Source organism: Antechinus flavipes, chromosome 3 (genome assembly GCF_016432865.1).
Source record: "Antechinus flavipes isolate AdamAnt ecotype Samford, QLD, Australia chromosome 3, AdamAnt_v2, whole genome shotgun sequence".
In the NCBI taxonomy this organism is placed as follows: domain Eukaryota; kingdom Metazoa; phylum Chordata; class Mammalia; order Dasyuromorphia; family Dasyuridae; genus Antechinus; species Antechinus flavipes.
In genome coordinates this window covers 364,122,361-364,194,449 of record NC_067400.1, presented here as the reverse complement: position 1 = coordinate 364,194,449, position 72,089 = coordinate 364,122,361, and the positions used below count along the sequence as shown (strand labels likewise).

At 33.8% G+C, this 72,089-nt stretch overlaps 1 protein-coding gene across 1 annotated transcript; it reads right to left on the bottom strand.

Annotated features, from left to right (window-relative positions):
• Window positions 1-17,215: 17,215 nt before the first annotated feature.
• On the bottom strand, window positions 17,216-71,313 carry HNMT (histamine N-methyltransferase). Its single transcript, XM_051985808.1, has 6 exons — window positions 70,969-71,313; window positions 62,628-62,680; window positions 42,591-42,698; window positions 41,171-41,301; window positions 38,474-38,567; window positions 17,216-18,340 (listed from the first exon to the last, which is right to left on the bottom strand). The coding sequence occupies exons 1-6, from the start codon at window positions 71,103-71,105 to the stop codon at window positions 17,985-17,987; spliced, it is 879 nt and encodes a 292-aa protein (XP_051841768.1). The 5' UTR covers window positions 71,106-71,313; the 3' UTR covers window positions 17,216-17,984.
• Between the last annotated feature and the right edge of the window lie 776 nt (window positions 71,314-72,089).

Here is a 72,089-nt window from a genome sequence, read left to right as displayed (position 1 = left end):
TTACTCAACATACTGTGGTTGAAAAAATATGGAATTTGAGGTTTTTTTGAGACACTGTTATGCTACTTCACAATTCAAAAAAGCCACTTTTCTTTTTCAAATCTGTTTTTTTTTTGTTTTCCCAGTCTGTGTGGGGTATAATAATATTTGCATTTTATCCCAAGGGATTGCTATATAGGAAGACCTTTGTAAATTGTTAGGTACTCTGTGAACTACGAGGAGGAAAAGGAGAAAGAAACTGGAATTAGCAAGGTGTTAGAAAAATCAAGCATCTTATAATGAATGGTTCTACTTCAGTCAACTTTTATTTGTGTGAAGATATTCAAAGACAGACAAAGAGAGACAGAGAGACCTATGGAGACAAAGTGAAATAGGGAGAGGGAAATAGAGAGGAGAGAAAAAAAAAGGTAAAAACGTTTTTTCAGGAATAGAGCCTAATGCTAAGTTGTGCTGTGGACAATTATCTGGAGCCAAGATGAACTGACAGAATAGAGTCTGAAAGTTCACTGCCATTTGTTCTATGCAAGTCATGTTCACTGTTGTAATATGACATGAAGCTTGATAGAAAAATCTATGATAGATTAGCACATCAGGACAAAGAGCTATGGGAAGAAAGCCAATTGAAAGAGCAGATATCCATCATTGGGTAGCAAGGAACCTAAAGAAGTTAGCTCAGGACATTATGGAATTTGGAGTTAATGTGGCTTATCTTATAGCTGGGTGTGGATAAACACTACACATATATGACTGTCTTTCAGACTGACAGGAGTGTGGGGGGGGAGGGAGAAAGAGAGACAGAGAGAGAGACAAAGACAGAGAGAGAGGCATAGAGAGACAGAGACACACAGAGAGAGACAAAGACAGAGAGAGACAGAGATGAAAGACATACAGAGAGATACACAGAAACAGAGAGATACACAGAGACACACAGAGAGAGGATCTTAAATTATGAATGTGATTTAAAAAAAATATACATTGTGTAATTTTGGTGAATCCCTAGAAATCCCATTTTTGTGAAGGGTTATTCTATAAAGATGTTATGCATTTCTTTTATAATTCCCAATGTCATCTACAATTTTTTCTGATGTTTTTAGCTCATCCTTTGATAAATAGGCTGAAATGCATTCAAAATCTCTGAGCCTACGAGGTACGTGTGGAAATATGGTTCACACACAGAAAACCACTGGGGTTAGTAGTCTCCTTTTTGTTAATTAGAGCTTGCTCTTCACAGACAAAAGAAAAGATATGAAAATAGAAAAGAAGGCAATATGCATAATTTTGTCAATTTTTTTCTCCAATCTTTGTGGTTTTTATTGATGAATAGAATTTTGACTAGAGAAATCAACAAACTGGACTTTTTAATTGATTAATAAGTTTAATAGCATTGATTGACAGATAATTTGGTGATATTGTCTCTATGTAACTTTGTTGGCATTTTTCCCAAGCAAGATTTAGGTTAAATTCAATGAAGTTGATATGTTTTCTTTGTCAGGTTTGTCCATAAGGGCAAAAAAAAAAATTCCAAGTCCTTAATTACAGAAATTTAAATTAAAACAGCTCTGGTGTTCCTCTTCACACTCATCAGATGGCAAAGACAAGAAAAATAGGAAAATGTTAGATGTTGAAGAAATTTTAAAGAGGTTTAGAAGTCCTCTGAGAAGTGAGGAAACTGGGAGATAAGCTTGGGGAGAAACTTTTTAAAAGGGTATAAAAATAAGATTAGTAGGGTGGGGAAGATAAGGGAGGAAATTTCAGAGGAGTTAGTAAAATAAGCAATTTGAGGATAAGGAAAAGAGACAAGCTAACTGGGATAGAGTAAAGAGATTGAGAAGGAAAATACTGAGTTAAAATAAGATAGAGAGAAATTCACACACAGTAATTAGAACTTTGTCAAATCTGTAAGAATAGAATTGATAAATGGTCAAAGTATATGAACAGGCTTTTTTTCCAGTGAAGAATTCTAAATAATTTATAGTCATATAAAAATGCTCTAAATCATTATTGATTAGAGAAATGCATATTAAAACAACTTTGTGATATAATTTTACAACTACCAGATTGGCTAAAATGATACAAGAGAAAAGTGACAAATGTTGGAAAGGATATGCAAAAATTGCCATCACAATTCATGTGTTTAATATTTCTATTTTTCTCTATTTGTATATGAGGTTTTTATGACCAAATATATGTTCAATTTTTATAATAGTGTCAGGTACAGTAAGAATATCTATCTTCCTTTCTATTTCTATTGTATATTCTTTAGAGTGTTTTCATATATAATATTTTTAACATTTTAGTCAAGTCTTTAACTTCTTTCTTATTTATTTTTTTCTTATACTTTCCTGCGATTGAAGGGGAAGGAGTACACTGAAGTCTCTAACTATTCTAGTTTCATTATTTCTTCGAGTAATTTGATTGACTTTTCTTTTAAATAGACATTAAACAATTGTATTGTCTATTCATATTATTTCAGTCATTATGATGCCTTTGTGTATAATGTAGTTTCTCTGTTTATCTCACTTAAAAATTTCTATTTTTGTTGTTACTTTGTCTTGGATTATGTTTGGTCTCTCTACTTTTAAAAATTCACCTGAAGTATATAAAATTGAGCTCCATATCTTCATTTCAAATTTCTTGAAATGTTTATTATGAAATGTTATCTTACAATAAGAAAACAGGCAATTGACTTGCCTAGGGTCATACAGCTAGTAAGTATCTGAAGCTAGATTTGAATTCAGGAAGATGAGTCTTCCTTTCTCCAGATTTGATGCTCCAATCCTGTCCAATTCTTATAGATGTCTATATCTGTGCATATATAAATTGATGTATGTGGTGGTATGTGTGTGTATGTATGGGCATGTATACACACATACACATATATCTCCATGCTTAAGTGTAACATGGTGGGAAGGGAATAATAAAGTATAAAGTGCACATCAGAGAACAAAAGAAAATCTAAAAGGAAACAAGGGTAGCTCTGAACACAATGTATAGTATTTATTATATAGACTTTCTTGAAATGGAAATTGATTGCTTTATATTTTGAATCTTCTCTTATGTTCTGCTGTGCACGAGGCAAATTTTTTTCTTTTCCTATTTTGTATATATATCACCAGTACATTTAAGAAAAATCCTCCTAGTCTTTTTGATTTTATTTAATTTTCTTCTTTTTTTTTCCCCTGAGGCAATTGGGATTAAGTGACTTGCCCAAGGTCACATAGCTAGGGAGTGTTAAGTGTTTGCGAGCTGATTTGAACTCAGGTCCTCCTGACTTCAGGGCTGGTGCTCTATTCACTGCACTACCTTCCTGACCCTTTAATTTTTTTTTTTTTATATGTTTGAAGACAGTAAGATTCTGATTGGATACTTGCTTCTTTTTCCCTTTTTAGACTGTAAATATTCTATCATATAGCACTTTATAATTGCTCAAATATATTTATATTTCTAGAATTGTTTGTTCTTCTATATGCAATTAAATTTCTAATCAGCTCTGGTCTTTTTTTTTTTTTTCCACAATCAGGAAAACTTGATGGTTCATTCATTTATTTTCAAAGTTCATTTTTCATAAAAGATAATACTAATTAAGAGTAAGTTATTCTTTGTTGTAAGACTTTATCTTTTGCCTTCTTTTCTCTTCTTTATCATAATTGCTGCCAAATTTTGTATGATTTCATCTGGTTCCTTGGTATTTGAATTCTTTCTTTCTGGTTGTTTTAATTTTGTTGTTGTTTTTTTTTTTTCTTTTGAGCTAGTAGCTCTTAATTTTGTTTTTGGGAATCTTGAATGATTTTATTTGGGGATTTCTTTCATGAGGTGACCAGTGGATTCTTACTATTTTTATTAAATCTGTGCAGTTTTCTGTCATAATTCCTTTCAATAGAGTATTTAAGAGATTTAAAATTTTTATTTAAATTATTTTCAGGGAATAAAATAATTCTCATTTTATCTTCCCCTTTCCAGTTTTCTAGAATAATTTTATTTTATAGTAAATATGTTATATTTTATCCTATTTTTTAAAAAAAAATCTATTTTGTTTTGATTTTTCTTGTTGTCTTATGAGTTACTGAGTCCTTTTTGTTCTATTCTAATTTTGAGAAAGTTGTATACTTTCTAAACTGTTTTCTAAGTTACTTATTCTCTGTATTTCATGGGAGACACTGGCACACAGCATGACATGCCCTCATCAGAAAAGGTGCTGTGTTCTATGAGCAAAGCAGAATTGAATTAACTCAGAAAAAAAAAAGTGAAATGCATAAAGTCAAATGGTTCATTCTAAATGTTTACAGCAACTTTTTGTGTCTGATGTGTGGCAGAGCATTCCATACTCCTATTTGATCTAATCAGTCACCGTCAGACACATTGCAATTCAACTCTAACATAATAATGTCATTTTGGTCATCTTTAAGAATATAGGACAATAACCAACCATACCTGTAAATTCTCTTCTCAAAAAAAAAAATCTCTTGCTTTATTTCTTCCAAGTACCCTTGAAATGACTTTTCTAAATCATTTTTCCCCCCTGAGACTTTTTGTTATTGTGGAGTTAATCTCTTTTTTATGTTTACATTCTGGGCGTTTTCTGTATGTTCTTTATTTACCTATATTTTTAATCCCATTTCTAGATTTGGAATATTGTGTTATTTTTTCAGAGCCAAGTTTGGATTGGATTGCCAGTTTCTGTTGATGACCTTTCCTGAGTTCTTGTTATTGCTTTCCATCTCTCCTGAGGTGATTGAGCTCAAAATACTTACAGGCTTCAGTGTCCTCAGTCAAAGCTCTGTGTCACCTATCCCTATATCCTCTCCCAACCAGGCACATCTGTGAATTCCTGGCTTTCCAGGATTTCCTGTACCTGAACATTGCTGTTGACTTTCATCCCATTAATGTGAACTCAGATGTCTTTCCTGGTAAGATATCTTTTCCATGGAATCCAACTTTAATGCTTTAATAGAATTCTGGACTGGATGAAGAGGCTTACTGATATACATACATATATATATATATATATATATATAAACTCTACACAAGTAACTTAAATTTAATTTAATATTAAAATTAATTTCAAATTAAAATTTAATAAATTAATTTAATATTTAAATGATTTAGTAAATAAATGAATAGAAATTCAGTTTCTTGTAAAATGGAGATTTATTATGAGGATCAAATGAACTAATATCTGTAAATCACTTTGTAAATATTGATATGTTATGCTATGGGTAGCTAGGTGGTACAGTGGATAGAGTATTAGGCTGGGAGTCAGGAAAACCTCAGTTCAAATATGGCCTCAACATTTAAAAGCTGTTAACTCTTTTTGCTTCAGTTTTCTCATCTATAAAATGAATTAGAGAAGGAAATGGCAAACAATTCCAGTATCTTTGCCAATAAAATCTCAAATAGATTTATGAAGAGAGAGACACAACTCACATGATTGAACAATAATGACAAATGTAAGTGTTAGCTAATATTAATCTTTAAAAGTTACATTTTCTCAGATTACATTTACTGAGATCACCAAACCTACTTTTTCCTCTTAGCCTTATGTATAATAAATTATAAGAACAACAACAACAATAGCTAATATTTATATAGTGCTTAGGATGTGCCAGGTACTATGCTAAGCACTTTAAAATTATTGTCTCATTTGATCCTCAAAACGACTCTGAGAAATTGGTGCTATAATTTTCCCTATTTTACAGATGAGGAAACTGAGGTAAATTAGTTAACATAATGTGCCTTAAACTGGATTTGAACACAGGCTTTCTTGACTCCTGGACCACCATTTCATCCACTGTACCTACCACAGTAGGATGCTATAGGCCAAATTCACTCCCTCATTTTCCTTATTTTTCAGGTTCAGAGGGAACATAGTGACCATGAATGGATGACAATCCTTGACTACTATAAGAAAATATATCTTGAAACCTACTCCTTATTAGTGGTGGTCAAGAGAATATCCTGCAATGAAAATGAAAAATATTCAAATTTCTTTGATATGATTAGCTAACATTTTGATTCATGGACTTCAATACATACTAACCCACATCCTCTCAGAGCATTAAATACTCCTTGAAAGTATGTTCAGCAGTTTGGAAAATCCAGTGAGGCCAGTGAAATCCAATTTCTTCAATAACTATGTCGACGAACTGAGCACTCTCCCTGTGATTTGAAAGAACCTTATTGACCCTAGGGAGTCTGATTCCCTATGTAAACACTTAAGCATTTCTAATCATCTTTAGCGAATACCTAAGTAGCCATGGTTACTATCAATTTATCCATGGAAATGCATGCCTGTAGTTCTGAGATTAAGTAGGGTTTTTGCAATAGAATTTCTCTAAAGCCTTTTTTTGAAATGATTCATTTGGGAATAGATATGTAAGAAACAGTGCTTTCTTCAGAGACTAGTTCTAAAATTCTGTCCCTGACAAATAATATGGAATATGATTGTACTGTAAGAAACAACAAACACGAAACATTCAAAGACATATGTGAGACCTTGTATGCAATGATGCAGAGTGAAGAAAGCTGAATGATAGGTACAATTTACAAAATGTCTGTGACTATATAAATAAAAACTTCTAAGGGCAAGGAAATAGCTCAAAAGAATGAATAACTTAGATACTATTTATCAAAGTTAAAACACACATCTTTCCTTTTTTTTTTTACACAAATATTACTTATATTAACATTTACTTTCACTCCTTTATGCTGTTATTCATGACAATTTTCTGGAATTTTTACTTTTTAAGGGGAGGGATGTTATATGAGTTAGGGTTCATATACTATCAAAACAAAATTTGCCAATACAAAATGAAACGAAATAACCCCCCCCCCAAAAAAAAAAAAAAAAATCCTGCTCCTGATAGAGAAAGGCACTTTGGTAAATGAATAGGGGAAGCTGGGAGGACTCTGGGAGTCAGAAAATGCTAAGGTCAAGTTCTGCTTCTGACACATATTATCTGTGTGACCACAGGAAAGTCATTTAATGTCCCAATGCTGTATAAAAGTTTCTAAGTTACAAGGCATTTGCAGAACTGCTTTGTTGTTGAAGTTTTCATACTAGGAATTCTTTCCATCGATGAAATCCCAGACCCAGACCTCATCTGGCCTTTATCCTTACCTCTACCTTCTTAGGTTTACATCATTGCATCTTTTATACTAAGAAATGTCACAAGTGGCTGAATCTCACCTCTCAGAAATTAAAATTTCCACATCTTTGTCAATGATGTTTTCTTACTGTTCCAGGTAAATTCTGGTCATTAAAAAATATTGATCTGCGAGAATACAGACATAATTTTTAGGCATATAGCAAGGCCAGGAAAACCACTGTTGCTTTTTAACATTTGAGTTTAGTTATCACCTTCCTGCAAATTAAACAATTTCCTTTAAAAACATTAAAAAATACAAACCTTTTTAAAGCCATTCTTTAAAATGGCCAACAAGATTCCCTAGTCAATTCTAGTTTATTTCCCTCCCTCTTTTAAGAAGGAAGACTGTGTCTTGCAGATACCCTCCATGCTTTTGTGTAGATGCCAGCAAACACTGTGTTTTTTCTGATGATAAAATGTAAATCTCACTTAGGAATTGTTTTCAAAAGAGTCCGTGGCTGAGTCCTTGGAAGCTAAGTCTCAGCTCACTGCAGATCCTGATGGTTGAGTTATAACTCCCTGAAAACCAAGGGTTTAAAATGGAAGTGCTGACAAACCTTCAAGCCATGGCAGCGCAAATGGCGCCTTGATAATTTATAGTCTACAGGCAGCTCTTGGGTTTATTATCACAATGACAAATGCACTGTCATTGTTAATAGGATATTTCCCAGCAAGGACTTCTTGTTATGCAAGCCAGGTTCGGTATGTCATGCAGCATGATAGCAATAAAGTCTACAAGAATTTGTAATGAACTTCAATTACTAATAGATTATGGTTAATGGGAAATATGTGCAGTAAAGATATGGGTTTTTATATGTGCCTTCTGGTATTCTACAAGGCAATGATTTATGCTACAATTTATGTTAACATTCTCCAGTATGAAAAAAGCCCAAATTGGTAGAAAGCCACTTCATCCATAACAAATATTTAAGATAATTTTGCACATGATGTAAATGAAAGTATAAATTAGATATTAATCTATTTCATTTCAGCATTTTTATTTTTATTGAAAATGAAGACTTTCTCCTACTGTGTAATGCCATTAAAAAGAATATATCCCATTAAGGTTGGCCCATGAAATGCAGTGGTGTCAGTGAGATAATGATAGCATCTAAGATTTTAATATTTTTGTTCAACTTATTGTAATTATGGAACTGGTTAGAATTTGTTATATGGTCAAATCTGTGTGTACAATGCAAAATGTTTTAAGTCAAAGGATTTACAGTTATTTAAAGTGTTATAGATTTGTAACCTACATCATCACACATATTGATACATATATATCTAGCAAGTCGCATTTTCAGAAACAGGTTCATTTATAAATCAGTAGGTGTAAGTTGGCCAAGTATAGAGAAACATATGATTGTGTTTAAAATAATGAAGTTAACAAAAAGAAACAAAATTAATTCAAAATATTTTCACTGAGTTTTAAAACAGCAAATTAAAAAAATAAAAAAAAATCAATATCTCTGGAACTCAATGAAAATGGGAAAAAATTATTAGATTAAAAAATTTAAACTCAACCTATTAATAAAAGCATCTGGGTTAACTCAAATTGAGCCAAAGCATTTGTTTTCTAGGGTCATTCCCTACAACACAATTAAAAATCTGCTTAATATCTTTGTGAAATATTCTTTCAGAGGAACGCAATCATTATAAATTTATAATGGACGGGAAGATTTCTGCATTTAGGCTCAACAATGGACTCTATGTATATCTCTCCTGTCAATACCAATCAAAATCTTGTCAGAGCTTTGGTCATATGGTTCTAAGTTCTTTGGACCATGAAAATTTTCAAGCTTAAAACTTAATAAATTAAGGGATATAAATAGCACTTATGGAGTCAGTACTGCACAAATGATCCTACGGAAACTTAAAGTGTTAAAATAATTAATTGCTTCCTAGAGTCTACATTATGTTTTTTGTTTGTTTTATATACTTAGACAAATCTTCTCTATTGCCTGTCCTGAACATTTTCTGCATAATCTACATCTAACCATGCATTCACTTGCATATAGATGAACAAACACAAAGATTGTTGTCCTTCATGCTCAAATTACTATCTTATAACCATTTCTATTAGTAAGTAAAATACTAGCTAAGTAGACCAACATGTTATCAATACTCCTTCCAAAAAAAAAATTCATATAAATGTTCTTTGGATTACCAGATCTTTGAAGGACCTGAAGTACTGACTTTCTGTGTCTATACGACATTAAATATTTAGTTGACTCTGGAAATGCAAAAATTTGAACATTATGCAAGTAAAGCTTTTAGATGACTTCTGAAATTGTCAGCTTGTTATCCCCATTTTTTTTGGCACTATATTCTCATCATTGCATTTACTCTCCAAAGCCTACCTCTACCTTTGATTCCTACTTAATCTGTCCTTGTTATCCCATGATATCTCATATAATCTGAAGTGTTTTTATCTGTTATTTTGGGCTTTCTGTGTAAAAAGGAGGCAGTGTTGCTAAAAGAAGTGGGAAGACACTAAAGACAATTTTCATTTTGTTTACACTGCTGCCAAGGACTAATCATAATTGCATAGTTTTATGCATGGATACAATGCATTTTTTTGAGAAATCTCTTTAGTAATAAATACCTCTTCCATTAATAAGGCCAAATTACACAGCATCAAAAAAACATACCAATTCAGTGGAAAGGAAAAAGAGTATATAGAATTTAACCAAATTATTTTTCCTTAGAAAATTTGGCTGTATCCTAGGTCTAAGTTTCATAACATGACCTTTTGAAACATCCATGAATGTCAACATTCTCTTCTCAAACATCCTTTTCCTGAGGATGGTTTTGAAAAGAAGGAAGTCACATCAATTTGTATTCCAGCCTCAAAAAGAGAAAATAATGAAATGTTTAACCATTGGTCTAAGTGACTGAACTCCAAGAAACATGCTCAGCATGTTTAGATATATTGAAAAATAAACAAAGGATACAATGTTTATATTTATAAAAAGGGCCATGAAACAACTGTCTCTTCTTCTATAAAGACCTGGAATTTATATTTAGACTATGCCCATCTAAAATGATGGAGTAAGCTCATAAAGCAGATGAAGCAAAAATGGAAAAGAGCTATATTCTGGAATGGGAATTAGTATGAAATTAATTAGTCAGAAGGCAAAAACAGAGGCTCTTAGATTTTCTCATATCTTCTGATAGAATATCTTTTGAGAACTTGCTATAGTAAAACCATCCTGATGGTACATGTGATTTATTCAACTATTTTCTACCTTTACTATATGGTTGTGCAAAGCCCGACTAGTATCATTAAGATGAAATCAGAGACTATAGATATTTTTCAAGAGGGAATTATGAACATAGGAAGACAAGACCTAAGCCCAATATCCACAACATGTCATCTCTGCTGCCAGACCCAGGTGCTGCCATATTTATTAATCTACTCCTAGTGAGATTATGGCCATCTGACATGAAGTACTAATGAATTTTTTTTTTTTGCACGTTTAGAAATTGTGACTGTCATTGCCCAGGAATCATCTTAAATCACTTCTGTTTTTACTACAGCAGCTTCTGCCTGTTGTATATCAAAATGAGAAATGGATTACATGACTCATAGCTTTAACTGCCCTGCATTAGTTGGTTGGTAGTACAGATGTGTCATTGCACAGTATATGAATCATAGGGAAGTAAGGATGTAGGTGGCGAATAATTTAAACATGAAATCTAGAAGAATGAGGTTGTTTTGGGGGATGGAAAGCAAAGAAGAAGAGAATCACAGTTTTACACAAGACTCCTGAAGCAGAGAGAACAAATACCTAGGACACTAGTTTGTAGCAAACCAACTTAGTAAATATTAGATATTTGAAGAAAGTGTCATTTCTGCAATTGGGATGACTACAATGAATATTCTCCAGTATTTTTTTCTGTTGTTTCTTCCTCTTCTGTATTCTGATGTTCTCCCCAAATGACACAAAGGGGGAAAAAATAATTTCTGGTAAAGTATCTAAGATGAGATGGTATCATGATGACAAGTGGAACCAATTTGGAAAAAAAATCCATCCACTGATAAAATCTATTTACTGTTTTATGTTCAAGTTCCATTAGTAGATAAAACAGAAAAATAAGATCACTGAAACCACTGACTTCAAGTAGGTTAGATACATAGATGTTCATGGAAGTCAAAATTTTTGCCCTGATTTAGGGAAGATATTTGCTCCTTGCAATGTGCTATGCCTGCTATATTATTAAGGCTAAGGATTTAGTCTGGTTGATTTCCAGAAATCTCTTCATTAAAAAGATTGGCATTTTTGTTCATTATTTCAATATACTTCATTCTTCTGGACTTAATATTTTCCTTTTTTTAACCAATTGTTCCAATCTCCATTTTTGAGGTTCTTCTTATGTACTTTAATATTTTCTCTTTCTAACTTTTTTTTCTGGCTGGTTTATTCTGCCTGTCCCAATCATGCTGATATTTCTTGTACTTGGACCTTTGGGCCCAGCATAATTTCTTCCTACTTATTGACTCTTCATCTTCCCTTTTTACAATCCTTATTCTGAACTTAGTTTTCCCAGGATTTTTTGTATCCCATGCAATAATAATTGAATCTAGAAGATGATGAAATATAAAAGATTAAATGAAAGGAAATTGCTACAGAATCATACAAGGACAATGATCTTTAACTTGAGAACCGTCTTCATTGTTTTAATTCATGACCTCATGACTTTAATGGTTTTCAACCCCTTAGAAGTGGGAAGAATTTTTTACTCTACTAAGAGCCATAAACATATCATACTAAGTTTAATAATTAAAATGATCTTGCCCAATAGACTATTTGATTGGCTCAGTAGATGAAATGACTACTTTAGCTTCATTCTAATCCATCAGGATATATTTACATGTTAAATATATACAAATTATATGCATTTTGGGGAAGAAAGGAGTAGCAGAAATAGAAGTAAAAAGTTTCACTTGATCTGAGTTTTGAAGAAAACTATAGAGGTGAGAAGGGAATCATTTCTAGGCATAGGAGAAAATCTCCTCTCATAATTTGGCATCATGTGCAAATAATGGGAGGAATGTCATAATCTCTCAAGATCTCACTTTCCTAATCTAGAAAATGAAACTGAATTAAATAATGTCTAAATTCATGTTAGACTCTAAAACTCTGTGATTCTTTGGCTAAGAAATCATGTAATGTTATAGTGGATCTGGTCAGGCCTTGTTACAAACTAATGGTAAGACCTTGCAAAAATCAATTAAGGTTTGTTTGTCTGAACTTCCTTACTTATAAAATGGGAATTGTAAAGAAAGGCTCACTTTTCTATCTTACAAGATTATTATGAAAATCAAATGAGATAATTTATGCTAAACAAATAAAATGTAAGAAATATTTTCATTTTTGTGTTTATATTGAATCTGGTAGATAGCAGATGCTTGAAAAAGGCTTAGTGTTTTTTTGCATTTTTTTCTTATTATGACCTTGACACATATGAACAAAGATAATATATGTCTAATTTTCACATTAAAAAAAACAGAAAATGAGGAGTAAATATGAAATACCACCACTACTTACTTGTCTGTATCCTTTTCTAAGATTCCTTTGGCTTTCTTCTGTGTAATTTTTTTCTTTTGCTTTTCACTCTCTTTTTCTCCTTCCTTCTTTCCTTCCTTACTCCCTCCTTCCCTTCTTTCTCCCTTCTCTCTCTCCCTCCCTCTCCCTTCCTTCTTCTCTCTTTCTTTCTCTTTCACTCACTCTCTCTTTCTCCCCCCTCCACTCATTCATTCTTTCTTCTGTATTAATTTGTATTGTGTTCTACAATTTTTTATTTAAAAAAAAAGTCCTTCCTTATAAGAAATAAACATAATCAAGTTTTTAAAATCATATAATTAACATGTCTGATAATATATGTCTAATCCTACATGTATCATTTTCTCTTTGTTAAAAATTTGAAAACATACTTCACTATCAATTCTCTGGATTCCTGATTGGTGATTGTTTTTACCAGATTTCCTAAGTCTTTCAAAGTTGTTCTCCCTTTACAATACTATAGATATTGTATAAATTGTTTTTCTTTTTTGTTTTTGCTTTTGTTCACTTCACTCTGCATTAATCCATTCAAATCTCAGAGTTCCCTTCATGCACTCTGAACTTTAATAGTCTGCTATATTAATCCACCACTTCCCAAATAATGGGTATCTATCTATCATTTTCTAATCCTTTTTTTTAACTGAAGTACAGCTATAAATATTTTTATACATATAAGTTCTTTTCCTTTATCTTTAACTTTGGCAAAAATATCTCATATGGTGTTTATTGACTTTTGGAGAAGTTTTAAACCTATTTTTAGATTGGTTTGACTAATTCATAACTTCACCAGTAGTACATTATTGGGCCTGTCCTCCCATAGTCCTTCCAAAATTTTCTATTTTTTCTTTTTTTTTTTCTAACATGAAGGACATCAGGTGAAATATCATTTATTTATATTCTCATATTTTTTGTCATTTGGAACATTTTTCACATGGTTTTTAAAAATTTGAAAGTTTTTCTTGAGAATTGCCTGTTCATATCCTTTGATTTGTTGAAAATGGCTCTTCTTCATTTTTGATTTTTTTTCTGTTAATTATTTAAATCATATATTTTTCTCCTAATTCTAATTGTATGGATATTTGTGAATAGAATTTTTAAATTGTCTACAAAGTTATTTAATTGTTTATGGATCTTGAATATTTAATGTTTCCCTGATTAACTTTTTTGTTTTTCAGCAAGTACCATATAATTTTGATGGTTATTACTTTGTAATATAGGTTGAGATTTGATGCTGCTAAAACCATTTTTCTACTTAATTTTTTTTCATTTGAGATTTTTGACCTTTTTTCTTCTAGACGTATTATTTTATGATGTTATTTTTGTCCCATAAAGTAATTTCTTTACTGGAATTGGTTTAATTGGTGTGATTCTAAATAAATTAATTTAGGTAATACCATTTTTAGAATACTGGCCTAGCACATCATGAGCAATTTTTCTCTCCAATTATTCATTTTTATTTTTTAAAGTGTTTTACAGTTGCATACTATTTAACTATATAGATTCTGTTTATGTCTTTTAAGTTTAATTCCCAGATTTGTGCAATCTTTCATTTAAAAATGAATTTTGAATCATTTAATTTTTAATTTACGGAATAAAACAATCATTTCTATAACATAATAAAAATGAATGCTCATAAAACTGCAAACCTATTATGTACAAGTTGATATTTCTTTTAAAAATATAATAAATTTACCAAGTAAATTTCTTTTTTTCTTTTTTTTTTCTCTCCCTCATCCTGAAATGGTAACTCTTATTTTTAAATAAATTTTCTTTTTCTACCTTTTCCGATTGAGTTGTGTTGGTGAATTTCTTAAAGCTATTATATTGATTTGCATTTACCAAATCAGAAGGCCCTGGAGTTCTTCAAAGTAATGCAAATATAGATTATTTTTATATTATCATTATATATGTTATGGGTACTGAATTTCTCAATGTTTTTTTTTTTTTTCTGTTGGGTTTTTTTGGTTTGTTTGTTTTGTTTTATTTTGTTTTGTTGGTTAAAGAATATACCTGCTACCCAAAACACAATGCATTTTCTGATCCAAGCAATTCTTTTTCCCCCTATAGCAAATAACATGACAGAGGAGAGCTACAGATGCTCATTCCTCATTTTGTTTCCCTTTTAATCACCAATCACCTTTTTAATCACTTAAAACAGGGAAGGGTTTAACAAACATAATTAAGAGAAAAATGCAGTCAACGTTGGGAGAGGTGAGAAAACATGTTGCTATTTTAAATCAGAACAAGTCTTGATCCAGACAAATTACTCTTTACAATACTGATAGACATTGATGTGATAGAAGAACCATACCAGTAATCTTTGAGAAATCATCCAATTTCAAAAGTATGGCAGGAAACTGGTGATTTAACAAATGTAACGGTTTTCAAAAAGGGGAGAAAAGTGAACTCGGTAAACTACACAAATGAAATTTGATGTAGATTTCTATGGGGAAAAATTGATAGAATGTGTTGTTACACAGATTGTTTTGAGCACTTAGAGTACTCAATGGATGCCAATATAGATTCATTAAGAACTCATGCTAAAGTAAATTGATTTCCATTTTCTGATAGAGTTGCTTGACTTGCAGTTCAGAGGAATATCCAAACCACAATGTATCTGGCTTTTAGCAAGACATTTGGTAAAGATTAGCATGTTATCCTTGAAGATAACATTGAGTAATGTGAGCTGGAGACAATATTGTGATTTCTCATCTGGTTAAACAGTACCTAGATAATACAGAAAAGCAAATTTTAGGTCAATATTAGAAAGCAATTTGAAACAACTACTGAGGTTTTAAAATGAAATATGCTGCTTTTAAGAGTGGTGAACTCTCTTACCACTACACACCTGTCAGATTGGCTAGAATGACAGGAAAAGATAATGCAGAATATTGGAGGGGATGTGGGAAAACAGGAACACTAATACACTGTTGGTGGAATTGTGAACACATCCAGCCATTCTGGAGAGCAATTTGGAACTATGCTCAAAAGGTTATCAAACTGTGCATACACTTTGATCCAGCAGTGCTGCTACTGGGCTTATACCCCAAAGAGATACTAAAGAAGGGAAAGGGACCTGTATGTGCCAAAATGTTTGTGGCAGCCCTGTTTGTAGTGGCTAGAAGCTGGAAAATGAATGGACACTCATCAGTTGGAGAATGGTTGGGTAAATTGTGGTATATGAATGTTATGGAATATTATTGTTTTGTAAGAAATGACCTGCAGGATGAATACAGAGAGGACTGGTGAGACTTACATGAACTGATGCTGAGTGAAATGAGCAGGACTAGGAGATCATTATATACCTCAACAATGATACTGTATGAGGATGTATTCTGATGGAAGTGCATTTCTTCGACAAAGAGAAGATCTAACTCAGTTTCAATTGATCAATGATGGACAGAAGCAGCTACACCCAAAGAAAGAACACTGGGAAATGAATGTAAACTATTTGCTTTTTGTATTTCTTCCCAGGTTATTTATACCTTCTGAATCCAATTCTTCCTGTGCAACAAGAGAACTGTTCGGTTCTGCACACATATATTGTATCTAGGATATACTTTGACATATTTTAACATGTATAGGACTGCTTGCCATGTGGAGGAGGGTGTGGAGGGAGGGAGGGGAAAAGTCAGAACAGAAGTAAGTACAAGGGGTAATGTTGTAAAAAATTACCTAGGCATGGGTTCTGTCAATAAAAAATTATAACTATGAAAAAAAGAAAAAAAAGAGTGGTGAACTCTCTATTAGTAGAAGTGTCTAAATAGAAAAAGGGTTCTTAACCTTATTTGGGTTATGGTATTCTCTGGCAGTTTGAAGAAGTCAAAGGACTCCATCTCAGAATGATGGTTTTAAATGCATGAAATAAAACACATTGAATTACAAGAGAAGATTAAAAGAAAATAAGTTTCTGGACCCCAGGTTAGGAACTCTTAAAGTACAGCCTAGAGGATCATTCATTAGATATATTGTAAAAGGTGTTCCTGCATTGCAGGGGGACAGGGGGAAGATTAGACTAGATCCAATTCATTTCAATAGCCTACAAATTCCTTATAAGGCTAATGTTTTTAATTGTAAGGAAATACTCATTGCCTTTGACTATGAAAATGAATCAGATCTACTTCTAACTCCCACTTTTCCAGTTATATCTTTCTTTCTAAATATTAAAATTCATTCCAATAACGGTGAGAGACAGAGATACAGAAAGAAAAAGAGACTGAGAGAAGATGAGAAGAAAAGAGAGGAAAAGAAGGGAGGGAAGAGGGGGAGAGGAGAGGAAATGGCATTTGGGCTGGGGAAGTGGAAGATTAACTTATTTTTTGCACTGAGCAACCAAGTCATTATGTGTCTGTGGCAGAACTGACATCAAATATCCCTAAATCTATGGCTGGCCCTCTTCATTATATTTCTCTGCTTTATTGCCTAATATATGCTAGGAAATGGTAAAGACAAATTTCAAAATACACTTTAGCTTCATTTTTACTTTCATAATAAAATGCTACCTTGCTTCCACAACATCTTTATTTATGTTAAATAATCATAATGTCATTCAAGGTAAAGTCATTTAAAGTTATCATTGATCATATCCATCAGTTAGTATTTGTGTTATCCTTTATAATCTGTAATATAAATGATTTACAATTCACATTCAGTAATTCAACTGGACAAACTATCATTTATGTAAAATAACATATTTAGAGAAGAAGATATATAGAGAAGAGGAAACAAAACTTGCTCATCATTAGAATAAACAAGCTCTTTTAGATGAGTGTGGCCAGAAATGTGCTAGCAAATATCCGACAACCAGTTCCACAATTAAAAAAAAAAATTAAATGTGTAAAGTGCTTTTAAGTTTAATCTGCATTTTTAAAACATCCTTTTTCACTTTCTTAAGTCTAAATAATCATCAAAAGTAAATCAAATCCTGATTAACATCATTTGCTGATATCCAAGGTATAAATAACTAAACTGAAATTTTAAAATTTAAAATTTAAACAAAACATAATTGGCTTCTAGATTGTTATAGGTCTGGATTATGCTCAATTTCAAACGATATGAATGTTGCATGTTGTGCTATATTGCAAGTGTAAATGACTGATAATTTGGTACCATGAAAACTCCAGATGAATTGACTTATATTGCATATGCTTATATGCATATGTTATTTTCTACAGAAGGGCAAAGATGTCTTTTTTTGGCTTTTGAATTCTCCCTCACTTCTACTAAGAGTACCTAATACACAGTAAATGCTTAATAAATGTATGCTGATTAATTATGCTTCAACCACTATAAAACTCAAGTGATTGTGAAAAAGAATCTTTCCTCTTTCTTTTGTACTGAATCCTGGTTTTTGAAGGTCTTTAATAATCTCAGCTTTAAGATCAGGTGGAGCAGTTTTGCTGAAGTGACAGGTTTCTGTTAAAAAGTCGAGAAGTAACTCTCCATTTTCATTGCCTTCAACAAAACAATCTGATATATCCATTGTAGACAGGAGGTCAAAACATTCATATTTAATTTCCAAAGTATCCAGTATTTGAGCGATGTCAGAAGATGATACATAGAGGCAGAGATCATTTTGGGGTAAGCGGGATACATATTTTTTCCATAGTTTGTCCCAACCACTAATTCCTGTCGTAGAGAGAGAAAAATAAAAGTTTAAATATTGGATGACTGCAGGCAAAGGCACAATAAATACTTTGACAATGCAAATGGACCACAAAGAAAGGTGACCTCTTTTACCTTATATGGAACTTTCAGAGGGTATTAAATAGTGTGGCATTAAAAGATGTTTGATTTGTCATTTAACTGTTTCATGATGTAGGGGTGAGAAACTGGGAAATGTAGTGACTAGAAAATCAACTTTTGGAGTTGAAAAGATCTGGTTTTAATTCTTGCTTTTGATAAATATTGGTTGTGTCCCCCTGGGAAAATCATTTAACTTCTTAGAGCCATGGAAAACTCACAAAGATGCAAAATAGTAGGGAGAATTTTTGGATCGGGGGATGCCTACAGGGATCTTGTTGGGGGGGAAAAGTGTAAATATTCTTGGTTTTCCCAACTAAATTATAACCCGCTTCATGAGGGATCATAAAACTAATATCTCTAAATTCTCCATAGTACTCATTCCAGTATTACTGATCATACAGAAAAAAATCAGTGCATAATGAATTATTTGGATTGTGCATATACATATACATACATACACATACATACATCTCTGCAGATTAGATATTTGTATATATATTACATATTATATGTATGTACATATATGTATGGGTGTGTGTTGTGTTTGTTGTTGCTGCTGCTGCTCAGTTGTTTCAATTGTGTCTGATTCTTCATGACCCCATTTGGAGTTTTCTTGGCAAAGATAGTGGAGTGATTTACTGTTTCCTTCTCCAGCTCATTGTACAGATGAGGAAACTAAGGCAAACAGGATTATACACACATATATACATATGCACATTTACATAATATATACACACAGAGATATATAGACATACATACATAATATATAGACATACATATATACATATGCACACATAGAAAATACACATATATACATATGCATACACATACACACATATATACAGACACACATATACACATACATGATATACATATATCTATACATATCTATATATTTGTATAACACATGTATACATATACATAATATATACACACAAAATAACACACACACATAGACACACATGTATACACACATACAAAACGGACACACAATGCATATACACACATAACATGCACACATATAGATATACAGGTACACACATATAGACATACACAATTCATGCATATACGCATATATACATGCACATCATATATGCACATATAGATATACCCATATACATAATATATATGTACACATGCACAACACACACATATACAGACACACATGTACACACACATATAATATATACATGCATACACAGATAGACACATATACACATACATATATAGACATAGACACATATATACATATGCATACACATACAAAATATAAACACACACATATATAATATACACACATACATAACATAAATCCATATATTCTGACATATCCACATATACACACATGCACATATAGGTATACAGGCACAATATGCATAGACAACATAGCTATACACACATATAACACACACATTACATACATGCATGCAGACATACAGGTATACAAGCACACACATGCATATACACACATATAGACACACTGACACATATATGCATATGCATACATACAAAATATAAACACACATATATACAGACACATACATATATGATATTCACACATATAGATATACTGACACACATATACACATGCATACCATACACACATGTGCATATACATACAAGGAGTTTTCAAATCAAAAGTTCTATCTAAATCTTGGCACATGTTGTCACTTTCTTTTTACCTAAAAGATGAAATGTTAGGCTGCCACATTTTGTTTAACATACTCACACCCACATATATGTTTATGTGTGTGTTTGCATGTCTTTGTATGTATGTATGTATGTGTCTATATCTTTATGTGTATATATTATCCATATATGCATACAAAATATATACACACATGTATGCAATCATATATACACACATCAATACACATATAGTGATACAGACAGACATAAGCATATACACACATAATAAATACACACATATCTACAATATAGACACATACATAATATAGACACACATATATACAGACACATGCACACACATATGCACACATACAAAATATACACACATGTATACAGACCCACACATAGATATACAGATACCCATATAGATCCACATATACATGGCATACACACATATATGCAGACACATACATAGATACATGCACATATAGCTATATAGACATACATGTGCACATATATGGGTAATATATACTCACAGATATAGACACATATACATACATACAAAGACATGCAAACACACACATAAACATATATGTGGATGTGGGCGTGAGTATGTTAAACAAAATGTTACAGCCTAACACTTCATCTTTTAAGTCAAATGAAAGTGACAACATGTGGCAAGATTTAGAATAGAATTTTTGATTTGAAAATTCCTTGAGAAGCCCTACTATCTCTTTAGACCCTTGTTCCCCATTTTTACAGCAAATGTCAAAGTTCGACTACATAAATGAGTGAAAGCAAATGAGACAGAAGCTACTTTATTTTCTTCGAGTCAGGATCCTTAAAGGTTATCTATTCAGTACAGTATTTCCAGCAAAGGGCCTGGAGGCAGGAAGACAGAAGTTCAGGCATTTACTAGCAGTGTGTGTTACCATAGGTATATAACTTCACACTTTGCCTACCTCAGTTTCCTCATGTGTAAAATGGAGATAATAGCACTTATCTAACAGAGATGTTATAAGAATGAAATGACCTAATAATGGTAAAGTGTTTAGCATACTCATAATAAGCATTAGGTAAGTATTTGCTACTATCTGACCCCAAACTCCATGTTATAAAACCGAGGAAACAGTCCTAGAGAGGTGAAGTCACTGGCTGAAGGTCATAAGGCAAGTTAGTAAAACCAGGAGTACTGCCCATGTCTCCCTAACTTGAGTTAGGTTATTCTCCTTGCCTCACTGTTCTATCTGCTATAGTCTTCATTTTATTCAAGCAATATAATATTCAAATTTTTATAATAATAAATCAGAAAATCTTAAATAAGCTTCTGCTCTGAGCAATGTGCTGTAAGGGAAACAGTAATACAACGCATGCTCTAGTCCATGGCTTCTTAAACTTTTTCCCATTCATGACCCCTTTTAGCTTGAGAAATTTTACATTAGCCCAGGTATAGAGGCATATAAAATAGACATACAAATCAGACATTTACTGATAATAAATCACAATTTCATGACCCCCACATTTAGCTATCTTAAAATAATCCAAAAAGGTGAAAACAACATCTATTTTAATACATTAAGGTTTGCAAAGTAATTTGGATGTATTAACTTGGGGTAGTTCAAGAAGGGTGAGGATAACAAATCAATTCAATTTAACAGATTCTTATTAAGCCCTTACTATATGTAAGGCACTGCATTGGGAAAGCACTAGGGTTACAAAAATAGATATGAAACAATTTGTGTCTTCAGAGAGCTTATAATTTAGTGGAAAAAGAGATGTACATAGTCATTGAAAGAGTTAAGTGGTGGCAATATGATTGGCAATTTGAAAACATGGGTGCAAATTCTATTTGCCACTTGCATGATCTTAGGTCTTTTAATATTTCTCATCTGTGAAATTTGAAGGTTGGATTGGCTGATCTCTAAAGCTCTTATAGCTTTTCTGACTAAATGTAAAGGAAGGGTTCAGGTAAAAGGAAGGGGGGTATTCTTTTGCATCTTTGTAGCTGAAAACCCTCATTTGGACTTGGAAGAACAGGAGAGATTTTGATAAGTTAATTAGAAAGATGTCCATTCCAGGTAACAGAGAATGCTGTGAATAAAGAAGTTTAGAAAAGAAAGGACTTAAGGGGATAGAAAATTGGTTGAAATACTTAGTTCTCAAAGAGAAGGTGCATGAGTTAAGGCTGCAAAGAATTTCGAGCAAATCTTCGAGCCTCAGTCTCTAGGATGACAATTGGAAAGATACTATAAGATACTTTGTGTTTAATTTCCAAAATAAATGACATGACACTGAATTCCAAGAAAGAAAAGACTGTTTCATGATGAGTAAGATTGTGTGTGAAGAAGGGGGGAAGGGAGAAATCCTAAATTTAAAGGACAACATAGAAATATGACTGCCTTCAAAAACTTTTCATTCATTAGCTAGCTGTTTATCTTTCTGAATAGAAATCCATCTATAAACAAGATCTTTTTGGAAAATAAACACTGCAGTGGTTAAAAAATAATCTTGGTGATAATTTTTCACCTGGAGGAAAATGAGAACTAAGTACTAGTTATAGACATGTTGCTGGTGTCAGTATTCTATGACTCAGTACCACTTCTGAGATGAGCTCTATACACATTGCATATTATCTGACTGATATGTTATTACAATCGCTGTCAGTGGGTGCAACTTTTACTTTTGTTTTCAACATGATTTATGCTGGATTCCCTTTTTATTGCATTAAAAATAATACAATGTAATTTGCATATTTCCTCAGACAGCTAAAAGAGAAGAAAAGAAAATTTTAGTCTTTTTTTTCTACTGAACTTTTAGTTTACAGTATTTTACAATTTCAGAGTTGGAAGGGATTAAAGAAATTGTCCAGTGTGAGTAGAAATCCCCTCTCTATAACATCCCTGATAAATGGTCTAGTTGAAAAGCCTGGTGACTTGAGAAATTTATCAAAAGGGCTTTAAAAAGAAAATGGAGGTAGGGAAGAGAAATCTGACCACATACATGCACCATTAGTTCTCGCAGAAAGTGGCAGATAAAGCACAGGAAAAAGAATGTAAGTAGAGAGGCAAAGTAATTTATAGGAGACACTACCAATAAGAGCAGTAACAAAACTCATAGCCTCATATGTCTCTACATAAATACACAAGTATGGGCAATAAAGAAAGTGAAATGCATGTCTTAATGCAAAGAGGAAAACTTGACCTTGTAGGGACTACTGAGACTTGGTAGGCTGTGCTTCATGGCTGTAATATCACAACAAAAAGATATACCTTACTTAAGAAGACCAGATTAGATAAAAGAGGTGATAAAGTATAAACTTATACAGTCCACAAAGTAGACCACTGTGGAGAACTTGTGTCTGAGCATCAATGTAGGGAAAATATTAACAATATTGTAGTGAGAGTGCTCAAGACAGTTCAAAGGGGAAAATGGATGATTTCAGGAAAAAAAAAATCTATCATGGAAGTGAATTGTAATAATGATGGGAAACTTGAATAATATAAATAAATATTGGAATGTTTTTAATAAAAATAAAGTGGTTCTTTAAAGTTAAGTAGAATAAGCAACAAAGGGAAGTTCCAGAACTTATTGTAACAAATAAGAACTATTTGCTGAGAAAGTTTGGGAAATGGGGTTTGAAATAGCATGACATTTTAAAAATTCATGTTACATATGTGGGGAAGAGAAGTTGGTAGTCTCTAGTATACTCCACATTTGGGTAGAGTGGATTTCAACAAGATCAGGTGAAGAAAATATAGCATTCTTAATTCCACATTCCACAGGCAAGTCAAGTCAAAATGAATGGAATTGTTTCAAAAAAGAATGATTATGATAAAAATATGAGAATTGTAAAGAGAGATAAATTTATATATTATAAGAATTCATTGACCAATTTACAGTCTTAAAAATATTTACATAAAAGAAGGAAGCAAACACAAAGTGACTGAAGATGAAAAAAAAATCTATAGTATATTGGTCTGATAAGAATAGTGTCAAGATGATTCCAAAACGATGAAAAATGTTATCCACTTCTAGAAAAAGAACTGATGAAGTCTGAATGGAAATCAAAGCATACATTTTTCACTCTAATTTTTTCAGCCTTTTTTGTCTATGTTTTCTTTTTACTACATAACTAATATGGAAATATGTTTTCCATGAATGCACATTTATATCACATATAAAACTGCTTATTGTCTCAGGGATGGGGTGGTGACAAGAAAAGAAGATAGAGAATCTGGAACTCAATTTTTAAAAAAGAATGTTAAAATTGTTCTTATATGTAATGTAGAAAAATAAAACATTATTCATAAAAAGAATAGTATATCAAGAGCATTAAATGCATAATGAATCAACAATGAATGTGAAAACAGGAAAAAATATATCAGGCATAGGACAAAGGTCTATGAAATGCTAAGGTTATTTTTTAGGTCAGAAGAGAGAGTATCATAAAGGAGGCACAGGAAGTCCACTTTTGCTTCTGTATTTTTTGACACAAATAATCTTTGAGTTGGTAATGACAGAAAACCAAAAAAAAAAAAAATGTTTAGAAAGGAATTGAAAAACAATATAAATAAGGAAATGATTTGAGATCACTCAGCTCCTGTTGATGAATCCAAGTCAACTGACCCAAACAATCTACATTCCAGGGTTCATAGATATTGTCACTAAATTCCTCTCAATGACTTTAGAAAAGCAGGGAAGAACAGTACAGATGTCTCAGAACAGCAGAAATGCTATTCAGATATTTTCAAAAGAGAAAGGCAGGTGAATTCTTCCATTTATAGTATTAATTGCACTTTAGTTTCTAACAAAATCCTAGGATGTGTTGTTGATAAAGTGACTTGTGATCAGCTAGAAGGGGAATCAATGAGCATTAAGAATTAGAATGGTTTCATCAAAATAGGTCATATCATCCATTTCTGATGATGATGATGATTAGCAGAATGAATTGAAGTTGCATCATATTGGTTCTTAAGAACAAATTGTTAAATTTTCAGCATAAAGATTTGTACCTTAGGAATTAGCAAACCCTACAAATAATGGCCTTATTTACAGTTTTATTCCTTTTTTAGACTTAACAACCTAATGGAGAAAATGCTATTGATGCAGCTTAAAAGTAAAAATGTGTCATGTATCTATTTTATCTATATCATATTCACAACAAATGTGTCCATCTTTAATATTTTTCCAGCACATTTTGTTATTTGTATTAGAATCACAGTATAGCTAGATTTCTGAAAAGTACTAAATATATCTTACGATATTGTCATGGATGGATAAGACATAGTAGTGTGGGCTGGATAATAGTATATAGGTGATTCAGAATGGGTTGAATAACAGAAACAAGAACTGTAATAAATGGATTGATGTCAATCTGGAAGCAATTCTCTGTTAGAGTGCCTTAGGGACTTGTCCTCAGCCCTATGCTACTCAATATACTTTTATCAATCAGTGCATCAATCCAGCAAAATGCATTAAGTGCTTACTCTGTGACTGACACTGGGGTATGTTCAAGTGAAAGAAAAGACTGCAAATACATTTCATTTGTAGCTGATACAAAGCAGACAGGACTAACTAATATTTAGAATGAGAAAGCTTAATTTAACAATAAACCAAATCCAATCATATGATATGGAACAAGAATCAATGTGAAATCTCATATATAGGCTGAAAAATAGATTAGACAAGTACAGGACAAGAAAATAAAGACTGGGGGAATATTTGTACAAAAAAAGTGATCTTTTTACAAACTTTTTTTCTTACTTTTAAAATCTTTAACTGTTTCCCTTTCTCCTTCCATACCACACACTAGAGAAGGCCACCATTTTAACACAGATTTACAGATAAATATAAAATCATAATATATAGTTTTATTTATCAGTTCTTTCTGTGGGAGTATATGGCCTTTTCTTTCAAAGATCCTTTATTTTAATTATAGTGCTCAGAATAATTTGTTTATTCGTAATTATTCTTCAAACAATATTGCTGTTACTGTATACAACATTCTCTTGATTCTGCTCACTTCCCTTTTCATTATTTAATGCAAAATTTTTCCATGTTTTCTTAAAGTCAATCAGGTCATTGGTTCTTACAACCCAGGCATATTCTTTCACAATCATATACTACAACTTCTTTAGCCATTTTCCAATTGATTGGCATTTTCTAGTTCTTTGCTACCACAATGAGAGCTGCAATAATTATTCTTGATCGCATAGGTTCTTTTCCTTTTTCTATAATCATCTTCAGCAACAGATTTAATAGGGATATTGCTGGTTCAAAGGGTATATATGGTTCTCTCTTTCTGCATAATTCCAGATTCCTCTCCAAATGGTTGAATCAATTCACAATTCCACCAGCAATGTGTTAATTTGTCATTGCCTCCTTCTATCATTAGGTTATTTTATTGGCATAAGATGAAATCTGAATTCTGTTAAAATTTTTATTTCTCTTCTCAATAATGATTTAAAGAATTTTTCATATGACAATATAGTTTTGATTTTTTCATAGGAAAACTAACTGTTCATATAATTTGATCATTTATCAATTAAGGAATTACTTATAAGCTAATAAATTTGAAAAGTTCTCTATATATTTGAGAGATGAGACCGCTATTCAAGAAACTGTTTATAAATTCCTTCCCCCCAATTTTCTGCTTTCTTTCTGATCTTGGCCCCTTTTATTTGTATAAAAAATAAATTCAATGTAATCAAAATTATTCATTTTATATCTTGCAATGATGTCTGCCTTCTGTTTATTCATAAATTCTTCTCCTATCCAGAAGAATGAAATTTCTTTTTCCATTTTGTAATCTTTTTTCATGAAAAATTTTTACATTATCCTGGGCTTTTAGGCATATAAAAAGACATACAAATGAAACATTTACTCAATAAAATATAACTATATGCAATATAATCTAATGATAATTTTACACTCCCTTTCAATTATGAGATTTTATATGGGGTTGTGACATATTGTTTAGGAAGCTGGACAATAAGCAATGTTTTCCATGTCCTAGTTTTCTTCTTATATCTTCCTACAAATCTATATCATGCATGCATTTTGATGTTATTTTTGTAAATGGGGTAAGATATTTATCCATACCAAATTTCAAACATGGTGCTTTCTAGTTTTCCCAACTATTTTGCCAAATAGTGTATTCTTATCTAAAAACCTTAGATCTTTACTTTATCAAACACAACGTCACTATAATCATTTACCACCATTTATTGGACATCTCCTCTGTTCCATTGATTCATCTTTCTATTTCTTAATCAGTATAAAATAATTTTGATAATTATTGTCTTATCTAAAAAATAGTTTAAGATCTAGTACTGCTAAATCTCCTTCCTTTTTTTTTTTTCATTAATTCCCTTGACATTGTTGACCTTTTGTTCTTCCAAATGAGCTTTTTTTTTTTTTTGGTTGTTGTTGTTGTTGTTGTTGTTGTTCAATAAAATATTTTTGGTAATTTAACTGGAATGAAATTGAATAAGTAAATTAGACAGAATTGCCATTTTATCATATTGGTAATACTCATTCTTGATAATTAATATTTCTTCAATTATATAAATCTAACTTTGAATATATGAAAAAAGTGTTATATAATTATGTTCATGTTCCAGGGTTTGTCTTGGCAGATTCAGTTCCAGGTATTTTATAGAATCTATAGTTATTTTAAATAGGGTATCTCTCAAGATTTCTTTTTGCAGGATTTTATTGATGATATGGAGAAATGCTGATGATTTGGTGATTTTCTTTTCTATACAGCTAATTTACTAAAATTATTAATTGTTTCAACTAACGTTTTTAGTTAAATCATATTATCCACAGAAAGTTTTATTACCTCATTACTCATTCTAAATCTTTTATTTTCTTTTTCTACTCATTACTATTACTAGCATTTATAATAAAAAGTAAATACTGTTGCTGATAATAGATATTCTTATTGACTCTTGATTTATTGGGCAGACTTCTAACTTATCCCAATTACAAATAATGCTTGATAATAGTTTTAAGGTGATACTTCTTATCATTTTAAGGGAAAAATCTATTTATAACTATGCTTTTGATTGTTTTAAAGAAAAATAATATTAACAATACATTTTGCCAAAAGCGTTTTCTGCTTTTATTGATATATAATCATATGATTTTTTGTCACTTTTCTAATTGATGTGATCAATTATATTAATAGTTTTCCTTAGATTAAACTAGCCCTGAATTCATGGTACAAATCCCACTTGGTCACTCTTCATAATCTTTGTGCTGCATTGTTGTAGTCTCTTGGCTAGTATTTTATCTAGAATTTTTATATTTATGTTTACTAATGAAATTGTTCTATAATTTCTTTGTTTTTTGCTCTTCCTGATTTAGGTATCAACAGTAAATTTGTTTCACAAAAGAAATTTCTTAGGACTTCTTCTTTGCCTATTTTTAAAATTATTTAATATTGGAATTAATCAATTTTTAAATGTTTAGTAGACTATATTGTTTTTCTTTTCATAAAATAAATTAGTTTTATTTATTAATTCAATAGTTTTCTTAAATTTAATTTTATTAATTTCACCTTTAATTTTTATGATTTCTAATTGGGTGTTCAATTGGGGATTTTTAATTTTTTTCAATTTTTTAAAATTGTATAACCAATTCATTGGTCTGCTCTTTCTCTATTTTATTGATATAGTTATTTATAGATATAAATTTACCTTTAGTCACTGCTTTTGCTGAATTCTGTAAGTTCTGAACTGTTGTTTCATTATTATTATTCTCTTTAATAAAAAATATTGTTTGTTTATATGACTTGTTTTTTGACCCACTCATTCATTGAGATTAGGTTATTTAGTATCAAATTAATTTTAAAATCCTTGTCTCTATGGTACCTTATTAAATATAATTTTTATTACATTATGATCCAAAAATGATACATTTAATATTTAATATACTGACTTTTTAAAGTGCCTTATAATTGGTCTTTAATGTTTACCTTCTTATGTTTCTCTTGAATTTAGTAAGTCAAATTTACCTGAAAATTCCTTAATACTTTAAATATCCAATTTTCCCATTCAGGATAACACATAGCATCACTGGATGAGTTATTATTGGTTGAAAGTCCAGCTCCTTTGCTCTTTGAAATACATTGTTTCATGACCTTTGGTCTTTTCATGTAAAAGTGGCTAAAATTTGTGTTATCCTGACTATGCTCCCCATTATTTAAATATTTTTTCTAGTAATTTGAGGTATTTTTTTCTTGATCTGGAAACTTTGAAATTTAGTTATGATGTTCTTATGAGGTTTTGTATCGGGATCCATTTCAAGTGGTGATTGGTGGATTTTTTTCTATTTCTATTTTTACCCTCTCATTCTAAAACTTTAAGGCAATTTTCTTTAATAAACTATTGAAATATAGTAGGCAGATTCTTTTTTTGAGATAATTCTTAAGTAGTCCACCAATACCTATATTGTTGCTTCTCAAACTATTTTCTGTCTGTTGCTTTTCTAATGAGATTTTTCACATTACCTTTTTTCATTTTTTTAATTTTGTTTTATTATTTCTTGGTGTCTTATAAAATCATTAGCTTTCCCCTTGCCCAATTCAAATTTTTAAGAAGTTATTTTATTCAATAAGATTTTGAATCTCTTTCCAATTGGTTGGAAAAATTAGTTGGAAAATTTTCTTTTTATAATTTTCTTGATTTTCTTGCATAACTCTTCTACCTCCTAATTTTCCTATACCTCTTATTTGATTTTTAAGGCCTTCCAAAAATTCTTTTTTTCAGCTTGTGACCATTTTGTTCTTTGCTTTGAGATAGAAGAAGCTGTTTTAACATCATTGCCTTCTTCCGAGTTTGAACCCAAATCTTCTCCATTACCACAGCAGTTATTTATGATTGGGTTATTTCCTTTTTTATACTATTATTACTATTACTATAAAATTTCCTGTCTATTAACTTCATATATGTTAGACTCTAATATTGAGGAATTGGGGATACTAACTCAGGCATCAAGTTTCTGATACTATTTTTTGAGCTCTAACCAGGATTCTGTTTTCAGATATTCTCCCCAGCCCTGACCACAACTCGTGCAACATTGTCACAGCAAATGCTCTTGTTCCCTACAGTCCCTCCTGAAGCTGTATAGTTCCTGAAACTGTATAGTTCCGTTCATCTCTGCCCTAGAACCCAAAATCAAGTATTTCATGATTCTCCCAGCCAGCAGAATCCCCACCCACTGTGATCATAGTCACCAGGCATGTGCTTAATACTCACAGCCATAGCCTGGAACTCCATCAAGTCACCATAATACTAATAGAGGGTTCAGCAATATTCCCCTGATCAGCTGCCTGATACCTTGAAGCAAAAATTCCTGCCTCCTACACAGTTACCCCAGGGCTGGTTGTTTATTGATTGAAAAGTATCTTCTCTGCCCGGGGGTTATCTGCACTTCAATCAAGTCAGCCAGAGAGAGATCCAGGCTCTAAAGTTGCCTTAGGCTGACAATTGACTTTAATTCATATACATAAGAATTGTGTGTGTATATATAAACACATGTTAAATATGTATAGGTACATGTATATACATGTATGTGTATGTACACACACACACAAATATATAAGAAATATATGCTAGGAAGCCAATGAGGAGATAGAAGAAATCAAAGCATAGAGTATTTTCTTTCTTTTCCCTTCTCACATCTTCTCTTCTGTGACCTTTTATATATATATATATATATATATATATATATATATATATATATATATATATATATATTTTGCTGATCATTCTTTATCTTTTTTTCTTATACAACATTTATTTCATTTGCCACCTACTATATTTTTTATTAATCTATAATCTGATTTTAATAGCTTTCCAAAATTTTAAGTGCTAGAATAAGTTATCTTTCTAATTTTTTTACAAGCCTTAAAATTGTTATATAAATTAATAATAAATAGTATTATTATTATTATTCATTTGTTTATATGGACAATTTTGATGCTTGAGAGAGGGAGATTTGACAGAAATTTGATCTAATCATGTAAACGGCTGAAACTCTTAAAAGATGTGCTTGAGTCAGACAGCCGAGCACATATGGCTAATTACCTATTGGACAATAACTCTATTAGCATATGTTTGGAATTTCTCTTCTCACAGTTGATGCTAGTTCAATGCTTAGGGTTGAGAGAATTGTAGGTAAAGATTAGGGGGTAGAGTGAGAGAGGCAGAGAACTTCACTTGGTCTCAGGAAGAGAAGGAGTAAAGTGTGGAGATTTGTGGAGATTCTGGACTCCAGAATCAAGGAAGGATCCTTGGCAAAACTCTTGGCAGTTCTGTTATCTCCTTTACTTCTCCCCCTAAAGACCAAGGACTTTTACTTATCCTGACTCTGGCTGACCCTGAGGCCTCCAGGGAGCTAGCCCGAAACTTAAATAATCATATTTTCATATATTAAAAAAAACAATAATTCATTTATATTACATAGATTATTTTTACATTAATCATTTTTTTAGCTATAATTTTTTAGAAAATATGGTACAGAATAAGGAAAGGATTTGTGAAATGCATGATTTCCTCATGCATGTCTAATAGCAGTAAGGAAGGGAAATAGCTCTAAATACTTGGTAAAATTAGTGAATCTCACATCCAAAAGGTCTGAAAAGCTGAAAATTATATTCTAAAAAAGGAGCTACAGTGAAAACCAGATTCTCTCCTTTGCCTGGCCATGTTCAGAATCCAATGTCTCTTCTTGTTCAATTCTGTGAAGCTACATGGCCTGTTACATGCATCTTAGCACTATTTTCTAGTTTAGGCATATTAGTAACATGACTAGAGGTTTCTTGGAATTGAATGGGAGAATTCTTTTTAGTCACTTAATTGCATGGGAACTCAGAAATAATCTAATGTGAAATTTATTTGACAAGTAAGAAAAAAGGCATGGAATGGTAAAATGATTTTTCCAGATAACCTTGGGTCACAATTAATGACACAGGCTAGATTATAACCTATTGTTCTTTTAATCATATTACATGTTTTCTGCCTATAGTTTTCAATTTCTATAGAATTGTGGAAGATATAATATAGACATTAAATATTCTTAACTACAAGATAAGTGTGAAGAAAATTCAGTCTTGAATGAAGTTCACAATTATCTGGTAAAAATGGGCACTAATTGAACACCTTATTCTCTACAGAGTTGTTATAACAAGTTTTACTGCAGGTCCCTACTTCAGGGAATATTTCAAAGCAACATGCAGATGCTGATGTGAAGAGACAGGTGTATATTTTGGGTAGAGGAAGCAGTCTGGTATTTAGCAATTTCCTAACTTAGAATCATACTGTTAGACTCTGGAATGATCAAGCTAGACTACAACTATGTGCTTTATAAGCTCAAAGAAAGAGTAAGAGTATCAATATTTTGAAATGTTTGATTATAAATTCTTGTTGCATTTCTAATTAGTGATGTAACCTAACTTAGTCTTATGTTTCTTTAAAAAAAAAAAAAAACCTTTCAAAATGTCTGAACAGGTACTAACATATCAATGTAATAGAGTATTATTGTTCTATTTTTTAAAGGGTGAATATGAAAATTTCATATTTATATGAACTTATAGAGAGGATGTAAGTAGATACATAAGGACTACAGTAATGTAGTCATTTCATTAGAATGCATTTTCCTCATATGCAGAGATTGTCTTACATTTGAACTAGTATCCTTAGGGTTAGCTTAGAAACTGACATGCTAGATTTTTTAAAAAAATATTCTCTGATTGATATTTGGTGAGAAGAACACTAAAAGGAAAGACAAACTTTACGTTATTGGATTGACTCATCTTGTTCCCAGAAAATAACTAATGAAGAATGTCTCCTTCTTCTTAGCACAAAAGTGGGAGATTATGGAAACAGAAAGTGTACACACTTCTATACTGGCCACTGGATTCACTGGTTTTACCCAATTGCCTTTTGTGATGACCGCATATTTTAAAATTAGCCAGAGTCAGGAATTCAGGTCAAGGGAAAAACTTCGATCTTTATTCTTTGTAGAGGTGAAGGGAGATGGCGAAAGGAATGTGAGCGTCATTAACACAAACTGGCCAGCAGTCTCTCTATCTTTCTTTCTGCCCCTCTCTCTCTACCCACCAAAATCGTCCCTATGTCATTTCCTATACAACACATCAGGGCTTGCACAAAGAGTAGGCGGGGGCCATTCTTTCTCCAAGCTTATATATTAATAGAGTATGGTCCAATTACTATTTAGCTTCATGTGTTTGGGACCTCTGAGGTCCCAAACACATGAAGCTAAATAGTAATTGGACCATACTCTATTAATATATGCTTGAAGAAAGAATGGCCCCCGCCCACTCTTTGTGCAAGTTCTGATGTGTTGTATAGGAAATGATGATTTTGGTGGGTGGAGGCAGGGGAGTGGAAAAGGAAGGGGAAGGAGAGACTGCTTGCATTTGCCATTGTGTGGGCCCTTTCAGCTCAGATCCCCCTCTGCTAGCTGGCTTCCTGTCGCAGCTGCCCATATTGCTATCGCAATCTTTCTTGCCCATATTGCTATTGCAATCCTTATTCACCTCCTCACTTCAATAAAGATTGAAGATTTTTCCCTTAACCTGAATTCCTGACTCTGGCTGATTTTAAATATGCGGTCATTACAGACCTCAGTGCATCAACTCGAGCTTCAGCCCATTATAGCTTTTCATTATTGTAAAGGAAGATTCAATACTGGAGGTGAGGGAGAGAGGTGGGAATATAGCTGGTAATAACTACAAAGTAAGAATAAAAATATATATAATGGTTTTTAATGAATAGATAAAAGACTTATTTTGCAGTAAGTGCAACATTTTAGAGCAATTTCCTCTAAATATTCATTTTGAAAGACAGGAAACTCTTAGAACAGCTTCTGAGAAAAGGGGCAGATGCAAATAAGGAACCTTCTCCTTTTGGTATATAATTATCTCCTTGATAATCAGCCACAGGAGTTAGGTACCACATAGTGCATAGAAATACATAAATTGTAGCCATAGTTGGTTAGTGGCAACATGTGAATATGGGAAAAAGTGTCCCACACTGGAACTCAAAAACTGTCTTTAAGCTTTCTATAAAGATCTGAATCTGAAAAATTTTAGAATATGGAGTATATGGAGTGAATAAGAATGAGATGAAAATGGACCATGTTCCATATACATATAAATGTATATGTATATATAAGTTATAACAATTTATATTTCTGTAGGACTTTATAGTTTGCAAAGCACTTTATGCATATCATTTCATTTTATCATCACAACAACCCTAGGAGATAGTTGCTATTCTTGTCTTTTCCAAGTGACTTTCCCAGGGTCATATAACTAGTAAATGCCTGTGGTCAAATTTGAATTTGGGTCTTTCTAATTCCATATAGAGCTTTCTATCTATTGTACCACCTAACTGCCTTTAATTTTTCCCTCTATAATTTCTCTCATATCCATCTCTTTTCTCTACTTATACTTCTGGGACTATTGTAATAGAATCCTATCAGATCTTCTTATCCCAAGTCTCTTCACAATTCAGTTCTTTCTTTACATAATTGCCACTGATTTTTCTTTTGCACAGGACTCCTGATGCCATACCTCTACTCAATATGTTTTAAATAGCATCTTTTAAGATAAAATATAAATTCCTCAGGAATTTAGAATCTTTTATCACCACCCCACCTTTCCAATTGTATCATATATTATCTACCTTCACATTATACTATAGTCTAGTCTAATTGCTATTTGCCTTGACTTTCTTCCATACCTGGAATGTACTCCATTCTCACCAGCATAAATATTATGTTACACATGAAACTTTTTCTGACCTTCACAGCTGCTAGTGCTTACCACCCCGTAAATTACCAATTATTTATTACATATGTTTCTATATATTTATATGTTGTATTCCCCAAATAGAATGTAAGCTCTTTGAGGGCAAGGCTTATTTCACTTTTGTCTTTATATAGCCAGTATCTAGCTTAGTGTCAAGAATTTAATAAAATCACTGATCAAAATGGTCCTGAAACTCAGCTATATTCAATAAATAACTTTTACTTAGGAAATTTTTGGCTTTTTGAAGAATAATTGATCTGTTTTTCCTGGATATTCCCCTATAATTAGTTTAGATTTGTATTTTCATTGGTGTGGAAAACTTATGGCGAGAGAGCTTATATTCAATGAAGAATGTTAACTGTACCTTATAGTTTTAGAGTTTATTTAGGGATACTGGAATATGACATGATTTGTTCAGAGTCACAAAGCGTGGGTATCAGAGTAAGATTTGAACTCAGGCCTTTCTGACTGCAAGCTAATTCTCAGGATCAGGAATATAGTACATATAATATGTATATATGCATATATACATATATACACACATATATCACTTGTTTGATCAATGTACTTAATTGATTTTTCTATTTTTGCTTATATTAATTTTGGCTTTTTTCATTAAATATAAAGTTAACAGGATTAAAATAAAATTCCATATTAATTAGGTTTTAATATGATTCTAAGTTAAATGGAAACTATTTCATTGTTCAATAATACATTTTCTTGGAGCAGAGTCCATCACCTCTGTCAAGAGGAAGATGGAATGCTTGCTCCATCATGGATGACCTGGATTTGTCCTTGGTCATAACTTTGGTCATGGTTCTTAAGTCTTTCAAAGTTGTCTTTACAATTTTATTACTGTATTTTCTTTTTACATTTTCTCATAAAATATCCTAAAGAGGGCTATGCTCATGAAAACACTTAGTGAAGATAACTTTCTGCTATCTGCATCTGAGTTTTCTCTGCCAATTTTTGTATTTAGGCTTGGCTTCTTCTTCTTGACAGATATATTCCTAGATAGTTTCCTGCTGTTGCCCAGCCTACAAAAATGCAAGTTTTAATACTAATTAGTATTGATGGATTAAATATAATTAAGAAGGTAGAAACAATATGTAGAGTTGTCTGAGTAATGATTTAATGAGAAGGAAAATGTCCTTAAAAATTGGGAATACTATAATAAAATTATTTGATAATTCAATTAAGTATAAAGCTGATTATTCATAGCTGAGACAATTTGAGATGCAGTATGCTGTAAGAGATAGAGAACTGGCCTCAGAGTCAAGAAAGCTTGGGTTCAACTCTCACCTATCATGAATTTTGGCTATGTGACCTTAGTTAAGTCATTTATTGTTTCAGTGCCCGTAGGCAACAACACTATAACAGAATAATAGCATTAATAATAGTCTGTATTGGTAGAGGAAATGATGATAATTCCCTACAGAAATAAAATCATAGAGTTAGACCAAAAATATTAAAGGTTCTTCACCCTCAATATACCTAATTTCACCCACTGAAATAAGTAATACAAAATATTGTATGTTTAGGTGTTTCCCCTCATGACAGCAAAACCAAATTCTCAAGGACTACTGCCATTGTATATGAAAGTTACCATTTTTCTCCTACATATCCTCCAAGTTTCTTTTACCTCAACCCTCAATATTCAGAGAAGCTGCAGAATAGTATGTAAAATGCACAAATAAATTTATATACAAGCAGTAAAACAATTCCAGATTGCATTATTGCTCAATATTGTCAGTTGCCTTTCTACCTTGTGGAAGCCTTCACCTGAGATTCCTCTCTTGTAATTGGTGGCTCCCTTCCTGAGACCATTATCTCAGAGAAAATCCCAGTCACACATCATCTTACTCTTTGATTCATGTACTGTACTTTTCCACCTCTTCAGCTCCTTGTTAGCCACCTTACCATTTTCCCAAACCCCCTTCCAACTTCCTTTTATATGTTATTTTATCCTTAAGAATGTAGTTCCATCCTCTCTCCCTGTTTCTCTCGATTTCTCTGTCTCTGTCTCTGTCTGTCTCTGTCTTTCTCTCTCTCTCTCTCTCTCTCTCTCTCTCTCTCTCTCTCTCTCTCTCTCTCTCTCTCTCTCTCCTTTTCTATTTTCTACTCCTTAGTCTTAAAGGGGATCAATTTTTATCATAGTAAATATTCCTTTCATTGACCCAGATTTCAACTCGTCTACAATTTAGTAAAAGGTCTTTAAGAGTTACTATTACCTATATATATATCATCAGACTCATATTTCCATGTTAGCAATACTATTCATGAACTGTATTCTGTTGCCATGGTCTTGGACAATCCAGAGTTTTCTCTCTTTTCATCATGCTGGGGCTTAACAGAGAATGTGAATGGAGGATGAGCACTCTGTATCACTAGAAACTGAAAATCTGGTAATCCCACACCTGGCACTTGAAACATTTCAGAGGCTTTCTATGTAGAAGTTTTATACTTATGAAGCCACATAAATATATGTGTGTATGCATAGATACATGGATATAATACACACACACACACACACACACACACACACACACACACTAAGAGATTTGCAGAATCAATACTTGCTAGTCTAAACACTTTTTTCATGTTCACTTATTTTTTGCACTTTGTCTACTTACTTAACCAAATGTATATATTTAAAAACTAGGAAACAAATACCCAAAGGAGGATTTAAAAGTTCTTTTTCTATATTTCTATGCAAGCATTTCCTTGCATCTATTATGGCTAAGTACAAGTTTGAGACCTGTGATTTCAGCAATACAAGGAACTCTCAGATGAGAAAATGCCTTTTACTAATGAGAGTCAGCCCTTTCACTGTGACTTACAGGTTTAGAGAGTTGCCTAAAGTACTGAGAGGTTAAGGGGCTTGTTTAAGGTCATCCTTATATGTGTCAGAGGTGGGAACTGAGTTCAGATCTCCCTAATTCTGAAGAGCGCTCTCTATCCACAATACCATATTATCTCACATATATAATATTATATAAGAATTATTCCACATCTTAATTTCACTTTCATCAGATCAAGAAAGGCAATCACAGAATATTTAAATAATTTCCCCAAAGTCACATAATTAGTGAGTGTTGGAGGCAGAATTCAAAGCCCAAGTTTCTCCTGACTTCAGGTCCAGTATCCTTTGATTACATCACATTCTCCTCTCTTCTAAGTACCTATTCAGTGCTTGGGTTTAGTTAAAGGAGCAGGTAAAAATGAGTTTCAGTTTTCTGTACACATAGTCAAATAACTCCAGTCTGCCTTGTTTGTTTAGCAGCTCTTGTGGAGAGTTCTCAAACTAAAGCATTTGAATTGGTCCTGCATGGAAAATGCAGTTTTTTTAGCCCACTAGAGAGCTCTCAAATTAAGACCTGCCATGAATGGCCTTCCCAATTCCCTTAAGATCAACTGACTGTCTAGCAAAAGCCATTTTCATGCAATTTAGGATGAAGTTAAATTATATAAGCCATTCCCACACATATACATGCATACTCACCTATTTGTACTTTTAAATTCAGGTTGGAATGAGAATAACCTACCTGACACAAGAATAATAAGAATTTTGCCCTTGGTATCCAGGAGACTGTGGAAAAATTTCAGAGTAGCTGGGATATCTTTTACATAATACAGCATCTAGAAATAGGAAAAATGTGAAAACAAAGCAATCAGACTAGAACAACTGACAGTTTGTCTTTTTATTTTTTGGAACAAAATGTTCGCTGTAGAGTTTGGTTTTTAAGGTGTATGTAGTTTTTGTTCAACAAAAGAGCAAAAGGTGAGATTCTGAATGTGCCTGGGAACTAGAAGTACTAGACAAAAGGGAATTTTCAAGGTAGGGAGCACTAGCTATTCAACTTGAGGCAAAAACTTCCCAGGCCACCAAAGTCCTTTTGTGCCTTTAGTAAAGTCGATAATGATTGACATTTTTGTTATGTGTGCAGTATATACGTAGTGGTTTTATACATTACCTCATTTGAATTTCACTATTCCATTCCCCTCACCACCACTCCCTGCCTGACCCACTTTTCTTTCTTTCCTTTTCTTTTTTTCTTTTCTTTTAATCTCTCTCTATTTCTCTATGTCTCTGTCTCTGTCTCTCTGTCTCTTCCTTTCTCTGTTTCTGTCTCCCTCCCTCCCTCCTGCCCTCCTTCCCCCTCTCTTTTTTCTTCTTCTTCTATCTCCTCCTTCTACTCCTCCTCCTCTTCCTCTCCTCCTCCTGCTCTTCCTCCTCCTCCTTCTTAATCTTCAAATCCTAAACCAGAGTCATAAGAGCAGAGTCTAGATGGGCATATTACCCAGGTAATGAGAACAGCTGATACAAATGCACTTGAAGAAGTCTTCACAGTATTCCTCTTCTTCCTCTTCCTCCTCCTCTTCCTCCTCCTCTTCCTCCTCTTCTTCCTCCTTCTCCTCTTTTTCTTTCTCCTCCTCCTCTTCTTCTTCTTCTTCTTCTTCTTCTTCTTCTTCTCTTCTTCTTCTTCTTCTTCTTCTTCTTCTTCTTCTTCTTCTTCTTCTTCTTCTTCTTCTTCTTCTTCTTCTTCTTCTTCTTCTTCTTCTTCTTCTTCTCTCTCTCTCTCTCTCTCTCTCTCTCTCTCTCTCTCTCTGTATGTCTGTCTGCCTGTTTCTCTCGACTAGGTCTTTCTACCTCAGTCAGACTGGAAGTGTAGAGACCATTCACAGGCATAACCAAAAACTGATATTCAGCATGGAAACTAATCTGATCCATTTTTTCTGACCCAGACTAGTTTTCCTCTTTTTAGATAATCTGTTGACCCTCTATTACTAGAGGCTCTCCATACTGGTTCCAGCCATAGTGCAGATATCATACTGAGTTCAGTTTTACTGTAGTTTAGCATTCCTGAATTCAAATGACCCACCAACTTTAGCCTTCTCAGAAGCTGGGACTGTGGGCATGTGCCATCTCATCCATAATCTACATTTGACAGATGAGGAAACTGAGGCAGTGGGTTATTATGGTTCACACATAGCTTGGTGACATAGTAGATCAAGGAGGGGATCTACAGTTAGTAAATCCTGAGTTCAGAAACAACCTCAGACACCTATGAGGCACATGATTCTAGGCAATCCCCCCCTCCAGTTAAATACCTCCATCTAGCTCAGTTTCTTCATCTGGAAAATGCAAATAATATCAGTATGTATGAGTATTGGTAGAGTAACCAAGCACAAGGTACTTACTCCATGTCTTTTTGTCTTTTAAAAGTTGTAGTATTCTTAAAAGAAAATGGTACCGATGCAATAAAATCAGGTTCCATTCCATGGAACACTGCTTCCAAATAAAGCCCTTTGCACTAACTCAATTGTTTGTGTTTAACTGTCTCTTTAAATCACAGGAAAAAATGATAGCTTTGGATATTATTGACCAATTCTCCATTAAATTGGCTTAAGGTCAGCACAAAGTAAAGTGCTTGGTTATTGGGAAAGATGTGCCAGCCCACTCAACATAAATAATCTTGTATTGATCAGTGGGAGAGCACTAACTGCCATCATTCTGACAGTGCCAACATTGTCCAACAGCTAATTTGCTCTGAAAGGACCCTGCTTAGACATATATGAACTCTGTTGTCGAAGAACCATGGGGCAGCTACTTCTCAGAACTCCTTAATATATGCCCTCTGAACTATTCAGTGCAACTAGATAATCAGTAAAAGATTGAGATGAAATTAGTATAGGAAGCAAAGCAGACACAGTTCAATCCAATAACCCAACATGAAGGCTACTCTATCTCAGAGGTCACTTGGACTTTCCCTGGTGACCCATGGGGCAGCCTTTTTCACTGATTTTTTTCTTAATCTTCAAATCCTAAACCAGAGTCATAAGAGGAGAGTCTAGATGGGCATATTACCCAGGTAATGAGAACAGCTGATACAAATGCACCTGAAAAAGTCTTCACAGTATTCCTTAAATCTAGCAAGGACTTACAGCAAACAAGTAGAGGCATAAGGGAAACAATCACTGAAGAAAACATAGACCTCCAAACTTAACTTCCATAAGGGAAAGTATAATAATAACAAAACTACTGAACTTGAGGGAAAATGCTTAGACTCATCAATATTTTTGTCTTCAATTAGGATGGATTAAGGTCACTTGTAAAATTAAGTCTCAGAAGAATTTCACTGTTCTAAGGGTTGAAGTATACCTTGTTCCTCATGTATGTTTCTGATAAAAAAAAAAAAAATCTTCCATTTGACAGCGTATTATCATAAATAGATCTGTACCTGAATCATGTGAATAAAGTTCCATTTCTGAAGCTCTTTTTTCTCTGTTATTCTATTTTGATATTCAGATGATGTCTCCTGATGCCAAGCAAACTTTACGTTCTTGAGGTTTGATGCTGTGGCTACACGCTCTAAAATACAGAGAGAAGGGAGCACACTCTTGATTTCAATTGCAAATGTGGAATTCACTTTCATTTAGAATTTTAATGTAATCAAAGTTACATACACAACAGGTATAAAGAGCATTTTTCTTTTTCATAAAACTCCTGAAGACCACTGATCTCATCTGATTTAAATAATAATATTAAACTAAATTAAAGGCACAAAGAAATCCGTAGCAAGAAACAATAATGGAAGTCATGGTCAGGTGAAGATTGATCTTTTCTTGGATGAATCTTTTCCTTTTTTTCAAGTTTTGTTTTGTTTTTGTATTATTCCCAAAGAAGTTTCTTGTAATGAAGTAAAACCATTAAGTAAAGCCACCAATACAGTGACCTCATCTATAAATACATCTAATATTGCACATCTGGACCAACCACCTTTTATTTTCAATTGTCTTTTTTCTCTCTGTCTCTCTATCTCATTGGAAGAGAGAGACAGAGACAGAGACAGAGACAGATAGACAAACAGACACAGACAAAGAGAAACTTAGACAGACAGAGACACAGAGACAGTGAAAGATAGAGACAGAGGGATGAAAAACAAATTCTTTGTAAAAAAAATATGCTTAGTCAAGCAAAAAAAAATTGGTAAATCTTATCAATAAAAAGTCAATCTATTTGATTCAGGAGACACACACAGTTGAACACATCTCAGATTACACAATTACATAAGATTAAATGACTCAGGGTTGAGGATAGGGAATAATGGAATAGAGTTCTGGGTTTTTGTAAATAAACAACCCTTAGAGGTTTTACTATCTATTGCTTAGTTTTCCAGGGACTTATGCTCACCAGAAAGCAGGCTTAATTAGGCTTCTCTCCTAATAGCCTTAGAATAAAACAATCACAAAAGCCATACTGTAAATGTTTAAGGGGATAAAAGGAAATATGACATAGCAGATATGAAGAAAAAAATCTTAGAACCAGGGAAACTAGCTTCAAATGCTGTCTCTATGTATGACCATGGACAACTTACCATCTCAGTACCCCCAGGCAACACTATAAGACCATAAGTTATTAATAAGGTATAGACCTCCTTCCTAGAAAGAATAACATTCCTAAGGAGAAATGATAGGGGAGATAGGAGTAAAGGGAAGTACAGCAGGTGGAGGAGAAACCAAAGAAGAGAAAATTTAAAAATAAAAGTTTGCAAATGGTCATTCTAATGAAAATTATCTTTCCTTGACAACCTGTTCTCTTTAAAATTTTCTAGTTTTTTGCCCAGTTCTATTTGTTCTTAACTGGATAAAATGCTACACCTTTGTATTTGATGATTTGTTCAGCATTTGGTTCAACCACTTCATTGTTGATGTGACTTCCTGGATAGCGAGCTTGAACTTGAGAGATAATTTGAAGGTCAATTTCTCCTGGAAGACAAATAAGAAGATTAGGATAATTTGAGTTGATTTACCTTCTTCCTTCTACTCCCTAGGATACTGATTCTCAAATTGTATCCCAGGGACTACAACACAAGATTTTATTCTGTGAGTTTCCAATGACATGGCATTTACACTTAGAATTGCATGAAAGCACAAGAGTCTCACTCAATTTGAATGAAATTTATTCTTGTAATTTCATTCATAAATCTGGATTCTCTGATATTCCTGTGGTGTGTGTCCCAGGGCTCTTGGTAGTGTGGTGAAGACTATGAATCCCTTCCTAGAATAATATTTTTAAATACAGAAAGTAAAATACACCCGACTAATATGAAAAATAATGATATTGAAATAAATACTTAAGATTTATTTCCCTATCCAAGTTCATGGACCTCCTGAAATCTGTACTAGGTTAAAGTATACCTATGATTCACTGGAGTGGTCCAAGCTGCTCTTATAAATAGTAAATTGTAAACATGTAGCAGATAAAATTTGCTACAAAATTGTCTGAAAATATGAACTAATCATTTTGTTACCTAATTTGTCTTACCAGTGGGAAAATACAAGTACAAGTTTTTCTAAGCCTATTTTATTCTGAGGTTCTGTGAGAATCAGATTTTATCTTTGTCACTTATTCTACAACTCTCTCCAACTTCCTCTTTGAAGCTAATATAAGCTAATAAAGAACAAAGTCCCAGGATTTGTGCGAAGTTTGACTTAACGTAAGAAGACTAGGCCTGTGCAGAGATGAAATCAGTTAAATGAGTGGCCATGTGGTATGATCTAAAGAGCGCCAAGAGACCCTTTAGTCCACATCTATCTCCCCTCAAAGCTGAGGGGATATCTAAATTCCTACCATTTGAGTTTCAAAGAATAGAGACAAAAACCAGTGTTTTCAATGCTATAGAGAATTCTTGATAAGGAAATTCCCTCTACTAATACAGGCTTATATCTTTTCTGAAACTGTAGATTCTATGTAGATTTAGAGAGCTAATTAGAGCACTGATAAAATTAAGTGACTTTTCCACACTCACACAACTAATGTGTATCAAAGTGGAGACTTGAACCCAGGTCCTTCTTAGTATGAGTCCAGCTATCTTTCCACTAAGCTCCTCACCATATGTTTTAAGAAGCACTAGGAAACACTTTCAGTTTAAAACAATCACTTCTCTCATATCTTAATAATCCTGAAATTTCTAATCATTTGGGCTTCATGCTTTTAGGATATTCATACTCTTCCTTCTTAATCTAAAAGAAGAAAGAGACAAGAATTTACTAAGCAATTATGTGCCAAGCAGTCTAAGCACTTTACAAATACTATCTCTTTTGATTACAACAACTCTGTGAAGCAGATCTCATTATTATTCCCTTATACTATTGAAGAAACTGAGGCAGATAGAGGTTTTGACTTGTGTAGGATGACCCAGCCACTCTGTGTGTCTGTATGAGTCTGAAGTCAAATCTGAATATCAAGTCTTCTTGACAATAGGAGCAGCACTCTATCCAGTGAGCCATCTAGCTGTTAAAAAAAAATAAAAGTTCCTAGTCATTAATGTCTTGATGTGAATTAGTTTACAGGATTCTCCATAAATCACAATATGCTGAGAGCAAACAGAGAAACAGAGTAGTTCATAAAACAACAATTTAAAGATTTATGAGTACAAGAAAGGTTGTTAAAAAAAAAAAAGTCTGTTATGGTAGCCAAAGGGTTAAATTGCCTAAAGTATTTTGAGTAGACTAATAGCTATGGACAGTGACTGACAAGATTCATATAGTCTCTTTGGAAAATACTCACTAACCTTGAGACTTATAGATTTAGAACTGGAAAGACTCTTAGAGATTATCTGTTTCAATCTTAGAGATTATCTGTTCAATCTCCTCATTTTGGAGACAAAATAACTGAGGCCCAGCATGTTTTCGTGGAAAGAATAAGCTATGAAAGAAAAATCTATAAGCTGCATTTTAATAATGTGTGCCAGATCCAATTTTTGTTACTTTAAAATTATTTTGATCTAAGCATTTCATTTTAGAGAGATCCAAAGATGGACAAAGCTACCCAGGATTCTGAAAATTTCAAGCACATTTAATTTGAAAAGAATTTCTCAGACTCTTGAATAAAAAATGTTTCACAGTTAAGATAAAGCAAAATTCACATTTTGGATAATAGCTGATTGAATAGCTTGCTTCCTCAAATCAAACAACGGCTGCTTAAACTTTTTAGCCACACCTTTAGACAATCACTTCATTTCAATTCAATCAAAACATATCAATTTTTGACCTCTCCCTTCAATATTTTTCTTTTCCAGCTGTCAACGATGAACAAGAGATACTTCTATTAACTAGAGCAATCAAAGAGCCTTCTGCATTATTGTAGGTGGATCATTACCTCAATCCATTCAGAGCATGAGAAAAGGCAATCTTTTATATCATACCATATGCCTCTTAAATCACATCACATAAACATTTAAGGCCTGACTATAAATTTAGGGCACTGGTATCTAAATAAGATAAAATGGTCCACTACTGGGATTTCCTGCCTTTCCTATCCCCTTTTATTCTTCATTATAAAGGAAAGCTCTCTAGAAAGTATGAAAGAATACACTGGGAAAAATAAGCAAAAGGCATGCTGATAAATATTTAACAACTAGTTCCCAAGAAGAAGAAAAAAAAGTTTATATACTTTTAACCCTAATCTGCAACATTAGCATTTTCTTCATCAATTTCTTAAATCTAGACAATCAACAAAACAATAAACCATGTTCTGATTTGTAGCATTTGATATCTGAGGTGTAAGGACTCCCACTGAAAATTTAACAATCAGATTTCACTAGCCTATAGGAGTTGGCTCCAACACAAAATTATAAAGGTGATAAAAAAAACAATAAATATCAGTAAAATTTTTTAAATGTGTTATGATTTTAAAAAACTGTTACAGGGTGATGAGAAAATTAGAAACTAGTATCTCTATAGAATCGTTAAAGGTATAGCTTCCCTTACCTTAAAACAATAGGTTAGCCAGATAGGTCAAATTAGTGGCAATCAACCGCAAATCCCCAAATCCTTATTCCTGAAGCACCAAAAGATGAATCACATTTTGTCTCCTTTTCCTGAAACTTGGTGAATGTTTGCTTTCATGTAACTGAGCTAGATATTGTGGGTCTGCTTGCTACAAGCTGCAAGCTGCATAGAATCAGGGCTTTCATGCATCATTCAGTCATTCGTATCGATTTCACTATATTCTGAACTCAGTGGTTCCTACTAGAAATTCATTAATAGAAGATATATGGCACATGATGCTGTAGATAGGACTGAAGGATGGAAAGTGTTCCTAAATATGTCAAGCCAAAGAAACAAAGAAACTCTTTCTTCTTAGTAGTCCTGGTCAAGTTATATATCTAATGAAGTCTGTTAGCCTTTACTGTCTGTACCAACTGTTTTAGCACTTATCATAGACTACTTTGTATTATATTTAACTGTTTCATTAACTTATCTCCTATCTTCCCATTGAAATTATCAATGGCTTCAGACATCCTTGAGAAACTTTGTACCTTTAAGCATCTCTGATATCTAGTCTAGTGTTAGGTATGTAGCAGACCTATCAAAAAAGCACATGAAATGTGAAATACCATTTTTTTTAAAATGGTCAGGATTCATAGGAACATAAATTTAGAGTCAGAAAGGGCAAGAATTACAAGTTTCCCCATTAACCATATCTGACTCCTTAACTAACCTCTCCGACTAAATTCCCTAATCCTTCCCTGAAAACCTCCTCTTTCTACTTTAATTTCTGTTCAGCAGTTCTGACTCCAAATCTCAATTCACCCTTGAACACATCTTGTACTGAACATTTTTTTTTTTGGAAACCCCCTGTCATCATAAACAACTTTGTTTTATGTAAAATCACTTCTTCATTGATTCAACGAGCAGTTGCTAAATTTCTACTTAAATGTTAAGGCACTATACTAATCAAAATTACAAAGGCAAAAATAAAACAGGATCCAACGTCAAAGAGTTTAGAATGTAAACTAAAAAACAGCTTCTCAAATATGGCAATGCAAAATATATACAAAGTCATTTGGGGGAATGGGCAAAAGTACTAACAACGGAGGGGAAAATAGCAAAGACTTCCAATGAGAGGTTGCAGGAGAGGGAGAATAGAGAAATTTCAGTCATCCCTTGGAGGGAACTTGAGATACTATGAGATAGAAAGAGAAAAAGAAATGCATTCCAGACACAGGGGACAGCTGACAGAAAGGCATGGAAGCAGGAATTAGAATGCCATATATAAGGTACCTTATAGAAAGCAGGCAATTGCATTTGGAACACAAATGATGAGGAGGAAAAGGATAATAAGAAATCAGTCTGCATAGGTAGATTGGCACCAAATTGCAAAGGATTTTCTTTTTTTTTTTTTTTAATTTTTTATTTAATAATTACATTAAATTGATACTCGTTTCTGTTCCGATTTTTTTTCCCCTCCCTCCCTCCACCCCCTCCCCTAGATGGCAAGCAGTCCTTTATATGTTGGATATGTTGCAGTATTTGCAAAGGATTTTCAATGCCAAATAGAGAAGTTTATATTTTATCTCTAGGCAATAGAAGGTATTTAATTTCTTCTACAGAGGACTGAATGGTCAAAACTGTGTTAAAACCATATAAACGTGGCAGCTCTGTAGAGCATTAATTGAAACAAAGCAGAGATAGGAAAAAATAGGAAGCTAAAACATTATCTTAAACAAAAAATGGTGAAGACCAGTACTAGCGTTGTAGCTTTCTGAATGTGTCTGGCACATAAGAGTGATGAGGGGACCCTGAAACTCTAAAATTCCTTGAAGGAGAGATTCTCCTTGAATCCTGCCTCTGTGAGAGACAGTCCCAGGGAATCCAGTAAAGTGGTTTATCTAGATGGGGCTAGTTGAGTCCAGAGCTGGAGAATTCCAACACTATTGAACTGAAGAAACACCCATTCAATTCCAAGATTATCTATTCTGATTCCAGCTCAAACTCTCCACACCAGCCCCCATCAAGAGCAAACCTCAGCTTGTAGCCAAAGCTTCTATTATAAAAAGAACCAATTTTTAACTCTGTCTTGCAGAAGACCTGACATGCCATGCCATGCTATGCTATACATGCTATGCTATGCCAAGGAAACCTTTGCTGCTGAAATAATATTTTCTGTTAGCATTACCCTCTCTTTATCCTCACCTATTTCCCTAATGAAACTTTATACCACTCTGTCAAGATTTCTCTACTAGAAACTTTACTTCTCTGTCAAGACCTTGCCACTAAGCAATTCAATCTTTCTATTCATGCATAGCAAAGGCTGACTTCCCAATACCTATAATAAACTTCTTCTTATCAGTTTAGCTTTTTGGGTTCATAAATTCCTTTATGAAGGACCTCTGTGCCCCCAGAAGGGGGTTCCAACAATTCCCTATCCTGTGTCGAATCCTAAAGGGGATTTAGGGGAGCCAAAGCTCTTCATTTGGTTCTCTGAACCCTAAACCTGACACTAGCCTCATCATTTAACTCCCTGACCATCAGGAACCCTAATCTCATCATTTTGGTTCCCTGAATCTAATGTCATCATTATGGTTCCCTGACTCTAATCTCATCAATAGGTATTTAATAAATAATACTGAATAACTGAACATAGAGAAGGGAGCACAGGCAAAGGATGTAAGGAAGTAAATTATCAATACTTGGCAAAAGCTTAGATATAGGAATGATAATGATGAAGAATAAAATTCAAAAATGACAACATAGTGACGAGTTCAGATGACTTAAGTATGGTATAGTAAGATCCTTAATTGAAATAGAAAAGTTAGTAACATGCTACACTACTTCCACTTTCTCATATTAATTGAAATTTCACTTTCTCCTGAGGAATATACCATTCTGGCAACCTCCTTTAACACCAGTTATTCCCTTCTCCAACCTCCCATGTGACCTGGACTTAGCATCTTTAAATGGCACAAATTTTCCAAACCATTGGAAGTTTTTGCTACCATCATCTACCAGCTCTTCTTTGAACTTCATTGCATCCCATTATTCAAATCCTTCATAATTATGGACAGTGGTGAGAGACTCAGTACAAGAAAAACAAAGGGAAAGAAATTATTTAGTGTTTCTCAGCATAATTCTTCATGGCAGGGCCAGTAATGCTTTATGTTTAGTCCAGTGCCCAACATATTAATTCTTTATAAATGACATAAAATACATAATCAAAATACCAAGTTGAAACATGGTGTAAAAGGGAAACCAGATTCCACTGATGTAACAATTTTTGGCAATTTTAGAATAAGTGGGGAGGGAGAAGAAATTTGAAAGCATGCGAGCAGGCTTTATTGTTCATTCTTAAGCCATCTGGGGCCCACAATTGTGAGATCCAAAAAACTCTGTGCAAGTAGAATGAATCTGTGTATTTATCTATTATTTGTATGTATGTCTATATGTATACCGGTTTTCATCATCTTTTAATGGAACCATATCCTTCCACCACATGACTGCTCAATAAAAATTAATTGATGATGATTTTGACAGCTCTAGACTGTCAAAATATGTGACCTTGAAGACTTTCAGCAAACACAAAAACCAGCAGTTATTTGGGTGAACAAAAACCTTATTAAGCAGTGACACATTTAAGTATTTCCCCTAAAGGAACAAAATCTGCAAAGGTTTACATGACAGATGGAAGGGGTAGCAGAAATAACAATGATTTGGCTATTTTTACAATTCACCATTTCCTATTCCCTCTCCTCCAACCTTTGGTGAATAAGAAAGCAAATTAAGTGGTACAAAGACTGCTGTCTAAAAATTAGGGGGATGTCATGATAAATAACTGCATTTTTTTCATTTGTTAGTATTTGCCAAATTTGTGGAACTACTGCACATACAAATGTATATCAACATAACCTGATAGTCTTACAGTATGTCATCCAAGTAGCCACCATTAATTTTTAACATTCCTCTTCCCCATCCAAATCATTTTGTGTCATAATTTAACCTGTGATCTTAATTGACTGGGCTAGTTCTTTTATATGTAAATGAATGTCCTGAGGCATTTATAGTCAAATATGTGGCAGCTTGCATTATCAACAATTTGGCATTTAGGCTATAGGAATTATTTAAACTCTCTGGGATAATTACCTTTTAAAGGCTACCCCGATGTTCACCATTTAGTTTCTAATTAAACATGTTAAATAAAGGGACAGCTTAGAACAGTATTGCTTTGCAGAGCAGTAGATAGCTTCTAATTTTAGAGTTGGAAAGGACTTTTAGGGATCATCTAATCAAATGGTGTCAACCTCAAAAAGAAAGGGGAGAGAGATTAAGGTCCATTAATTCATACATAAGGATCTTCTGGTCTCATATTGACAGGTATAAAATGCAATGTTATTTATGTTTTATTGTATTTTTATTTATTTTTCTATTTTTCCCAAACATTTTAATCTATTTTGGGCCTTATTTATGATACCTATGTTCAAGTACAATCCTTCATACTACATGAGTCTCTTTGTGGTGGCAAAGAATTACACTATCATACAAACAAAAGGGAAAAACAAAGAGAAAAAAAAAAGTGGAAAAAGTGAAAATAGTATGCCTTGATCCACATGCAGATTCCATAGTTCTTTCTCTAAATGCCAGTAGTATTTTCCATCATCAGTCTTTTGGAATTATCTTAGAACATTGAATTGCTGGGAAGAACAAAATCTATCAAAGCTGATCATCTACATAAAGTTGCTAGTACTGTGTACAATGTTCTTCTAGGTCTGCTCAATTCAATCAATATCAGTTCAAATAATTCTTTCCAGGTTTTTTTCTGAAACCCACCTGTTCATCATTTCTTATAGAGCAATAGTATTCTATTACATTCACATGCCACAATTGTTCAGTCATTCACCAATTGATGGGTATTCCCTAGATTTCCAATTCTTTAACACCACAAAGAGACTGCTATACATATTTTGTACATGTGGGTTCTTTCCCATTTTTTATGATCTCTTTGGGATATAGATCTAGTGATGGACTAAAGGGTATATACAATTTGATAGACCTTTGGGCATAGTTTCAAATTGCTCTCCAGAATGGTTGAATCACTTCACAATTCCACCAACAATGCATTAGTGTTCCAATATTTCTCTCTCCACTATTTCTCATTTTCCTTTTCTGTCATATTATCTAATTTGATAAGTCTGAGGTAGTACCTTGGGGTTGTTTTAATTTGCATTTCTCTAATTAGTAGTGACTTAGAGCATTTTTTAAATATGATTGTAGATGGCTTTAATTTATTCATCTGATAACTACCTGTTTGTATACTTTGACCACTTGTCAATTGGGAAATGGCTTAAATTCTTATAAATTTGACTCAGTTCTCTCTGTATTTTTATAAATAAGACTTTTATCAGAAACAATGTCTATTAAAAATGTTTCAGTTTTCTACTTCCCTTCTAATCTTGGTTACATTGACTTTGTGTAAACCCCTTTAAATTTAATGTAATTTAAATTATTCATATTGAATTTCATAATGTCCTCTACCTCCTATTTAGTAATAAATTCTTCCCTTTTCCAAAGTTCTACTTGGTTCTCTAATTTGCTTATGGTATTACCCTTTATGTCTAAATGATATGCCCATTTCAACCTTATCTTAGTATACAGTATGAAATTTTGTTTATTACCTAGTTTCTGCTATCCTCTTTTCCTGTTTTACCAACAGCTTTTGTGAAATACTGAATTTTGATCCCAGAAGCTAGAATCTTTGGATTTCTCAAGCAGTGTATTATTATAGTCATTGACTATTGTGTTTTGTGCATGTATCCTATTCCATTATCCACCTTATAAAGATTTCAACAAAGCATTTGACGATCTCCTGGCAGTGTAGTGATACAGTGGATAAAGTGCCAGACCTAGAGACAGAAAGACTCATCTTCCGAAGTTCAAATCTGGCCTCAAATACTTACTACCCATGTAACCCTGGATAAGTCACAATACTGTTTGTCTCAATTTCTTCATTTGTAAAATGAACTGGAGAAGAACATGACAAATCACTTCAGTATCTTTGCTAAGAAAACCCTCAAGAGGCAGCTAGGTGGTGCAGTGGATAGCGTATCAGCCCTGAATTCAAGAGGACAGCGTATCAGCCCTGAATTCAAGAGGACCTGAGTTCAAATCTGATCTATCAGACACTTACTACTTCCTAGCTGTGTGATCCAGGGCAAGCCACTTAACCCCAATTGCCTCAGGGAAAAAAAAATAAAGAAAGAAAACCCTCAATAGCATCTTTAACAATTGGACATAACTGAAACAACAACCTACAGAATTACAAAAGTTATGAAAGTGAATGAAGCTGTTGGAAGATACCAACCACAAAAATAATAGTAACTCTGAGTTAGGTGAGGGAGGTTATATACATAAACTTTTAAATTTCATCTGAATTAAATTATTTATATTTTCTTAGGTCTAGACAATCAACAAAAGATATATCAGGATTTTTATTTTACCAGTTTCTTTAACTGTAAATTCTTACAAAAAAAATCTCCTTGTAAGATCAGATCAATAAGCTATCAACTATAATGAGTTAGCACAATGGGATCTCCAGTTATAGCTACCTCCAGCACATAAAGCCTATGATGGAAGAAAAGGGAATGTCTGGGGAGAGAGTTATCATTAAAAAACCCTCTGAATATAGAGGGCCACAGAGAGTGGGGGAACTCTGGGTGAGGGATAAGACCCTTCAGTCCAGAAAGAACTTGCTGACAATGTCTGGTTTGGTTGTCATCTCCTCTTGGGAGCCTTCCTGAGTTTAGCACATGTGCAATGTGTTGTAGTGATATAATTGTACTAAGGTATTTAAGGCTGAGAGAACTTGAAATAAATGAATTCCAGGTTTGACTATCCATGTGGGTTCCTGCCTCTTCACTCTTATTCCAAGATCAAGGACTTGGGCTGATAACGAGGTCCTCCCGGGAGCTAGTCTTGAACTGAGATCTTCTTGGTTCTGACACCAGCTTCCTATCATGAAGAGATATTGCTTCTCTAGCATCTTATTATTATCAACATTAGTTTGTAACCTATAAAACATAGAGCAAATCAGAAAGATTTATGAATCTGTGCTTACTTCATTTCACCACATCATTTCAAAATGTGTATGAATTTCTTAGTTTTTCCATTGGGGTGGAGGATAGGAGATAATTTCTCTATTATTTGCAGTATTCAAATTATTCCTTATCTGGTGTCTGTTACAGGTCTCAACCTAGAATATTCTTAGGATTTAGAAGACTGTAGATGACCAGAGAAACTAATTTAGATTATAAGTGTGGAACCAGAAGATGTATAATCTGATCTGGTCTGCAATGAAAAATGTATCTGTCTCACATGTAGGTAGTATATTCTTTTCTTGGTATTTCAGTATTGACGTAGTTTTGTCAATGTGGGAGGTTTGCAGCAGAATATTAAAATGGCTATAGAGTCCAAAGGGAAGAACTGTAAATAAACATTCAGAGTCAAAAGAGCACTGACATTTGCTTTCAGATGTCTCCTGGCATTTGGCTCTGGAAAACTTCTGCCCTAAAGTTATGAAAGTGAATGAAGCTGTTGGAAGATACCAACCACAAGAACAACTTATGGAATGAAAACATTAAGAAAGATGCCATAGATGGATGGGTTTGAACACCAAAGGGCAGCTAAATTGACAACTTCAGTATACCAAAGAAATTTTTAAAAAATACAATATTTACATCTCTAAAATCTGGGCTTCATGTTTATTTTCAACTTATAAATGGTACAATTTGCATATTAGTTTAATTACCATAGAGGGATGTAACATAAAGATATAAGGGAAGATTCTGAAGCATATTTTCAAAACTCTCACTGTTCAGTAAACTTTAAGGACTGTAATGATGGGTTGACTCCCTCTTCCCTATCCTAGCCTGATTCAGAATTGTAAACTTTAAAGCCCCTGATGTCCCTTCCAGCTCTATCCCTATATTTCTTTCTTTCTTTGTCTTTTTTTCCCTTCCTTCCTTCCTTCCTTCCTTCCTTCCTTTCTGTCATATATATGTATATATGTATACATACACATTATATATTACATATACACACTTATATGTGGAGTGTATCAATAAGAAATTAGTGAATATGAGCATGATTGTCTTTACAAATAGATAGCTCCATGATTTCAGAGCTATTGGGAAATCTCTATCCCCTAATCATGGTCCAACCATTTAGAAATAACTGAAATACTTCACCAGTTTTAAACTTTCAGTTTAAAGTTTTGTCACCAGTTTAAAAAGCATTATTCTTCTTTATGGGTATAGATGATATATTTTAGAGAAAAATTCAGATTTAGAATAATGTTTTCATGAAGATATTTGTGTTAAGATATTGTATTTCTCCCTGGTCTTCACCTTGGCTTCCCAATATTTCTATTGATTTTTCATATTAAAAATTTCCCTTTGTTGCTGGACTTTTGTTGTTGAGCATGATAGGTCTATGCAACTATTTTTCTCCCATCCACAACATAGGGAAGCTTTACTTGAAAAAAGATAAAGTTGCCCCACTGTGTGATGAGCCTCTGCTTCCCTGATATAGCTCCCTAGCTTTCTAGTGTCATAAAAACTCTCAGGCTGCCTGTAGTCTGGGCCTTGTAGACTAAGTAAAAGCCCAACACCATACTTTGGATTCTATTATCTATACTAGTGTTTTCAAATAGAGAGGAAGGAGGGTGGATCCAGAGTAGCTAAATGCTACTGTATATATTCTCTAAGCGTGCACCATAGTTTTGTAGATGGTTATCAAGAATGTATATAGAGACCTGTGAAGGTTACTTTTCTTCACCTTGCTGAGACTGAGACTTTTGGCTTGCTTTTGCCCAGTGTTACAATTATTTCCTAGCATGTAAGATGCCTGTCCAGGCTTCTCTTATTCCCAGATATCCAGACTTTTTTTTTTTTTTTAATTAGGTTCTTAGTTCCAAATCCCCTGGGATTTCTTGCTTCTATTCTATTATATTTATGACTAGTGAAAACATGAAAACAATATTTAAGCTAAGGCTCAATTTTGTAGGTGTGACTCTAATATATAACACTCAGTTTAGGTTTTAAATAGGTAACTCCAAATCATTGAAGTTAACTAAAGGAGATTTACTTTGCCATAACACAGCAAGGATATGCTGTGAGCTATATTTCATAGGAAGACAGCAATTGATAGAGCTTTCAAGAACCCTGGGTTATCTCCTCATGATAATGGATGTTATCAAAGGAGAATTTCACTGGACATTAAATGTAATCAATGGACAGGGGAAATAGCTAGGTCAAATAGTAGAACATAATTAGGAAAAACTCATTGTGTACATATAAGAGTACATTTTGATATATTTAAAATTCTCGCAATTAGAAGTATTTATTTTAGGCCCTAATCTATAATTACTTAAGGAGCTAATTTTAATAGATTGCACAGAAACACTACACCAGAACTCTTTATACAATGAGTAGGTATTGGTGTCTTTCTAACAAGACAGTCACTGCTCTTGCTTTATTCTTCTCTTGACTTGGATTAATGTCATTAAAATCATTTTTATTCCCTTTGAGTTATAGAGACAAGGAGCTATTCTGTGGAATTTAAAAGCTATCTAGGTGTTTAGATGCCTTAGTCAGTTTCTAACAGCACCCCAGTTTTGCATGTAGTAATTAAGTCAAATAAGGCATGTACATGGACACTTGGGAAAATTACATTACCTTGCAGACTGAGATTTTTGACTTGCTTTTGCCCAATATTACATATTGATTCCTGTCATTTATATCCCCACCTAGTCTTCTCCCTACTTCCAGATTCCCAGGTTTTTTTTTTTTTTTTTTAAATTGGGCTCTTACATAATTTCAAATCCCCTGGATTTTTTCTTTATTAACCCTGTCTCATTTAACAATACTAGAATTTCTGGAAATATTATCATCAGTTATCTTATAGGAGGTGGTCAAAATTAATATAAAAGACATTCCTTATAAAGCTACTCTGATCATTCTGAAGAATCATATTCTTGGAAAATGAAATCAAATCTTTTATTTTATATCTGCTTACTAATGCCCTATATAAGAAAACAATATTATGGGATTCTTGCCAAGATTTTTCCATTGACTTAATGAATGACCTTGAGCAAATAATTTAGGAAACCAAGACCCTGAGGAGTTTCTTGACCTTCTCTGGGAAATTAGGTAATGGTATGATAAAATGATACAAAACTTGGAATCAAAAAAACCTGAGTTCCTACCTATAAGATGGAAAACAGTTGGATAAGAAACCAGAATTCAACAACAGGTTGTTTAAAGAGACACACTTGAAACATAAAGATGTGTGCACGCATACACACTGTTAAAATAAAGGCTGGAACAGAATCTATAATGCTTCAGCTGAGGGTATCAATCATGATCTCAGACAAAACAGAAGCAAAATAGAGCTAATTAAAACTGATAAGCAGGGAAAGTACATTTTAATAAAAGGTACCATTGTCAACTACACAGTATTTTTAAAATATAATATAAATTTCTCAGATAATGACTTCATTTCTCAAATATGTAAGAAATTGAGTTGAATTTATAAAAACAAGAATTACTCTCCAATTGACAATGGTCAAATGATAGAAACAGGCAGTTTTCAGAAGAAATAAATCAAAGGAATCAATAGTTATATAAAAAAAATGCTCGAAATCACTATTTAATAAATGCAAATTAAAAAAAATCGGATATATCAACTCAAACTTATCAGAAATGATGAATGCTAGAGAGGGTAAAGAAAAATAGGTACAGTAATGCAGTGTTGATGGAGTTGTGAACTGATCCAACCATTCCAAAAAAAACAATTTGGTACTATGTTTAGAGAGCTAAAAAACTATTTATAACTTTGACCCAGCAAAACCAGTACTATGTTTGTACTTCAAAGAGAGTCAAGAAAGAGGAAAAATATATAATATTTATAACAGCTCTTTTGGGGGTGGCAAAATTGAAAATTGAAGTGACCATAAATTGGGAAATGACTGAAAAAAAAATTATGGTATATGATTGTGATGGAGCACTGTAGTGTTACAGGAAACAATGAGAGGAGTGATTTCAGAAAAACCTGGGAAGACTTATATGAACTGATAAAAAGTGAAATGAAGTGAAGAACTAGGAGGTAATTATACACAGTAACACCAACATTGTATAGCAATATTGTAATAATTACTGACTCTGAAAGACTTAACTTCTTTGATTTAAGACAATTCCAAAAGACTCATTATGAAAAGTACTATCCAGCTCCAAAGAGAGCAAAGATAAACAGTGCAAATTGAAGTATAGTTTCCTCACTTAAAATTTTTTTCTTGCTTTTTTTGTATGGAATATACATGGAAATGTGTTTTGCAACATTTCACATGCATCACTGGGTAGGGAAGGGTGAAAGTGAATTTGGAATTTAATTTTTAAAATGTTATGTTTACTGAGTGTGTGATTCTGGACAAATCACTTTACCTCTCTGTACCTCAGTTTCCTCATCAGTAAAATGAAGATAATAATAGCAGCTATCTCATAGTATTGTTTTGAGGATCAAATAATTTAACATATATAAAACATTTTGCAAACCTTAATGTGCAATATAAATGCTAGCTAATACAATTATTTTATTACTATCTTTTAAAATAAAGATGGCAGATGATCTATAGCTTCCTTTCAAATTCTAAAATTCTATAAACTATAGGAGTTGTATAATTACTACATGTACTTAAGATAATTCACTAAGAATGTGATGTTCATATTCTTATACACAAGCCAAAAATATCTATTATGTGTGAGGGTATTTGGTGAAACTGGGTTTGAAGTTAAACAATGTGAGTTTGAATCCCAGATCTGCTCTTACCCTCAGTGTGACCTTGGAGAAGGAAACTGCTTAATCTCTCTAGACCTCAGTTTCCTCATCTATAAAATGAAGGAATCAGATTAGATGGCTTCCAAATTATAGGTCTATGGTCTTATTTTCTCTGATCTCATGTATAAACATACATTTTTGGGTTATACTATGACATTGGGTTCTGTCCCACAATGGGTTAAATAAAAATCAGCAGAAATCTTAGTACAGTGAATTCATCTGAGTTGTACTTCAGTCCATTTCTTATTAATCTCTTGAGTAGTTGGACATATGCAGGGAACAGCAGGGCAGATAATGTGGTTCTCCTTAAAGCAGAGCCTAGAGCAATGAGAAACCATTATCCCCTTCTGGGATTTTCCTTCCAGGCATAATTTTATATAAACTTATAGCATCTTACTTCTCCAGGAAAGGTATGGGCTTTTTTCCTCCCTCTTTCTCTAAACCATCAACCACATGGATACTTTCAATAAATGGTGAATAATAATGAAGCTGCAAGGGGCACTTTTATGTTAGGAAATAAGATTGAGGCCATTTTAGAAAAGACATTGAAGGAGACTGGGCACAGGGAATAAAATAATTTTCAATATTTCAAAAAATGCTGTTGAAATCAAAATTAAATGAAGAATTTGGGAAACAAAGAAATAATTCTGAATAACAACAACAATGAGACATTTTGTTTCAACTCTTTAAAAAGTAGAACTTCACTTTCTAGTTTAGGTCATATAAATCCAGCACTTTTAAAGCTTCTGTTGAAGATTTATTTCCCTTCTGATCTATTACCTTTGTTTTTCTTCCTACATACACAAAAGGAATGGACTTTGCACACCTTGCTACATTAGAAAGTATAATCTATGTACCACAGTACCTGCTTATCTGTAGTGTTTTATTGATGTGAGAGATTACTTGAAGGCCATATAAAAAGGTTATCATTGATTTCCTTTCTTTTGGATTGCTCAAGGCTCTAGCTCTTGCTTAACTTCCACAAAGAGTTGCTGAACACCCTTTTCAGAAGCCTTGCTGTTTTTCTCAACTGGCCCATCTATTTTGATTCTACCTAAATTAAGGTTGGTCAGCTGATTTTTTTTTTTTAAAGTTCTCAAAATAAGAAGTTTACTGACCAAAAGACCAGTCTTCTCAGGTTGCCTTTGTTTAAGATATGTCCACACTTCTTTTTGCACTGCAAATTATGTAGGAAACAATGACTAATCCTGATAGGGCACCCATGTTGCCCCAGGTACCTAGCTTTTCTTAATCTGCTCCAATCTGAACATACAGTTCAAAGTTAATACATTTGAATGTAGCAGGGTTATCAAATGCATTTCAAAAGCTTTTCTGATAGCTTATATTTTTTTTCTGTATAGTTCATAAATCTGTCAATGGAAAAGAATCAATAAACATGGTTTTTGAAAATGGGTTTCAACCAAAGTAGTAAAGTTGACAATTCTCTAAAGCAGAAGTTTTAATATCATCTTTATGTGTTGTCAAACTCTTTGAAGTCTGGTGAAACCTATGGAAACTTTTTCAGAATAATGTTATTCAAAGCAAATATTATTCTGAAAATGGCTCCATACATAGAATTGAAAAGGAAATCAATTATATTGAAAACCAACTATCTGTCGCTGCTTCTCTGTCTCTGTGTGTCTGTCTGAACAGGTAGCTATGTGGCACAGTAGATGGAGTGTTGTCCCTGAACTTGAGAAGACCTGAATTCAAATCTAACTTCAGAAGTTTATTAGCTGTGTGATCCTGGGCTAGTAACTTAACCTTCACTTGTTCCTTTTGCCTCATTTGTAAATTGGAGATACTAATATCACCTCCCTCCTAGGGTGGCAAGGATCAAATAACATTATATATGTATATGTATGTGTGCACATATATATTTATATATGTATGTGTGTATGTATGCATACATACAAATGGATGTGTGTATATATATATGGATGTGTGTGTGTGTGTGTGTGTGTGTGTATGCTTACATATATTTCTACAATTAAATTAATGGCTCTCAAGTCAAGATTTCTTCAAAAGGGCAATGGATAGATATTTGTTTGTCACACGAAGACTGTAAATACCTTAGAAACCAGCAATTACACAGACTATAAAAGATGCTATTAAAGAAATGTACAATGGGGGAAAATTAAAGATGGAATCAGTCAGACATTCAATCAAATATTTATTAAGTGGCTTTACTTAAGGATAAGTAAACATTTAATGTGTGGCAGGCACTGGACGTTAAGATAGTTCTTACACACATGCTCAGGCAACAACAGTGGGGAATGTGGACAGAATATCCATTTGTTTTATAGTTAGTCATACAATACATAGAAAACACAAAAGAGGTTCTCAGGATGTTGGTTGGATTTTGTGGAAATTTGTTGAATGAACATAGATTAGAATCATATAAATCTGGATGGATTGTTATCTATTGTTGGAGAAATCACATAATCATTGGACGTCCAAAAATGCTACTGTGAGGAGATCACAGATCAACAGAGATTTCAGAATGTTTTCTTTCTTATACTTTCCATAAGAACCCCCAAAAAACAAAAATAAAAAAAAAATTTAAAAATCACATTTGATTTTAGGTAGTCACCAAGGAAAAGAAATCTAATTTGTAATAACTTGACTTCCTGTGGGGTATTTCTAATGCATCAAATTCATACCTTGGGGGGAATTAAGTTACAGCTCGAAATGACCCAAAAGGTCATTCATATCACACCTGGAGGAATTCGTGCTATTAATATAGTGTTTAATTTCAGTCAGGTTCAAATCTCTTGCAGTTGTTTCTCATGTTCTTTGTAAGTGGTGTATGTTAGCTCCTAGATACAACTCTAAGGGACCAGTGCAATAGACAAATATTCCTTACTCCAGCTAGCTTAAGAGCATCTGGCTAAATGTACATCAGGAATTCAATTAACTTTGTATTAAGAGGTCAATTAAATTGGCCTTTGTATGGATTGTTTTTAATTACTTTTCCTTGTAATCTTTTTCCCCCTTGTCTAAGTACCAGTGAAACTGTGATATGATATTCATAGTGTCTGTTTGGTCTAAGGTAACTTATATGCAGAACACATAGGAAATGCCAGACCTGGTTATAATAAACTAATTAGACAATTAGTAGCTGTGAATTCTCTCGACCCAAGGAGTCAATCATCAGCAATGGATTATTTTTGGCCAAAGCTTTTGGAAAATTTCCCACCTGGCAATATTCTTTGTTCTTTGTTCCTTGAATTTTCTTGAGTCCAAGTGGCACTTCAGTTGCATTTTGCTTTCTGGGATATGAGTCAGAATTCTCTGGCTTTCTTGTGGCTATATCCTAGGCCATTTTTCTGTCAAAGAAAAGCCATTCCATTCCATAAAGGACTAGTGATGATTTTAGTGGTAATGTGGTCTAACATATAGCACTAGGTAATATATATTTATAAGATTCAAGCTAGAAATATGAGATAAATATCTGCATAAAATGTGAAAATTAATAATCTAGGTATGATGCAACATCATCAATCAACACAATCAACACATATATTTATTGAGAAAATACTATCTTTAAGATATCTAGATATTTGAAAATAGACAACTGACCATTTTAAAACCTTCTAACATTCAGTATGAAGCTGATTGTTAGGACACACACACATATGCATATGACACACACATGCATATGTATAAACAGAAAGAGAAAGACAGAACAGAGAGAGAGACAAAGGGAGACAGAGAGAGACATAGAAAGAGAGGGAAAGACACAGAGATAGAGTCAGAGAAGGGGGGGAAGAAAGAAGGGGAGAGGAGCAGGGAAGCAGAGATGGGGAAGAAAAAGGAAAGGGAGAAGGAGAGGGGGAAAGAGGGAGAGGGAGAGGGAGAGGGAGAGGGGGAGAGAGAGAGACACACAGAGAGAGAGAGAGAGAGAGAGAGAGAGAGAGAGAGAGAGAGAGAGAGAGAGAGAGAAACACTTTGTTTCCAGATCTAGACTAATCAGAGAAGAGGAAGAAAATGTTGATTTGTTCCAAGAATCTTACATTTAAGACATTAAACAAATACCACATGAAATTGACTATGAGAGCTGTGAGTCAGTGACTAAGTGAAATTTTAGAATTTCTTTCAGGAGATATATTTAAAGGAAGGATATAAATTGTTATCTTTTGGGATTGATTAGTGTGTAATTTTGAATGATGACAAGGACATGCCTGAGATGGCTTCTTAGAATGACTTCTAGTCCTATGATCATTGGAAAAATTGTAAAAATATTGTCTTGGTTTATATTCATGTATAGATTTGGATAATAAAATTGTATCCATTACTATATCACATAGGTGATATGAATACTAGCACAAAAGTCTATAATTTGCCTCAAATATTTTATAATTGAAACAGTAGTATCATTAATAGTACTAATGGTAAAACATTGTTATATTAAGTACCTATGATTTTGCCAATATGAGAATTATTTCTGTTTACAACAGATTAAATAACAACCCATTTCTATTTTATAGGCTCAGAGACTGAATTAAGTTTCTAGGAGGTTAAATGACCTGCCTATAGTATCACAGGTAGGGTTTGAACTCCAAGTCCAATACTCTATTATTTCAAATTTATTTGGAATTACATTAATGTAGTTAACAATGGTCTTAATCTCTCTTGTCTGTTTGTCTGTCTCTCTGTCTCTCTATCAATCTGTTTTATCTTTAGTATATGGAACTCTTGGTAATGAAACTCTTTATCAACACAAATAAACATCTATTCTTAGAAAGTCATCCTGGCTACTAAGACGTTAAGTAACTTGTCAAAGGTGGCAGGACTAAAACCCAGAGTTTTTTGGTCCTGAGACTAGCCCTCTATCAACTATGTCAAGCTGACTCATCATATCATCACCATCATTATCATCAAAAGTAAGAGTATAAGATAATCATAATTCAATTTGTCTAATGAGGGAAAAGAAAAGGAATTATTATGGCATTGACATTTCTATTGAATATAACTGTTTCTTTGCAGAAAATATGCAAATCATAAAACACAAATCTTTATTCATACCTGCTCCACCACCTATGCTTAGAATGTTAATTTCGGAATTTGTGTCTCCAATCCTGGAAATAAAAGATATATGTTTTAAAATGGGTGCTAGGTGCTATGGACAGTCTGATTAGAAAAGTTACTTATAGTTAAAAAAAATCACACAACCCCCCCCCCCCCAAAAAAAGAAGATGGAATAAAATCTCTACAACTGAGGTAAAAAAACAAACAAAACTCCAATTTCAAGTTTTTTTTTTTGATGTTTCCTCCAATAAGTAAGTTGTACAAATATTACAGATGCTCTTAAAAGCATTTTTGTTCTCTTTTCCATCTCTGAATCCTTCCAAGATACCTTGGGGTTTACTGACTAGATTTCTTTCTTAAGGACTAAGTCTTAAACCAAAACCAATCTGATTCTAATTCGCCACCAACAGGTACTAAGTTGAGATCCCTCTGATCATTGTTTGGTTGGTTTGGTTATTGATCGACTCAGATTGAATGATAGCATTCTGGTTTGGTCTGAAATTCTGAGGGTCTTCCCCTCCCAGATTTTTTTTTTTTTTAATTACATGAAAGAGGAAATTGTTTGCCTCAGTTGCTACCTATTCTTAATTACTGAATGGGCACGGCCATGGTCAAATTGAGACCTGTTAAAGACCTTAGCTTAAAAAGGCCACAATTTCCCATTATACTCAAGGCCATTTCCAGTAGTCTTGATCTATATCTGTCACTGGACCCAGATGACTCTGGAGGGGCATGTGAGGCAGATGACCTTGCCCAGCCTCCATCATCTAAATCCAATTCACTTGCACATCATGGGCATTACCTCCCTGATCTCACGGTCCTCTTCCAGAAGGAAGAACAAACAAGAACAAAAACAACAGTTACAAACAACAAGAAGTGCCTCTGGGTAAAGCACTTTCCTAACTTATAAGGACCTCAGCCCTTCTTATAAAGCAAGATTGTACATCTTTGACTCTGAGAAGAATTTGGAGAGATACCAGTAGTTACAGGACAAGACTGAATGACCTCTAAGTCTCTTCTAGAAATGCTATCCTAAGATTTTCCTATTTGATTTTGGTAAAGTCACTTTGCCTCTTGATGTCAGTTTCCTCAACTACAAACTGAGAGAATAGGAGAGAAGATTCTGCGTGGATATGGGAAAGCTGAACTAATCAGTGGGAAGAAAGTACCAATCTCCTGGTTCATAGGACCTAAGATCAGGAAATTGTGAATGACATCTCATAATTTCTATAAGTTTAAATATATATGTGTGTGTGTGTGTGTGTGTGTATATATACACACACACACACACACACACACACACATATGCATATATATACACACATATTTAATGTATATGTATATGCATATATATACACACACATATATGTATATATGCACACACATATTTAATGTATATATATATAAATATATACATATATATGTATGTATATATGAAGTGAGATCATTCAACAAGATCTTTTACAGGTTGCTTTCCTTTATTCAAAATCTATTTCAAACTTCTGTTCCAAGGAAAATTCCACTATACCTTTGTTTTATATCACTTGGCATTGCTTTTGAAAATTCTTCCTTCCTTCTTTCCTTCCTTCCTTCCCTCCCTCTTCCTACCTTCTTCCTTCCTTCCTTCCTTTCTTTCTCCCTCTCTCTTTTTTCTTTCTTTCCTTCCTTCCTCCCTCTTTCTTTCTTTTCTTCCTTCCTTTCTCTCTCTTCCTTCCTTCCTCCCTTCCTTTGTTTCTTTCTTCCTTTCTCCACCCCCACACTTCCACTGTGTATATCCAATCAGAATGTATATCTAATGAATAAGGCACTTTTATTTCTTTGTGTGAATAATAACCTCATTGCAAATTCTAAGGGCTCAATAAACATTACTGAATGATTGACTGACTAATAAGAAAACAAGCATCTGGTATTTCCAAACAGTAAATCATCAGATTATGAACAATATCATACCTGGTCCCATATCATGTAGTATTCTATATTTCCCACCTGTATGAGCTTGGGCAACATACTTTTCCTCTCTGAGCCTCAGTTTCCTTGTAAGTTAAATAAATGGGTTTGGATAGATGACCTGGAAGATCCTTTAAGCTGTTGGTCTATATTTGTATTGTGTAGCTTATATGTAATATGTTCTATTGTTATGCCACAGTTTTCTTTAACTGTCCTGACTCAGTTACCTTAACTGTTCTGTCTCTGACCCAGTAAAACTAAGGATTGTTCGCTCTTGGGTTATGAATTAGCAAGATAAAAGAGTAGCTCTCCTGACTCTTTTATGGATTTACAATATTCCTTTAGAATATTCCAAGACCAACCCATGATATCTTTACTTCTTTGTCTCTGGAATTTTTAGGTTTTATGGCTTCCCCTCCCTGATAAAAAAACCTTCCCTCCCTTTCTCTTCTTTGTCTCCAAAAAGGTATTTAAGAAGTTGTTGTTCCTCCATTCATTGCTGGAGAATGGCATCTGGCAGCTGTATGCTGGACGCTGGATTCTTTGGGTCCTCTAGCCCTGGGACCAATATGGATTCCTTGGTCCCAGTATACTTATCTCTGTCTGACTGGATAATCTGAGACGAGAGTCCTGTCCAGTCAATCTTACTCTCCCATTAATAAAAATATTAAAAACTCTCTAATCTCTCTCCTGCCTCAGTTTCTCCGGCATTACAATTTGGAGGTCCCGCCGAGATAATAGAAACTGAGAACTGGATTAGAGATTAGAGACCTCTCGGTCTCCACCTAGGCCTGGGTCTGTTCCTTGGGAAAAGGAAGCAGTTCTTCAGCCTCAGTCCGGCCTACAGTGGACAACGAAATCGATTCGGCATTTGATTCGGCATTTGGGAGAGTAAGTATGTCTGGGTACCTTTTGGGGTACCGTCTGGTTTTGGTTCTGGTTCTGGTCTGTTCTGTTGTTGCAACCTGTGGTCTCAGAATAAATGCCGACGGGTTTACAAATTCTGAGACGGGTATTTTCTGGGACGCTGGAGAATACCCTCTGGGTATGGTATGTTTGCTTAATGTTGTAACTGTGTAGTCTGTCATATATGTTCTATGTTCTGTGTGGTTTGTCTGTTATGTTGTTGGTTGGAAAACAACGTTGCAACTGTGCATAGTAAATTGGAGCTCCATGTTTGTTTGTGTGTGTCTGTGTTAAAAGTTAAAATAAGCTTGTAAGAGATAAGGATTCAGCCTCTGTGTTGCAGGCTTAGAAAATATCAAGAAGTTTGAAAAAAATTTTTCTCTCTCTCTCTGTCTTTGGCTGACTGCAGCAGCCTGTGAGAAAAAGGGAGAAAAGGGAGAGAAAGGAAGAAATTTTTTAAAAAAAGGAAAAAAAAATAGATTGAAAGGGATTTGAAAGTTCGGAAAGTTAAAAAATATATATAGAAGAGCAGGTGCTAACATTTAAAGGAAAGGAGATTGTTTAAGTATGTAGTCAGGGGGAAAGAGAAAGTTGGAAATGGGTGGATTTGGGAAGAAACCTGATATTGGGAAACTGATGGGTTAAATCTTGAAAAAAGGATCCCCATGTAGGAAATTGAGTGGGGAACCTGAGGGAAGTTTTTTTTCCTAGAGGTCAGGATTGGAGGAAGGATGGCCATATGGAATCCTCTCCGCCCCTCACCCTGCTGAGTATGTTCCTGCCGTTTTCTTTTCTTAACTGATTACAGCCAGTGCAGCAAACTGTGATTTTTAAGGACATACATTTAGGTAATTGGTTGAATATTTGTTTCTTCATAAAGGTTTTCTTGGTTAAGAAAATGGTCGTAAATGTGATCCATACTTTGGTATGAATATTTCTAAAAGTTTAATTGCTATGTTAAAAAAACCTTGAATTCTTTTATGTGGAATTGGGTTTTTTGTATAAGTTTAAATTGATTGTATTGGGTCATCCTGAGGTTATTTAAAGGGCCTCTGAACATAATAGTTTTTTTCTTTGTCCTTTTGAAAATGTTTTTGTTATGGACAATATGCAATTTGGGATGTTTTTCTATGTATTGCGTATTTTAAAAGCAAACTGATTTGTATGTATAATGTTCACTCATGTAACATCTACCTAGATATGATAATTGTTCTAAGTTGTGAACTTACTGAGGTGAAATTTCTTTCTATTATGATATTTGTTATTGGAGGTAAAATTTTTTGGGCTTAAGAGTTAATTAGTTAATGCTATTTGGGAGTTTTAAAGCTCCACCCTGTGACAGTTACTGGGACAATTGATTGATAAACTGTTAAAACTCAAAACTGCTTGTTATAGTTATGTTCTTGAATTTTTCCTTTTGTAATTGATCTCTCTCTGATCAGAGCAATGGTCAATGGAACTGTTAATGCAATTCAATTATGTCAAGCCTTGCTATTTTCAGTCTGGTTATATGTAATCATGTATTCTAAATGCTTGGGCAACTGAGTATTTTGCCTGGTTATCTGTCTGTTACTGGATATTTGTGTTTTGTTCCTTTAAGGTTTCTACATGATAAGTGGACAATTAACAGGGGTCTGTAAGACTGCAGCCATTTGCTTGGCCTGTAAAGCAAACTCATCTCTTCACATAGGAAACTACTGGCCAATCCATTTTGGCCTCCTCGTATTTTGCAACAGTCTGGTGAGCTGAGTCTTTCTATCTGAGACTGATCCAATCTTTATGTGTTAGATTTGTGTTTTTGTTCTAGATTTTTGTCAAATTACAGATACTGACTTGCTTCTGGAACCGGGATCAGCTTTGATCAGCTTTGTCACCACAGCACAAACCCACTTTGCATGGAATGAGAACCTCCTATCACTTCACAGCCTGAAGCAGCAGTTTTAAAATGAGACCATGGACTTGACCCTGCATCGACTGTACTTTGGACTGATATGAGAGACTTTGGGAATGGTGGTTGACTGACTGTTAAACCTTGCCTGGATCATCTATTACTGTGTGTTTTAAGATTTGGGATGGGATTTGTTAAAACTGTAATTATTGCTGATATGTTTTGAGGGCTTTTTAGGAAATGCTACTGTATTAGTCTGTTATGTATAGGGATTTTGATTTGCTCTTGGGATTTATATGGGGAATGGTCATTTGATAATTCCTTTCCGTGAGAAAAAAAGGGAGGTAGAGATAGAACATTGGGGAAACTGATATATTTTTTTCAAAATACCTGAAAGAATGGGAGCCCCTAGCTTCCTATTCACTTTGCCTTAGGCATCTCTGCCCCACCCCCGATCTCACTTAGTTCAGATTGAATTTGGATGTTTTAGTTTTAGAATCCCTTATTTTGTTAAAATTTCCCTGGCAGACTCAGTTTTGGGATTATTTTTTTTAGAAAAGTTTTAGAAATCAGACACCTGTCCTGACACTGGCAGTCTCTCTGATCTATTTTTCCATTCCTGTAACCCCAGTTCATTAAGTATTTCAGGATTTCAAAGGACCTTGAAGTTTGGCTTGAGGCACCTAAAAAGTTTGGAGTTTGCCTGCCTTGATGGTCTAACTGCATAATCTGCTCAGAAATCTGTATTCTAATAGCAGTCCTGTTTCTCCGGGTGGGGACGGGTGGAGCTACTACAAGCCTCATCCTTCCCCCATGGAGAGGGCTTCCTCTCTGAATGGGCCTTGGACCCTGCTGCTTTGTAAGCAGAGACTGAGTTAAGTGCACAAATGACCACAGACCTAACTGTCCATCTCAAACTGGATTCTCTGGCTGAGATGGTGCTCCAGAACTGGAAAGGACCTGACATGCTTGCAACAAGGGAGCCTTTGTACAGCTGTTAACTCTGGGGTTATCAGGGAGAGACTTGCTCTTGCCATATGAGTCCTTACATTTTTCTAGTTTTATTTTTGGCTCATTTGCTTTACATAAGGTGGATCAAAGACCTCCTGGGTATCTAGAGGAAGGTGCTAAGATTCAAAGGTTTGAATATTTAGGAGAGAAAGAGTGTGGAATGTTATGCCACAGTTTTCTTTAACTGTCCTGACTCAGTTACCTTAACTGTTCTGTCTCTGACCCAGTAAAACTAAGGATTGTTCGCTCTTGGGTTATGAATTAGCAAGATAAAAGAGTAGCTCTCCTGACTCTTTTATGGATTTACAATATTCCTTTAGAATATTCCAAGACCAACCCATGATATCTTTACTTCTTTGTCTCTGGAATTTTTAGGTTTTATGGCTTCCCCTCCCTGATAAAAAAACCTTCCCTCCCTTTCTCTTCTTTGTCTCCAAAAAGGTATTTAAGAAGTTGTTGTTCCTCCATTCATTGCTGGAGAATGGCATCTGGCAGCTGTATGCTGGACGCTGGATTCTTTGGGTCCTCTAGCCCTGGGACCAATATGGATTCCTTGGTCCCAGTATACTTATCTCTGTCTGACTGGATAATCTGAGACGAGAGTCCTGTCCAGTCAATCTTACTCTCCCATTAATAAAAATATTAAAAACTCTCTAATCTCTCTCCTGCCTCAGTTTCTCCGGCATTACACTATAATACTTCCATAAATCTTTTTGGGAATCTGTTTTATAGTGGAGATTCCTTTCTTTTTATGACTTGTTAGACTAGATATGAACAAAAGTTCTATGGGAACTTTCAGTGGGAAGAAAGTACCAATCTCCTGGTTCATAGGACCTAAGATCAGGAAATTGTGAATGACATCTCATAATTTCTATAAGTTTAAATATATGTGTATATATATATATATATATATATGTATATATATACATATATATATACACACACATACACACATATATATGCATATATATACACACATATTTAATGTATCAAATTCTATGATTCCATAATATATCAAGCTCTATCTTTTCTTAGATACTGCCTCTACTAACATAGATCACAGCCCTTCTACAACTTAATAGATGGTCTTAAAGAGCCAAAAATTCATCATTTTAGGCCTAATGTATAGGTAAATTCAGTTAATTTTCATTAGGCTGATGCTATGACAACAGATCTACGCCTGTCACCTAGTGTCTTAACTGAAGCTCTTCTACCATAGAAAGGCTTGCCCAAATTCGTGCTCTGCTGGCACAACCTTCCAGAGCCCAGGCTCACTTATATATCTCTGGTAAAATATCAGAGCGAAACTTTAGTATTCTATCACAAGAAAACAAAATGCCATTTTTACACTGAACTCCTAGGACACAATTGTTTTGTCCCCAGAAATAGAAAACAGGAAACACTTGGGGAAGGAATATGAGATTCTATTAAAATTCAAACCAAGGACTCTCTTGTCTGCTATTGTCAGACAGGCCCAATGACAAAATTTAAGAGAAAATGGAGTGAAAATCAGGGGAGACAGAATTGAGGGACTTAGTGCAGATAAAGATAGGATCTCCGGTTCACCCATTTCAGTGTCTTTTTCCTGGACCCAACCCAACCCTTCTGTTAATTTATTGAAATCCACATCCTCAAGGCAGGAGATTTGATTATCTTTAGAGAGTAGGATCTAGTCCTCTCATAACCCTTATCAGCTCCCACACAAATTGAACACATTCATCAAAAAAAGAAAAAAAAAAGAACCTTGTGGATTATAGGGGAGCAGTCTATTTCACTGATAATGGAGAAACTCTCTTTTTAAAGGGTCATATAGCTAATACCAGCCTGAAAAAGATAGACGGTAATGATTTTTCTTTTGGTAAATGATAAGTGAAGTGATAATCATAATAATACATAAGGAAACACATTTAAATGGATATTACTAAGGTTAAGGGACATCCAGTTTTTTCGATCTAAATGCTATTTAGTGATTGTTTAAATTCCAGGCTAATCTAGAAAATATAAATGGAGGAAACCCTATCTGGGACCTAAGAATAACATGAATGATTTTTGCTCAGTAGAAACAGAATTGAACAAGTACAAACACCAGGAGAGTGAAAAATGATGTCCAGTGGTAGGTCAAATTTGGAGTTGGGTGAAGGAGGGTATTGGGAGGGGAAAAAAAAGAGAAGGAAGGAAGGAAGGAAGGGAGGGAGGGAGGGAGGGAAGGAGGGAAAGAGGAAGAGAGAAAGGAATGTAAATATCTGACTTTAAAAGCTTTTTTATCTTTTGTATTCGGTATCTGGAAATGATTAACCATAACTTATCTACTAGAGGCTCGAAAGGCTTCTATTGCAACCAGGACCATGGGGTGGAATGTCTAAATGAAAGGTTGGACCTAAGTCTTTTGCTTGGAGGAGGGGCGGGAAGGGAGGTAGGAAACACGGAGGGTTGGGGAGAAAATGAGAAGCTGCGAAGCAATCCATTTCTCTCCCTTGCCACTACATGCCCAGCCTCGGTTCCTCCCTCAGCATGCACTGATCACTTGCACGGACTGTGGTTTCCCAGGGGTCCGTCCTTCTGCAGAAAGCGTCTGTCTTTTGTTACCTTGCTATAATGCCTGGCAGCTTCTCCTCTATGAAATTCTGCATGCACTGGTGCTCCGTGGAATTAGCCAGAAACCGGCGAAAAGCTTCAACGTATCTGCCATGATCAGAAAGCAAGCTCCTCATGGAAGATGCCATGTTTGGTTTTTGAGAAAGGCAGAAGGGGAAGGGAAGTTTCTCTCTCTTCCCGCTACCCGCTCCTCCTCCTGGCGTCCACCCTCTTCCCAGCCCCCAGTCCAGAACTTAGACTTGTGGGGAGCAGGTCACCAGTGTCTGACTCTGGAGCGGGACTCATTAGCATAGAAAATGCCCCGCGGGATTTGTTATTGAGACTTTAACCCCTGCTGATTTGTTATTTTAGGGAAAGGGGAAAAGATTGTAAAACCAGGCAGTAAATCCCAGTGCTGAAACTTTTGTTTCAAACCTCAGGAGGCTTTTTTGCCAGACCTATAAAAATCAAAATTACTTTGGCTTCATTTCCTGTTTCTCCTGTGGTTGTCCCAGGAAAGTCAGTTCCAAATAGGAAAGCAAAATGTCTGAAAAAGCCAAAGAAGCCTCAAATTTAAGAATGTATTGGCCATTATAAATACAAAATCATATACTAAAAGCAGACCGGGATGGATTGGTTGTCTTTCTCCAAAGGCTTGGAGGAAAATAATATTTGTTTGTTGTTGTTGTTGTTGTTTTTCCCCAATTCTTTAGATGGGAAATGGTTCAACAAGTGACATTTTAATGTTAATTTTGATGTGGGAAAGATTCCTTTCTAGATTCCCATCCTCTCCTAGTTAATAATGTAAATTACCCTTTAACTCACAAATCCTGGTCCCTTTGAATTCCAATAGAAGATCCAGACCTGTCCCAGCCCCACCCGATCTGAGCCAACTTTGGGACTACACCCAAAAGACCCTGGAGCTAAGTCTCCTATTATAAAAAGGCCAAGCTGGGAACCCCTCTTTGCAGAGATTCCAAACATGCTAGCCATGTGAGGACCTTCTGTTCACTGGACCCTCTGTCCGGTGCCCTTATCTCTACCTTCCCCTATATTTTAACCTTGCCGACCCAATAATAAACCTCTTTTATCAATCTAGCTCTCGGGCTAATAAATGCTTTTATTGGGTACTT

Coding starts and splice junctions, on each gene's coding strand:
- HNMT (XM_051985808.1), bottom strand. CDS start 71,105: ATGGCATCTTCCATGAGGAGCTTGCTTTCTGATCATGGCAGATACGTT. Junction 38,568..41,170: donor ACTTTATTCACATGATTCAG/GTACAGATCTAT, acceptor TCCTATTTCTAG/ATGCTGTATTATGTAAAAGA. Junction 18,341..38,473: donor TCTTATTATTCTTGTGTCAG/GTAGGTTATTCT, acceptor TCTCTACGACAG/GAATTAGTGGTTGGGACAAA.